The sequence below is a fragment of the Mastacembelus armatus genome, chromosome 16, assembly GCF_900324485.2.
Source record: "Mastacembelus armatus chromosome 16, fMasArm1.2, whole genome shotgun sequence".
NCBI classification, from domain to species: Eukaryota; Metazoa; Chordata; class Actinopteri; order Synbranchiformes; family Mastacembelidae; genus Mastacembelus; species Mastacembelus armatus.
The window spans coordinates 17,870,162-17,931,780 of NC_046648.1; the positions used below are offsets into that span (position 1 = coordinate 17,870,162).

General features: G+C 41.9%; 1 protein-coding gene across 1 annotated transcript; it reads left to right on the forward strand.

Annotated features, from left to right (window-relative positions):
• The first annotated feature begins 12,226 nt into the window (after positions 1–12,226).
• erfl3 (Ets2 repressor factor like 3) lies at positions 12,227–56,886 on the forward strand. The gene is made up of 5 exons (XM_026317462.1): positions 12,227–12,862; positions 42,025–42,259; positions 50,988–51,103; positions 51,252–52,414; positions 52,627–56,886. The coding sequence occupies exons 1-5, from the start codon at positions 12,841–12,843 to the stop codon at positions 53,293–53,295; spliced, it is 2,205 nt and encodes a 734-aa protein (XP_026173247.1). The 5' UTR covers positions 12,227–12,840; the 3' UTR covers positions 53,296–56,886.
• Positions 56,887–61,619: the final 4,733 nt, after the last annotated feature.

Here is a 61,619-nt window from a genome sequence, read left to right on the forward strand (position 1 = left end):
AAGGGCTGTTTGAGCTCTAGGTTAGGGTTAGGGTAAGGATGGGGTCAGGCCTTCTGTTGAGATGGTTGAATTTAGTGTCAGGGACTGGGGCCTGCATTATGTCCTCACAAAGAGCTCTACAAGTATGTGTGTGTGTGTGTTATTGGTGCCAGTGAGAGACAGTGTCAGTGGTGAAGTGCCACTAGACAGATCTGGTATCTCTCCCCTGAGCAGTGTGTGTCTGTGCTTGTAGTATTATGTGTTTTTGTGTGTGTGTCAGTTCAGTCACCTTCTGCTTTCTATAACAGGCAAATATGGAAAAAGCACTGGTGTATTTTACTCCAACCGTAGTGACAAGGAAATAATTTCAGTAGCTGTAGTTCACTGGAGAAAAAAGTGACTGCCTCACTGATAAGTATTTTACACAAACAAGGGAACAAAAGCTGTTGCAGTACCTAACAATTATTAGCTTAAACTATTTTATTTTCATAGGGAGCAGGTCTGTGACGGAGGCAATCATGTTGTGCCACCAAGTTTCTACAGCAGCCCAGAACAGATAAACCAAACACTGGCTCTAGACAGGGAATTGCGGTTTGTTTTAATGGTGACAGCCACTGTACCCTCCCTTGTGCCTGAAAAACAGGGGTTGGGGTCTGGTGTGAGGGGCAATTAGAAGGTCGGATTTATCAATCGCACCACTAGATGCCACTAAATCTTTCACATTTTACATATTGCATTTCAATTTAAAATGACATAGAAACAAAGAAAAGCAGAAATACATTACTTTCCCACAGTGGAGATGAAACAGGCTTAAAATGTTCAACCTGAACCTCTGGTTTTAAACCTGCTGTCATTCTGGTTTTCAAAAAAAAAAAAAAAAAACGCACAGTAGCACATATAAGCTTTTTTTTCAGTTTCTGCTGCTGCCCAATGAAATGTAGATCTGTCAGCTATGCAGTAGGTGTGACAAGGACAATGTCAATGTTTTAGTCCTTTGACAAAGTTTTGTTTTGTTTGCTTTTGCAAGTACTGCCATTATTTAATCATTGCAGTTTTCTTCATCTACCTTCTTTGTATAGATTAAAGATAGACGTGTCTTGTCATTTCCATTGCAAGTCAATCACTTTAAGTTGTGTGTGGATATACATGAGTCTGAGTAAGCTTAACTTTCTGAAGCTGATGAACTCTCATTTGTGCTGCTGGTCTTTGTTCTTTTTTCTTCTCATCAATATCGCTGAAGTGTTTACAGTGTAGTGCTTGGGATAAATCTAGAACAATGGTGGAATCAGCATCACATAAATATGCTGCAGTGAGACTGTGGACATGTATGTTTTGACGCCTCTATTCCCTTATCGCTTCTGTCATTCCCTCTGCCTTCACCTTGTCAATAAAATGCCATAAGCTAGGATGCCAACACATTATGGAAATTAACATCAGAGCTTTAGAAGTGATAAAGTTGTGACAGTCACGTAGTTAGAGTTATGGGAATTGAACGTCACACACACACACACGCACACACACGAACACACAGCAACAGTGATCACAGCAGGGAAGCCGTCCTCCCCCTGAATGACACATCACCCAGAGCTCCCACTTCCTAGAAAAAACCTTCATAACAATCACACCTCCTCTCTTCTTGCAGCCCCACAGCCTTACATGTGAAGCCTTTCACTTAATTCCCTGACAATAATCAGGCTGATGTGACAACACAGCTGCATGGTATGAGGTCAACAGTTAAATAGTTTTGAGGGAAAAAAAACAATTATAACACCATATGAAGAAGACCATAAAATGCAAAAGACCTGTAAAAACTGATCTTTCTTCAAATTATTATCATAAGGTCGTGCGTGAACCTTCACACCCAACAGTGAAACCATCAAACTTATGATGAGTATTAGTATGACAGGGCAGTATAGATCAAGGTGGGAATGTTTGAATTTTTATGCTAGAACAATTTTATATGAAATGCACATTCTTTTATTTGTATATTTATATCCATATATATCCATATCCAGTATATCCATACTAGACAATCCTGCCCACCCACTTCATGAGGAACTGTGGCGAATGGGAAATTCATTCAGCCACAGACTAATTCCTCCTAAAGCCAAGACTGAGAGATTCAGGAAGTCTTTTGTGTCCACGGCCATAAGACTCTATAATTCCATAATATAAACAATAACACACACACACACACACACACACACCCAAAAATAAAAAATTACTTTATTACTTTTAATTGCTTTATTAATTACTATTAATTTATATAATTTAAATAATATTAAATTAATAACTTTAAATGAGAATAACTGCTGCAACAATTTAGTTTCCCCTTGGGGTTCAATAAAGTACTTTTTCTTCTTCTTATTTGTTTTTTTTTTTTTTTCAGAACACAGAACTCAAAAGACAACACAAACAGCAGAACTCCTCTTGACACTAACTTCAGCATCATGCTTATAATGACGTTGCTGATATTCACAAATTTTTCTGCAAATTTTAGCATATTGATATTTACTAATTAGGAGTATACACAAAGTTTGTAGGGAAATCATTAGTAGTGCAGGTATTTAGTGATAAAACATGTTATAGGACATAGTCAAATCTATCTGCTGGTGTTGCTGGAGGAAAAGTAAGGGGATCACCAAAGCTTTTATGATTCATTATCTGGGACCATGGCTATTAGTACCACATCTCATGGCAATCCGGCAATAACTCTCTTTGCATAGAGCAAATAATTTTTTGTTTCATATGTTTCTCATAAACTTAGATGGCAGTTGGCTCATTATGAAAGTGTTGGGTATGGTGACATTCTAACATAGTATGTATTTGTAAAAGATAATGATAGAAATGGAAAGAAATTAAAGGCTGGGTGGCAGTAGGTTAATTGGGGCATTGGCATCAAGTTGGCATCTGCAGCTGGCAGAGGCCCAGCAAGTGGGAAGCCCAAATGGTGTAAGGGAAGAAGTTCTTATTTAAGTTTTGTCGTTCATGTTTTGTCCAAAAAAGAAGCAAATCCTAAGGTGGTTGGACTAACAGATCTCAGCAACAGACAAGCAAACACACAGGAGTAAACTCATAGTCCAATGAAGTTGACACTGAATGCTGCTGTATGAGCGGTTGATACATATGGGACTCTGAGTTAACTGATATGCTCCACCCACTACCTTCCTGCAAAAGAAGAAGAAAAGCTGAAAATGTAAGCTTTACAATGCGGCCAATGTAGAAGACAGCTTGAAAGATTGCTTTGAAGGGTCATTCTTTTCCTGGAAACAGTGGTCTGACCAAAACAATCTGTCTTTTCCAGACGATCAAACGCATTTCTTTTTCAGCAAACAAAGCATCTACTCATCCATAAATCCCTCCATCCACTGAATGATGCATTTGAAAGCCCTGGAATTACAGTCTGGTTGGCAGTAGGTTATGTTAGTTAGGTGACTTTGTGTGTATCTTTTTCTTTTACTTTTGTTTGACACACTGCAGAAATGTTTTGCAATGTCTATACTTTTGCCCCTTTTCTCAGACGAGCCACAGCGCACTCAGTAAATCCGAGTAGCAGGCAGGACACAGATGATTAGACGAGGACTTGGATGATGTAAAACATGAGCCGTAAAACCATCACAATAAACAATGGCACACGCAGGTCAGAAAAAAATGAATCAGTCCTACTGTGTCACAGCAGCTCCCACACCGTGAATGAGCCCACTGCACAGCACCTCCACAAAGGGACCTACAGTATAGCAATGCAAAAACAATCACATACACAGGCACGCACGTATGAGCAAAGGATGATTGTGATTATGACACATAGCTATGCCACCCACAGTGGTGCCTGTGCGAGGGCAGAGCACATCAAACTGAGCAAGTGTAACACATGCTCTATGTCAGTCGTCCTCCTCTGCACTGGCATGTAATGTATGACACATAGCTGAACCACCTACAGGCCTGCTGTCTCCATGCCCAGCTGATGATAATTTCGGGGGGGTGGGGAGGGTTATTGAGGGTACCAGCCAAGGAGACAGATTCTGCAAGATTCTGCCAAAGTCTGCTTGATTGTCCTCTGGGTGAAACTAGTGTGAGTGTTTAATGCACTTGTGTGTCTGCTCAGCATGTGTCAGAGGGTGTGAGGATTGTTTTGGTTAAATTCAATGTTTTCAACTTTAAAAATATTCCCAACGTCACTTGAAGTGTAGTGAATGAATGTCCTGCCAAATGTCACCCGTTATTGCATCCCACCACCAGCTTAAACATGAACTCATGTTTGAAATACGTCTCTGGGTGTCATGTGGCTGTAGGGGCATCTGTCCTGGGCTCATAGCAGAGAGGGGGTGTTTTTGGGTGGGATGGGGGGGGGGCTCATGGCCAGACACTTCTTGGTGATCCAGTCTGACTCCAGTCTCCATTTCTTGACCCTGACTTGGCCAAGATGTGACGGTGACTAATTGAGGATGGGAGAGGGGTAAGAGACTGAGGCTATTACTAGAGTTACACTTCTTCTACACATACAGTATATGTACACACACACACACACAGACAAACACAAGTGATTCATAAACCTAATCTAATTCTGGACTTGCTGTGACACATATGGATGAGAGTGAGGAAGAGAGACAAGAACACTTTTACTGTACAGGGATGAAAGGTAATGAATTTCAATAACTATTTTGTTCTCATTAAGTATTTTTCATTTTCATGTTTATTTATCATTTTATGTTGTGTGTGTGTGTTCTTATCCTTTGTTGTAATGTTTTGATTACTACAATTTATCATTTAATTTATTCCACAAACCAGTGAAGGTTGTTGTGATCACCTCCCATCTGTTTGTGACTAAGATAACTCGAAACTGATGGAGAAACTGGCAGGAAATTTGCTGAATAGCTTTATGACAGAAACCTATTTATTTTAATGACTGTCTGACCTTTTGTGTAGCACCACAATCAGGTCAAACATCCAATTTTAAAATAAACAAATATCCTGACCAGTTAGCCATAAAGTCATAATATTTACTGCCTTCAGTCATGTTCCCATTGCTTGGTGAGCCTATAAACTTTCCTGTAGTTTTTCCTGCACCACCATCATGCCAAATGTTCTGCAGCTAACAGATGTTTAAATCAGACAGCTGAATGAATATTGTATTTGGAAAAAAAATACAATCGTTTTTACTGTGGGTTTTTAGAGCTTTTTTGTTTCCTGCTGCAACCGAAAATGCAGATAAGGGTGGAAAGGAAAGAGTGAAGCAAAGCAAATTCCCCCGTTAGCTCTGACTTAAATTTATGTCAAATCAATATCTGTTAATTTCTGCAACTAATTTTCTCACTGTTATTTCCTCCTCCTGTCACTGGGATACCAACTCTGAATGCCTAAGTAGGAGAACAGGCCTTACCCTTCTACTGAACGCTTGATTGTTGCACATGCAGTAACGGCTGCCTCTCATTCATGCCAGTTGAGTTTAACTGAATGCAACTGATGCAGAAAGACATGAGAGAAATCTACAGTGAGTCCAGGACAATTCTATTGAGTTGAAATGGGTGATAGTAACACCAGTGTGGTGAGAATATGTCCAAATCAAAGACAAGGAAAAAAAACAATGGGAATGGATGAAAAGAAGAGTGTGCACTTTGGTTCCTGGGGGGTACAGAGGAGTAAAGATGGGAAGAGGAAGCTCTGTACTGTGCCAGTAGGAAGAGTTTGTTCCTCAGTGAGATACAGGAGACAGTGTCAACACACGCTGTGCTCAATATAGCTACTGTCACACAGCCAGGCATACCTCCTTTTCCTTTCCAGCCTGACACTTGCACCTTCCTTAACACTCCTCCTGCCTCGCTCACGTTCTTCAGTCAACCCCCCCCCCCCCATCTGAACAGGTTACATTCTTCCTTCTCCACTGCTCATTCCTCCCCTACGGCCCTGTCCATCAATGTCATGTCCCCTGAGCTAAATTAACTGATCTCCCTTCTTTTGCTCTTTCTCCCCTTCTCTCTCCCCTCACTCTCTGTATATATTACAGACTTGTCACCCTGCCAGACATTGGTTTAATATAACACACATTCTCTGGGCCTTCCACTCCCTCTCACATTACGCTCTCTTTCCAACTCCCTCCAACCCGTGTTCATATGGGCACTGGCCGCTTGCCTTTTCCATACTTTACTCTCCGCAAAAGGAGGTTTTTGTTCCTCAATAGCTCCCTCATTGCCATGGTAATCCAACAGAAAGAGAGTGCGGTTTTTCTGTCTAGGGCCTCGCAGATGAAAATAGTAAGTCACAATGGGTTTCTTTAAGTGGCCCTGAAGCTTAGAAATCTCTGAGTGCAAATTTGTTGCTGTCATGAAAAAACCAGAAGTTTATAAATGTGTGTGTGCTGTGTATAAAACTGTCAAAGTTTTACACCATCAAACCATTTCCCACATTTGTCTTCTTCTACTTCTTCCCGGTTGATCTCTTGCTGCCCTTCCGTTGATCCCCCCTTTTCCTCTGTCTCACTTGTCCTCCAACATCGCCCTCCTGGCCCCCTTCCTTCCCTCCTCCACCACCTCACCACTCGCTGTGGTAATCCCATTACTCATGTGCGAATACCAGCTGGGGAAGAGAAGGAGAGAGGGAGGGAGGGAGAATGTGGACAGAGGATAACTGTGTGGAGGCCTCAAGGTCTCAACTAGACGGTTGCACATCCTAGACATTTATTCAAACTTGTTGACAAAGAAGAAGAAAATGTTGACTGACACCACAAATTGTTGCACTGTCATTCAAAAGGTGTTTAAACTTACACCCCTAATGACCCTATGAGGGGGTGAGGAGGGAGAAAAACAGACAGAGAGAGAGAGGGAGTGATATCTGGCTGTGTCTCCTGACGGTTGGACTGGCAAGCTTGAAAATAAACAAGTTCTTTGATGACAAAGAACCCATTGACTCCCTTATTCCCTCTCTCTCCCACTCCTTATTCTCCACAGCTTTGCTCTCTTTTCCTCTCTCTCCCCCTCTCTCTGTCCTTTTTTCGCTCTTGCCGTTTTGAAGGGGTGAGGTTCGAGGGTGAGTGTGCTGTGTGTGTGTGTGTGTGTGTGTGTGTGTGTGTGTGTGTGTGTGTGTGTGTGTGTGTGTGTGTGTGTGGTAGAGGAGGTATTAACCGCCACCCTGCTGCACTTGTTGTCCCCTCAGCTGTCGGCTTTTTCTTTCATCCGGTCTGCTCTCACCCACTATGCCTTTCAGTCTAGCGACCCATCTTCCCTTCGCCTTTCACCGTCACACAACAAGTTGAACCTTTTTCTAGTCTGTCAAGGTTCTCTGCATGAAGAATTTATGCTGAACAAAAGTTTAACTTTGTAGGTGGTTCAGACAATACAGTCTAACGCCAATTATGTCATTCACTGAAAACCAAGTCAAAAATCATTGTCACTTCCAAAGAATAGGTGAATGAAAAATGAAAGTCAAAGGAGAGAGATAAGGAGAGGCTGAGTGTATGCACATGTATGCATATGTGTGTGTGTGTGTGTGTGTGTGTGTGTGTGTTTGGTCATATCACTTGTGGTATGAATCATCACATAACCTATGTACATATTACACCTCTGCTGGTTGTTTAACGCCCCGTTTAGGAATTATAATCCTGTCTGGCTTCCACTGGTTGCTCAAACCAGGTTCTGCGTACATGTGTTGTGCATGTGTGTGTGTGTTTTTATATGTCTGCACTGCCTGTGGTGGGACTGGTTAGTGGGCTACCGCACCCATTGTCCATGGTAATTACACTGACTCAAGCCATCTGTATTAAAGAGGCACAGACCAGAAGAAAACAGTGTGTGTATTAGTTCTGAATGGAAAACATGCCATGCATTTGGACCACTGATGCCAATTGAAAAAAAGTCTGTATGGTTTTTAACCCCTGTTGAGCACCTGTACACTAACTTGTATAACAGGTGTGATTGTTCGCACTTTGAATTGCACATCATTTAGGACATGGTAGATGAAGTAGGGAGAAGGTGGGGGCGGTTAAAGCTTTTCAATCAATAGGAAAGATATCTGGTGATGTTCACACCCACCCAACTGTGAGCATTCACATACACACAAACACAACTGTGACAAAAATCTCCGCTCTCCCTTTCATTCTCTCTGTCTTTCTCTGCAGAGCGTCTGTCTGTCACTCTGATTAGGAACGGAGAGAGTCACATAAAGCACAGAAGGGATGAAAAAGGGCGGTATGTAGAGGAGATAGAGGGAGTTTCACATAATGCGGAACCAATAGGACAAGGCTCTTCTTTGATACACGCTGTCAAACACATCATCAGCTTCATTCACCAAGTAATGTTTGTGACAATCTAAATAAATAATAAGTGAAAATGTTGCTGCGAATGTGGGAATTCACATTTAGTTTTTGAGGTGGTGAAAAGCTGCAAATATCAGACCTGAAACGGTCTATGCCCAGTTCACTTTGAGTTGGCCTTTCTAGCACACAAATCATAACATTTTTATATCTGGGATTGAAAGAGAGAGGAGGGAAAGATGATGAAGATGGATAGTCATGAATCACATGTAACAAAGATTTCTGGCCGGACTTGGGGACAGTGACAGTAGAAAAAAAATGCATCAAACAGGACCTGGATGCCGTTTTTAACAGGTTTGTCAGACCTTTAGATTCCTTTCTGACATGAGCTGCAAATAATCTGCCATGATATCTGCTAAATAATATTTTTTAACCATAAACCTAAATTATTCAAAGATGTATTAATTGGCAAGCACTGACATCTAATGAGACTCTTAATTATAACTTTGTCAAAGATGAGTGTACTGCAAAGGTCACCATCTGTTCAAAAATGCCTCAAAACAACAAAAATAGACTATAGTAATAGCACTGAGTGGAAGACAACTATAATATACCTTTTCTATTGCATGTCCCAAACTATAGGTTATACAAAATAATCAAATTGTTGCAATTTCCAATTAAATAAATTATTACAAAGGTCTCTTTACTAGCAATTTTCTGTTTCATGGTAATTAAAATAAGCACATTTCTTTTCACACATGAAAAAATCGAAACTTCTGTCAGAACACATACACTTACAGCCTGAACAAATAAAGTAAAAAATAAACACTAATGGACCCCTTGATGTGATTATGACAGAAAGATTATCATGTACTCTAAACATGGGCACATTTCACATATCGAGTGTGCATGAGTGCGTCAACCTTGAGTTTGTAGCTGAAATAATGACCTGAGGAGAAAGTGAGTGATTAGTGTGAAGGAGGGAAAAAGATGCAGGCACAGAGAGGTGGCAGAGGATGGATCAGGATCAGGAGGAGGAACAGAAGAGGTGTGAGAGTGAGGGATGGTGGACAGACGTATGGATGGGCGGATGGGTGGTGAAAGATGAGAGGATTGTAAAGTACAGAGTAGGAGCAAAGCAAAGAGGGAATCGGAAGAGAAAATGGGAGAGGTGAATAAACAGCAAAAGCGAGGGAGGAGGAGGTGGTGGAGGAGGGCATGGGTAGGAGAGAAGGAGGGTGTTGAGTGAAGCACTGTGTTTATCAGTGCTCAGAATGTACTGTGCTGTAGATTTGTCTGTAAATGTCATCTCCTGTGCTTGAGTTACAATAGTGTACGCTTGCACAAGTCACAGACAGACACATGCATATGGGTACAAATAGAACTATCAAGGAGAAGAGCCATTCATCTGCCCTGCACTTATTCACTAAATCACTCTTATTTAACTGTCAGGTTTTTTCTACTCTTTTCCCTCTGGAACTTTTCCTCTTGTCCTCTTTTTGATTTCTTTTCTCTCATCTCTCCCTCTGTGCGAAGAGTCCGGGGGGTGCAGAAGAGCTTTTTTTTTCCTCAACCAGAAATCCAGACATTGGAAAATTATATGAATTATATGAGTTGGATGCATGCCAAAAAAGATGACAGCACATCAAAGTACAGAAATAAACAGAGAAACAGCTGATTGCCCTATTGTCAGCCTCTATGTTAGAAAAAAAAACATTCTTTCCAGTGTTGTTTTTTTTTCTGCTCTGAAGAAGAAGACAGGACAGGATAGAAGTTTCCTGACTGTGAACATTTAGCATTCACTTTCAAGGGTCTCTTTTTTTTCTTTTTGGTCCAGTTTCTTATCAGGCAGAGCAGAATGGGTTTCCTGAGGTTCTCAGAGAATGGCCAGTGAAGGGAGGAGAAATCCTGTTTGTAAATCACACCGCAGGGACATTGTCACTGTCAGGGGACCATGTTTACTTTGTTTTACTACTGCTGTCTTATCCTGTTGACAAGGCAAACCAGTGGTGTGTATCGCTGATGTAACACAGTCAAAAACACACAAAAAACACATAAACCCTCCATCACTTGTACCAGGTGCCAGTATACAAGAAGGAAAAAGGAGGAGATGCACTTCACCTCCCATGTATGACGCCTCACCCACTCAGATGCACTTATCGATTACACACGACAGCTTCATATCAGTGAAACATGAGAAAGCAGAAGGTCAGTGTGTTCAAGATGACAGGAAATGAGTCTGGCCATGAAAGGGGTCCTCAGAAGCATCCGATTAAGTGAAAGATGGCTTACAAATGACATGCTGTCTCAGTGTTCTGCACTCGATATGCACATGGTCATGCTTACATACACCATGTACTAATGCACGTTTGGGTCATTGTGCACGTGACTGATTGTGAGCCAAATACAGCTGGTTGACTTTAAGTTTAAAAAGAGGAAAAGGGAGTGGGTCCTACATGAGAGACTGGCAGTACAGGATGCAGGTTCATATTCAAATTAACCACAAATGTAAATTTTCTCTTGTTTTTATATGATTTTTTTTTTTTTGTCTATGCTGCTTTGATCTGAAACCCACGTATTTCAGTAGGATAAAAATGGCTGCTGCTGTGACTGCCAAAACATTTAGAAAAGTATCTAGTGTAAAAAAGAGTACTACAACTACAAGACAAAATAGGGATTAAGTTAAAAATAATGGGAAGAGTATTGGGAAGAGTATATAGATTAATGAATGGCATATATTGTAATGTTTTGCCTTAGATTTTCTTCCATCCCACAATACCACCAGGGTGGTGTCCTATTATCCCACAATTCATTCTGTGATATGACAAAGACCGCAAACATACAGCCTGAATCATAACTTAAGCAACAAGAACAAAGACGTCCATCAATAAAGTATAGTGAAGTTTAAACATCCAAGTGAAAAAACAATGAATGCCTTGGTTGCTTATGAACACTGAAACAGTTTTTGTTTGTGCTAAGCATTCCTGTTCACACTGATCATTAAAGGATCCCTTATTATTGAAATTTTAATATAATCAATAGGGAACTACAGCCACAGTCCTCAATCTGTGCAAAAATGTATGTAGAAGTTTATCCAATGCAAATTTGAGGTCAGTCATCCAATTTAGAGGATATCTTCCAAAGCTGAAGCACCAATACAAAACTCCCTTCTTTTGATAATCTACTGCAGCTGAACAGGAAACCACTTCATTGTGATCTGTTTAACTAAAAAAAGCTGTAACTTTGTAAGATACCACTTTATTTGTTTAACTTGGACTACCGAAGCTTCCTATTAACTACAGATGGACTTTAGAATAGATTTTTGCATGAGGGATGATTGTGGATTTTGTCCCATCACTTATTCATTACTTAAAAGCACTTTAGTAAGAGATTTTTTTTTCATTGCCTGTGCGAACAGTTGTCATCTGACTATTGTTTCGAGACAGGTTTCAAAAACGGTGGATTTCAGGATTAAGATTTGATGTTGTCACTTTATGAATGGATGTAGAATGAATGAAGTGTGAGTAAAGGAAGTGAGTGACCTCTGTTTTACATCACAGAAAACTGTGCAGTGTGTCACACCTGATAAGACTGAAGATAAAATATGCAGTAATACTGAGTTTAACTGTCCTGTTTTCAACGTTAATCACCGACTGACGCTTTCACATTTAATTTGCCACCTTAATAAGTGTAATTATCCTAATATGAAAGGGCCTAATTAGAGCCGTAGCCACTGATTGACGTAAACAGACACCGTGAGCCAAGCAGCTCTCGCGCCTCTCTCGAATCATGCGACTCGGATGTGACGTCACCACGGCAGCGCGATGTGGCGGTCTCCAAGGCAACGCGGCGTGCTGCAGTGACGCCAACCCAGGCCCCGGCTCGTGGTAAGTGGGCGTGACTCGCCACGTTCCTCCCCCCCCTCCCTCCCTTCTCTCCCGTCACTGTGGGCGGGCCCCGCTCTGGAAGAGAGCGAGCGAAACACGACACCCCGAGGACGGAGAGAGGCACGGGGGGAGGAGAGAGTAGCACTGAGTGGTGTGAGAGTGAGTGGAGGACTAAAAAAAAAAAGTCTGTAAAGAAAGAGAGGCTGCTTTCTAGCGCTAATTTTCTGTCAAAGAAGTAATAAAGCTTGACGACGGAGAGATGTCAAACAGCGACGAGGATGCGGGTGAGACGGAGTAAACAGTTACCGGACAGTTAGCGAAACAACTTGTTTGGAGGGAGTGAAAGGCTTTTCGACTGGCTCGACTCGGGACGGTTGGCCGTTTTCCGCAGCAACTTGAGCAGATTTCAGCGCTTCTAGTTACGGGACCAACAGCGAGGTCCTGACGGCTCAGGCCAGGTGGAAAGCACATCCCTCGGTCGGTTTGGTCGTTTGACAGAAAGCCGGGGAAAGGACCGTGAGAGCGCGGCGCCTTGAGAGGAGAGAGACGCTAAAGCAGCAGCTACAAAAGTTTGCCGTGTATCTTCACCTAGTTTTCCAGATTGGGACCTAGAGGGGGAGGAAGAGGCCGAGAGATTGACTTTTCTTTCCACAAAAAACTTTGTGGAATTCATCCGGTTTTGCGAACTTTAGCCGTTTGCTGCCTAGCTAAGTAGCTAAAGCAGAAATAATGAAAACACCTGGAGATTCTGGTAAGTTAAGTTTACGTGAATTTTGCCCTGATTTCTTATATCCACCATGGCGTTTCTTGTTTACTTGCAATGTCTGCTGCCGGCGAACAGTAACGTTAACTACATTGCTGAATAATTAACAAACCTGATCGTTATCAACAGCCGCTTCCAATAAAAAAGCGATGAAAACCTGTTGATTTAGTTAAGTTGTTAACGGGATCAGTGCGACAGTCCGTACTTTAGACAGATAAGACAGTAGAATCTGGTGCAGGTTAAGTACTGTACTCCGGTTCAAGAGGAAGTGGTTAAACTACTGTACAGTTGTTACAGAGACATCCTCTGTGTCACCCTGACAACCCAATTTCACCATCCGACACCTTTCAGACTGAAAATCCTAGAAGCATCGTATACGTCTGTGTCTCTCTGTGTGTGTGTGTGTGTGTGTGTTTATACTAGCTGTGTGAAAGAAGAAGGTGTGGGCGTGTTGGTAAATTATTTGAAAACTCCTCTCCTCATGGTGGAGTTGAGGTGACTGGACCTAGACAGATCCAGTATACCCGGAGCTTATATTAACACTGAGCATACATTTGTCAGGTACTTGGCCTGTCAGCATGTTGAAGTGAGAGAGAGGTGGGGGGGTTTCCAGTAGTCAGCTGAGGTCTGTGTGTTTGTTTGTCTAATTCCTGAAATGCTTGCATAAGTTTGTTCTTGCTTTTCTCTCTTGAAGTCAGTGCATTTTTTCTTTAGAAAAGAGGAAGTGGAAGTACTACCATTTGTGCCAGCTATGCAGTTTATTATTTGAGTGTTAGTAATGAAATAACTGCCAGACATGACACAGTCTATACTGTCTTTAAGGGGCAAAATGACATTTGTTTGCAGATTTCAGTTATTTTTTTCTTGTGAAATGATCATAAACTGATTATTCAGCAGTTTTAGGGCTTTTGGCTTTTGGTTGACCAAAATAAGACATCCTTTTGACGTTTCATTGATTAAACAGTTATTCGATTATTCCAAAAATATTCAGTGGGTTAATTAATAAAAATAATTGTTAGGTGCAGCGCTAGAACAGACTTTAGGCACATAACGTCTGAAAATGTAAAACAATCATTTATTGTCTATGGCCGTCTGTGTAAAACAAAATATACATATTTAATAAGTTCACTTTCCTGTGGGAACAATGTGATGACTTTCTAAGTAGTTACTGGTAAGCATTTGGCATAAAGCCATGTGTGCGAGACTGACAAACTTTGTGGGACTCTTTTCCACTTGGGACGTTTTCCTCCCTTCCCCCAACCTTTCCCCTCCTGACTCCTGCTGCACCCAGTTTCAGCCCTGCAGCCCCTCAACCCTCCACATTCCTGAACACACACGCACCCACTCCCTGCAGCAGCCCCGCGGAGGCTACCATGACATCACACCACATCCCACCACAAGTAGCCCTTTTATTACTCTGAACTCTGTGTTTGTGTGGCAGCAGATAGCTTTAAGCCCTTCTGGGAAGGTACTAAAAATTGATTGTACTCCGGTTATGGGTTTGATGTATACTGTAGGTGTGTGTTTGTGTAGTAAGTTGGCTGTTTTTGTTATCTGTTCAGTAAAGGCAAACATTAACACACTGACTGTGCTGCTATAGGTGTTCTCTTTTGTGGTTGGAATGAGGTGTGTGTAGCTGTCTCAACAGTGTTGACAAAGAATAAAATAAGAATGGTAAGAACAAGATATTTGTAAAAATAAAACAAAGAATACAACAATTGTTTATTAACTTTATTATTCTTTGTGTTAATTTTTTGGTCCACAAAAGGTCGGGGAACGTTTTCATTTGTCCTTCACATTTTCCCTGATTCCAGTGTAACAATCTAAAACCCAGTGATATTTAGTGTATTATAAGATGAAGACAAGGCAGTATTCAGATTTAGAATACCTGTACCAGCACTCCTTTTTTTTTTTTTTTTTTTTTTTTTTGCTTTAAAAATTACTTAAATGCTCAATCAGCCAACATACTTGGTTCTGATTAATTTTATTATTCAAATGTGATCTTATAACAACATCTTTAAATAGTTGAATTATTGAACTGTTTATTCTGTGGCCCTGTCCTTTGTAACCCTTAACGTGATTTATGGAGATCTCATCATTCCATCATTTATTCAGTGCGAAATATTGCAGTTCCTGGATATGTGTACAATAAAACATGTGACCTTCTTTTCCCATGTTTTTTTAGTGATGTAGGTTTTCGTCCCATACAATAAACCTCTGCTATAAACTTTGTTTCCCTTGCATATTTCCACAGTCACTTCATTAGCCTGAATACATGATAGCACTTCTGCTGAGATATAAACTGATGTGATGAAGTAAGAAATAGTGGGGTTGTAGCTGCATCTGCAGTTGCTGGCAGATTGTGGTGTTGGAAAGTGTCAGATTTATTTTTTGTTTATATCCAGTCCTTGCCGTTTTCCTGGTTTTTGATGTAGTCTTACAAATTTGGAGCTCGGGTATTCCACAGGTTGCATTAGTCAGCAGACACACATATATCTACCTCTGTGTGCAGCTCAAAAGCTGTGCTAATGATTGCTCAAGGGCTGGTTGTAAGGACATGCACACAAAATTGTAACTTCTGTACTGCGTGTCTCTCTGTCCCTTATATGTTATCTATAGTCCTGCCACACACATTCTGTACTCCAGATTTTGTATCTATTCTGCTACCTCTCTTTATTTTCTGACAAGTTAAGAACTGGTGTGTCTTTTTGTGTGATGGAATTGCATAGTGGGACCCCTGGCTCTGGAGTGGCCATTGTGTGTATGTGGGGTGTAGGGCAATGGTGGGAGTGGGGCAAGCCCTGAGGCCGATTGTGTGTGGATTTGTGGGGCCAGGGACCTCTTATTGTAGTCATAGTGGTGCAGAGTAGCTCATGGTTTGGTGGTGCTTTTGATGAATGAAGAGACCACACTCCTGCATGCATGTGGGACTTGTGTGTGTGTGTGTGTGTGTGTGTGTGTGTGTGTGTGTGTGTGTGTGTGTGTGTGTAAGTAAAATTGCAGTAAATGTAGGCATGTGGGACCTGTGTGTGTGTGTGTGTGTGTGTTTAAGTAAAATTGCAGTAAATGTAGGCATCACGCTCTCACTTTGATCAGTCACTTAAACACCTACTTTAATGATGGTTTTTCTTTCTTTGTGCTGGTTGCTGTTTCCTTGAAGTGATTGATGTGCTGTGGATTTTACTATTTAATCTAGAGGCTCACACAGTCACTCACACACAGACCTGCCTTATGATGTGGCAGGGCAGGAGACAAAAGGGTAGCTTGTGAAGGAACACAGAGGGAACATTTCACCTTTTCCCTGTGTAGGTTTATGTGTGTGATTGCAAGCATATGCTTTTCAATCTCAACACACAACCTCTATGATGATAAGCGCAGTGATTAGCCTTATCTGTGAAAACTCCCTTGCACTGCTGACCACAGCAAAACTACTACCTCCCATTATCCTAATACAGTTTTACGGCCTGGTTTATGGGACAGTGCCTTGCTGTGATCAGGCTCAGCCAGCATGCTATAAGTCTGAAACAGATGATGTTCAATTATCTGGTAAATTCTGTTAGCCGCCAATAATTGACTTTGATTGCTGGTGTGAAATTATGAGTTGTTCAAAATATTGCTAACCTATAAGCCTTGATGATGCTATTTATCAGAATACATATTTACAAGCAGTAAATATAGTGTTCTAAGTTGTAGCAGTAATACATCCAGTCTTAGTTGATACATAATGATGTAGAAGCAGCATGACTTTTTTTTTTTCATTTATTTCTTCTTCATAAAAGTTTTGATATTTTTGTCTGTGACACCTAGATGACAAATGATTTCTGGTAGGGGGCTTGAGTTGTGGAAAGGTCTGTATTTAGCCAGGAATGTGACCAAAGGGAACAATGTGCTCAGCCAGTCATCACTAATGGACCTCCCCACCATTAGTCCTGTGCCGCCCTTGACCAGGGAGACCAGAGAGACCACAGCCAACAAGGCAGCATTACCCTTGACAGCCTGGGTGCCTCTGACCACTGTCTAGCACTGGTGTTTCCCATCCCCCAGAGATCCAACCTCACCTCTGACCAGCGAGTCTTGTAAATTATCAGCCTCTCAGACCTGCTTGATCAGCTGCATGGTTGTGAGGTTTGACTCAAAATCGCTCCATTTAAAATAATTTTTTTAAGCTGATAACACAGTGGTGGAATAAAACGTGTCCACTGGCATTGTGTATTTGTGATGTCAGTTGAGCCTAGTTTTACCACAATGCCCTTGTGGCCACAGCATGACTCCGTATCGACTTTATTGGTTATTGGTCAGGCATGTTAATAGGCTGGATGTGCATGTCTGGATGGGATGGACTTTTGACAGTTAAGTGTAACACTTTTGAGGAACATATGTGTGAGAACACAGAACACAGAACACATGCACTCGCACACACTGCTGCTTTTTATTGGAATTCTTGGACCTCCCACATTCCTGCTTAGAAGGTTAATAGTTGCCGGCTGTGTTGCATTACACGAGGGGAAAACACAACAGTCACTATCTCTGCAAGTTCTTCCTGAACACATTCACTTAGTGACTTGCGTGAATTCATGCAGACCTATTATTACCTGAAGGCAATGTGAATACGATTCTTTTTTAAGAATGCAATGAGATGATGCCTATTATTTTTAAAGATGGGAAGTAGCATTTTAAATTAAAGCTAACAGCCTCAAAATACACACACACTCAACCCTGCATACACACACACACACACACACACACACACACAATAAAGGGCTCTTTTTAAATGGGTATCAAAATTCACATTGAGAATGCAGTGGGGTGTGTTGGTGCGCATGGATTGTCCTGCACTGTTGTGCAGCTGTTTGCGTTTGTGCATGCATGTGTATTGTAATGTAATATGGGGAGTTTACAGAGCTACATTGTTGTAGAGGTGACTCAGAGTGAGGCACAGAATGGCATGTTATTGTGAAAGAATATCAAGTGTGTGTATAAGAAGGAGACAGGGTTATCTGGGTGGGCAGCTGTGTAAAGGTATTACTTATGAACGAAGTGTGCATGTCGGTGCTTGTGGGTGTATGTATAACAGCCTCTTGGTGACGGCGGCGCCACTGAAACCGATCTGAGTCTGATGAAATGCGTGCGCGCGCACACACACACACACACACACACACGTGAAGATCAGGTAACCCTATGCCTCCGATCCTTCCAGATGAGAGGTTTTATTTTGGATCCTCTCAACACAATGACCTGTCCTCCAGGTTATAGTTTGGAGTGTCACCTCTGCTGGCTGGAGTATAATCAGGGTGTAAGTTGTCAAATCCATGGCAGCACTTAGTCAGTCAATCCTGAAGCTTACTCTCCCTTCATCTCTTTCCCTAACAGTGGGTCATTGCACCACCTCGACCCACACCACAACTGACTGGCCTGTTGCACACGTGCATACAGAGCAGTTACTTGTAGTACTTCACTCATACTGCTGCACGCAATAGTGACTGTTGTTGCCAGTGGTAGGGCTCGGCCCGAGTGGTGTTGTAATGTATATTCCTAATCTTCTTAGATTACCTCTATGATACTGGTCATGACAAGGCCATATTTATAGTAAGGGATCAGCACACAGTGTGGCTGCTAATATACATACCAGGCAAGATCTGAACTTGACTGGGTCCAGTAAGTACTGTAACCCAAAATTAAATAATGGCTTAAAAAATTAGAACCTTTATATAGCCTCAGTGCAGTCTATAACTCTTGTGTGTAAGAGTGTCTATATTTAAACAGGCAGACAGTCAAGTGTATGCCAGTGTTAGTCTACACATGGGGTGCATAATTAATTATTAATCATGAAAGTTAAGGGCTATTTGGCAATATTGTATTTGAAACAAATATAAATTTTTTGAATTGCCTATGTGGCAGCTGTAGGACATGTTTAAACAGAATGTATGTTGTGTTTTTGTATACAAACTTCAAAAGCAGTGTAAAACAGTAGGCATGAAAACTTTAACTGCAACTTTTTGCAACAGATTTTCACTTAATGGGAGTCTGTAAGTGTGTATGTGTTACAGAGATTAGGCTGTCCTAGGCCCTCTGATTCAGGGAGGTGGTGAGTGGAGCTCCTAACCCCTCTCTAACCCCTTAAGTCCAGTGCAGTCAGCAGACACTCCCTGCAGAAATGCAGCAGTGTTTGAATAGTTCCTTTGGCTATTTTTATCTGGGAATCTGCCTCCGTGCTGGACCCAGGGAGTGGGGCGGGAGGGCAAATATCTAATCTACTTTCAGATGATGGGAAGTCACCAAAAGGACTTCTGTGCCACTTACGTAGTGCCAAAATTTTGTGTGCTTCTGTGTGGTTGGCTGTCGGGTACTGAAATGCTGTCTGCCGCCAAGTTAAACTTTCTTCCTTATTACTCACCATCCCTTTTTCCCTTCTCCTGCTCCTCATCTGCCTCTCTCTCTTTCTCTCTCTCTCTCTCTTCCTCTCTCACTTGCTTCTTTTCTCCTTCCCTCCACCCCATGTAAGGAATGTAAGATCACGTTTGGGGTTTTCTTTTCAACCAGTCTTTCCTCTGACTGTCTGTCTTTCACTCTGCTGGCTCTCTCACAGCCTTTACTATGTCTCTGTTTCTCTCCCTCCATGTTAAAAGACCCATTCTCTTTCGTATCAGAGCACATTTTGAACTTTGAGCCAACTTATCAAAGCTGAAGTATGTGAGCAAGAAATGTATGTGTTTGAAGGGCAGGGCTTTAGGTAAGAATGCCCTGTCACAGGTAAAAAAAAACAAACAAAAAAAAAAAAAGTGTGTCTGTGTAAGAACAAACTGTCCCAAATAGATTTTATTAAAAAAAACTGAGTCTGTTTATCTTTAGGCAACCTAGTCGACATGCCATGGAAAGCAGTTCTTGTTTCAGGCATATAGAATTAAGTATCAAATTGACTGGCAGGTGTGTGCATACAGACGCCACATAATTGCTAGCCAAATGGCACTCAGTCCAGTAGGGTTAACAGTAGCACTCTGCATGTGTGTGTGAGGGAAGAGATAAGTGGAAAGAGGACATCCTCTGCCTTTTATCAGCTGTGACTGCTTGATCTAATTTTGTCTGTGGACAACCCCATACGTAAGCACTGTCTTTTATACTTGAGATTTAAAAACACAAACCCACAGCTTCAGCCTAAATTAGACCAGGTGGTTGCTAATCTGATTCTTGCTGGAGTCACACGCCTGCCGCTGAACGCTTTTCTTTAGCTAGACTTCTGATGTTTGAGCCAGATGGAGATATTCTATTAAGTCCTGTATTTCAGTGTGTAGGAGAGAGAGAGAGTGTTTTCATTTGGAACAGACTCTCGTGTGTTTGTGCACACACAGATGCACATGTCCCTGTAGGGAAGTGAAACCTTTTTAAGCATCGATTGACCCTCACATCCCACCATCCTCTCCTCCCTCTCACTATCATTTCTGTGTCACCAATCCACGGACTAATACCCTAGTGGCTGCTCCTTTTCCATTAGCCTCCTCCTCTTCTTTCCTGTTCTCTTCCCCTCTGTCTTGCTTCGTGTCACCCTACCCTCTCTCTCTGTCTTTCACTGGACACCCTGCTTTACCAGCCAGCGTGATGACCAGATACAGCATGGTTGTCTGCTAACATGGCTCAGATAGTAAACCTGTCAGTCACTGTCAAAAAGTCTTAATGTGCTTTGGATTGTGCCTTTTGGTAACTTTCCCAAGTAACACTGAAAACTCCAAATACGAGCTGAAAGTCAGATCAAACCACAAGCTGGTACAAAGTGCTAGTTGGCCTCAGTACTTGTGGTAGTTTGAACATATGTCCATACACACACAAAAACACACAGAAGCCTTGGGCTCCCTCCAAGATATTCATAGGCAGAATAAAGTGTGGTGGATTGCACTCGCAGCAGGATAAACATCTGACTCTATTTTTGCCCACTGGCCATCATCGTCTTAAATGTTCATAGGAGTTCCTTCCCGCAGGACAGTGGCTTTTTTTTTCTTCTTTTCAGCTCTCCAGGTGTATGTTTCTTTGCTTTTGCATCTATATGTGTGTGCTGGGCCAAGAGAAAATGAATAATACATTGGATAATTGGAAAGGTATTTATAGGAATGTGATAAATCTTTAATGATAAAGCTGGCCATCAGTGCCGTCAGAGGATATGCCATCATATAGCATATCCTCCTGCTGCACATACAGCTGGAAACAGGCTGGACTCATATTCACCATGTAATTGGGAGCAACAGTGTGGCAGCACAGATTTATATGGTGTCCACCTCTTTACTCTTGTAATGCCTTGACCCAAAACACTTCCTCTAATATTTTTGGAGAGTATTGCTGTTGTTTATTTGCTGAATAAATTATTCATGTTGGATTTATTGAAAGATGGTGATTTTGGAGTAAACACCTGTAGTCTGCACCTTTCCAACTGAAGTTTTTACTGGTGATTCTTCCTCTTTGGAACACAATCCCTTATAAAACTGTCCCGCAAAATCTTCATTAATTCATGGAGTTGCACACTGTGCTGACTGAACACACTACTCTTATGACTCTCCCTCGACTGCACAGATATGCTTATACTCTTAAATTAATACTAGTAAGACTGCATGCTAAAGTCAGGAGACTGTCTGTCTCTTTTATTTGTCAGCATTTTGGGCTGCAGCACATTTTAATAATAAACACTAACATGGCTGCCAAATAATTAGAGAAAAATTAGCATCCCAGGTTTATGACATCAGGGTTAAGCAGCTTGTCCACTGTTTATGTGTACATATGTGATGTGGGCGCACCAGTGCCTCAGTACAGTAGCCCTGCCCTCGGTCACAATAGTTTTATCCTTGTCCATTTTTAGCATCAGATGAGGCCCAGTGAACTTACGTAACAGCCAGGCAGTTCCATGCGGGTGAACACACACATGTAGGCCTACTGTACATACACACATATATATGCGCACGCAGTGATTTTTGTTTTAGGGTATTAAGCTAGATCCCCTGACCAGTCACAGGGTAAGAGAAATAGCAAGTAGGGAAGAATTGATCAAGCGTGAGGGAGGAATTTACAAAGCATGACAGAAGGATGAGGACGAGTTTCAATTAAAAACAAATTTTGGTTAAGGTGCTGTGATTTTAACTGTGCTCTGTGGCAACAAAAACAGTGCATTTAAAGAGGCAGCAGCGTCTTGAGCAAGAACCTGAAGAATGATGAACTGTGGTTGCAGTGAAGCAGATTCTATCAGCATATTTTCTGAACATGATGTGTCTGGATTTTAACTACCAGCATGTGCATCTGTGGTAAATAATATTTTGTATACATGTTACCTTGGAAACAAGTCCTAAGTGCAACATCTTTCATCTGCCAAGATTATGTCAATCAAAATATTACATTATGAACTAGAGACTTCGGAGAGTTGTAACCATAATTTAATTTTAATTACTTTGCCTCTTTGTAGTCTCTCACACACTTGCATCTAACATTACACACACTTTTACACAGCATGGCCCCCAGCTGGTATCAATACTGTGTGTGAGTGGGTGCTGTGTTGGTAGGGTTATTGTGTTCGTCTGACCCACGTATTAGCCAGGTTCTGTGCAAGGTACATTTTGTCCTTCAGGTCAGTTGTGAGAGGAGGCAGAGTGTCGAGGTGTGTGGTGGGAACCTGGGGTCTGGGTACGTGTGACTCATTGGTGTCAGCACTGTATAATTTAATGTTGGGTGATAAGCCACCATTATAAATTACGTTTATTTTATGATTATTTCATTTGATTATGATATTAATCAGATTACGCTTATAATACCTTGGATGCCTGAGTGGGAAAATATTTTAAAATACCTTTCATAGACACACTCGATTACAGAAGATAACCAGATTAATGTTAATAGTTTGGTTGGTGTTTGGTTTAGTGTTTATTTGGTCTAGTTCATACTCAAATATAGTCCTACAAAATAAGGGAATGAAATATGTTGTTGTGTTTCTCTTTCACTTAGATAAAGATTACTTAATTTCTCACAGATGCTATCTATGACTGCCTTTGTGTGTAGACACACATAATTACATTTATTCACGCTGTGTGCACAGAATTGATACACAAATAGTGATCAGCTATATCGTACAGTCATTGAAAACTAATTTTTTTTTAAATCTTATTTTTATAATCTGACCAATTAAGATTTTAACCTTGCAATAATTCACGCACTTCCTGATTCTGATTACACTCTAATGAATAAGAGTGTGCATGAGTGAATCTGATCTTTTTCATGCAGATGTTTGTCATCAATTTGGTATTGTGAAGGTGTAACTGTACGCCAGTGCAGCTGTCACTTCATGGGGAAACCCATGCTACCTTATACCTCGGATGGATGATCTGAACCCTTTTGAATCTGTGTTCAGGACAATAGTTTGTATGAATGCTGTCCTTATAAATGGGTGTGCTAGTGTCTTTGTGTGTGTGTGTGTGTGTGTGTGTGTGAGTGTGTGAGTGTGTGAGAGTGTGAGTGTGTGTGTGTGAGAGAGAGAGTGTGTGTGAGAGAGAGTGAGAGAGAGAGAGAGAGAGAGAGAGAGAGAGAGAGAGAGAGAGAGAGAGAGAGAGAGAGAGAGAGAGAGAGAGAGAGAGAGAGAGAATCGCCATTGTATGTTCACACATGTACCCACGTATTCTCCCACACATCTCATACACACACACAAACAGTTAGATAGCACCTCATGTTGTGAGTTTCACCAAGCAGAGGTAATTGGTGTGTGTATGCTCAGGTCTTACATAACACCATCCAAGCAGTATACTGATGGAGGGGACAAAGTTCATTTCTCTCTCCCTCTCTCTTGCAGTCTTTTATCTCTGTAAACTTCCTTCCTTCCCCATAGTCCATTCATTTCTCTCTTTTTCACTTCAATCCTTCTATTACTCTTCTCTCTTTTTAGTTAAAGTACATATATTGCCAACACCAACTTCTAAAAATCGAGTCCTTATTGAGTGTATAAAATCACAGATAACACTGTAACATTATATATAATAAAAAAAATAGAGATGTTAGGCAGTATAGTCCTGTAGCATGCTTTAAAGTGCAGTTGATTTCTCAGTCAAATAAGTATGTAAGGTCAAGGGAGAACACTGAACCTTGCTGAATGATGTAAACGTAAATGAAATGACCGTTTCTGAAGCTGATAATCTGATATCAACCAGCATTTCATACTGTGCTTGCTGAGAAAGGAGCCACTGATCAAACAATATATGCCAAGCATATCCAGTTCACTGTGAAGGATTAAGCAGGCCAGATGAAACCACACTGCAGAGTCCCTTATATGTCACTCCGGGAGGCCATTATGAAACCAGCTGTCACACTGAGATTGATATTAGATTATGTAGTCTGGTTTTGTGTGTGTCTGGGGCAAGAATGTGAGAAACTGACGAGAAAGGCTGAAGAAAACGACTGCTCTCTGCCAGTGCAGGGCAGCTGTGTTTACAGCCGAGCTCTGTATTTAGTAGAACAGACTGGCTAACGTTTGGAGATGGGGTGCTGGCACTGCGTCATGCAGCAAGGCATGTACAGTAAGCTGCGATGGAGCATGGTCATCTTATGAATTCACCTGCTTAAAGGCCTCCTGTCACACACACTGTAGCTCTGTTACTTCATCTTTCTCTATAGCGCCATATTTTAGTATTTCGTATCATCAGCCTTTCTCTCTCTCCTTCACTCTTGCTTCCTCCCTCTCCTGGGCTCTTGCATAACGTCCAGCTTTATTTGCTCCAGCTGAGGATTGTAATCTTTCCCACGAGGCAGAGCGCGAGAGCAAACCAGGAGAGGAGAAGAGAAGAAGAGCTGGGCAAGTCAACCTTTCCAACCTGCCTGCGTGCACTGCCTTGTTAACTCAATCACTCCACCAATTAATGAGATCTGGAGCGGGGCTTTGTTTACAGCCACCACCAACTCAGTGTTAGGGTGTATGTGTGTGCGTGTTTATAGTTTGAATGATGGTTTTCATCATTTAAGCCTTCAGTCTGTCATGTCATGCGTGTCTGTGTTTGCAGGCGTGTGTGTGTGTGTATGTGTCTGTGTCTGTGTGTGTGACCCACTGCCCGCTGCAGTGTTGAGGTGCAGGGTCTCTCTTGGCAGTCCCATACTAACTGGGGGATAAGCACTGATTATCCGCAGAGCCTGTAGTAGAAGCACAGACTGAGACACACCACGAGAGACCACGATGATGTGCACATTCCACCATTGCGGCCAAATATATTCCTGTCAAAGACACCATGTGCCGACTTGGCTCCAATCCAACAAGACACAGTATTGCCATAATATTTGTGTATACGCTTATGTGTAGGTGTGTGTCTTTCAACTGCAAATACTCCATGAAGAGCAATGTTAATTGAAGCAAATTTTCCTTCTCTGATTTCTCTCAATATCTCACACACATATGCACAAAAGCCAAAAGACAGTATGCTGGCTGGCTGGCAGCGACGTCTGTGCGAGATGAGTGTTACGTAAGGCTGATCAACACTACTTAATCAGCTTTGGGAGACATGCTTAACAAGCTGACCAAGTGGGGTTGGGGTTAGAAGAGGAGAAGGAGGCAGCAAGGAAGCAAAGGAGTGTAAGACAAGGGCATGGGAATAGGACTTGATGGAAAGTAGTAGAAACTGAGCAAAGGGTGAGACAACAGTGGATGAAGAAGAGAAAGTGGTGACAGGCGGTGACGCGGCATGTGTCTCTTGTCCCTGTTTACAGCGAGATAAAACACACACACACACAAACATGCTGTGCTCTGCCCTCTGTGTCCCCCTGACGGCCTGCTGTGATACACAGTAGTCAGTGACAGGATGCCGTGTGCGTTTGCATTTCTACAGCTTTGTACATGTTCGAGTGCGTCCTTCTGGACCTCGTTTGTCCGGCGGAGGTGAAAGAGGACCGTGTCACCCCACAGCTGTGAAAGCAATACACGTCTTTGTTAGCCAGAGTTTTTACAGCAGACATAAGCTTTTTCAGGCATAAAACTGATATTTGTATGTATCTGTAGTCAACGTGACAACTTGATGAATGTTTAATTTACTGAATCAGCCAGCATGTGTTGTTGCCATTTCAATGACTCACCACTGTAAACACCAACCTTGCAGGTTTTATGTGCTGGGAAAATGAGCCTGTTACCTAGTCAGGGTATTGGTTGTGTGTGTTTTTCCAAAGAGCACTGTAAGTTTGTTTTAATTGAATACATACCATATTTTTGCAACTCAAGCAGGATAAGGTAAGTTTTGGTTTCATTCCATAAAGTAAATCTTTAAACTAGAATAAAAACTTCCTAAAGAGATAGAATGTGTTGCAGACTATAGCCATTCTACAAAAGTGTTGTGTACATCGCATTCCTTTACTTGTGGTTTAACCTCTCCTGTGGCCAGCATGTCAAAACCAAAGGCTATGCATCCTCCCCTTTTCTTTTGTTTTGAACTACAAATTATTCCCATTTAGGTGAGTTATGATCATTAAAGAGAGCACTACTTTCAAGAGCTCTACCTTTACATTTGTCTGTACTTTGTGAGGCAAATTGAGCTAAATTATAATGTTTAGTTTATTTCACATTCTTTTTATTTTTGATGGACATTTTTTTGCCCTTGTGGTACACCACTGCTAAGTAAACGCAGAGAAAAACACTCAGAATCTAAATGATTTTATTTCAGTAATGATGAACCTATGCGTCAGTTGTGACAGCAGCTTTAAACCTTTTTTTTTTTCTTTTGCGCTGCTGTTTTTATTCTCTGTCCTTTTGACCTTTTCTCAGTTCCCTCTCCCACTTCTCTCAGTCTCTGACACATACCTCTTTAAAAAATGACTAGCAGATGTGGTCAGAGCTTTTTCCTTCACCTAAAATTAGCTGCGATTGAAGAATGGCAGGAAAGCGTGCAGGGTTGGATGTACAAATGAGAGGGGTGGAGGCGAGGCAAGGGGGATTGATGGAGGAACAGACCAGAAGTGGAGGAAGGAATGGGTTTATGAGACTGAGTAAAGAAGTGTGTATTTTTGGTGCTGTTCACACACTGCTGACGCACAGGAACTGCTGAGGGCATAAAGTCTTTTGGCGCCTGAGACTTTGAATGTACATGTACAGTGTTTACAGAGCAGCAGAGGCAATCAGAGATGGTCATTTTGTATCAGTGTGTTCAGTTGCAAGGCCATGTTGAATGTTTGATTGCAGTTATATTTTAAAACAAAAGTCAGTTCGTTAAGTGGCAACTGTTTCAGTTGTAGTTTAAGTCCTTATGGTCTTTTTTTTTTCTTTCACCAGCACAGCAACACAACTTAAGGCTTGAGTTATCGCAAATAACAGAAGTTCTCATTATAACATGTTGGACACCAAATAAATGAATATACAAAAGCCTACTGCTTCCTGTTTTGTGAGTATCTTGCTGTATATTGCATTTTATATCTTTTATCTTGACTTTGAAGCAGTTGAGCTGGTCTGCCATATTCGTTTACAAAAGCATTTCTTTTCTTTTTTACTGGTACAGTATGTATTATGTAATATACGGCACAGCCTATGTTTTACAACAGTATTGCTAAGTCATCACAAGTTCTTTTTTTATGATGTCTGTAGTGTTAGAAAGATTATGAAGTGCAAACTAAACAAAATGTTAATCACATAATCGATAAGAGATTCACTTGGCCATGAAGCTTGATGAATCCAAAGTCAGACCCAAAATAGAACCAGCTATCCCTAATCTTCAGTCTGTTACTCTTCCCACTACCATGATGCTTTGCTGCCATGATACCTTCTGTCTCTAAATTTTTTCAATTACCCATCTGTTAGCACCTTGGAAGCTCAATGTTGTACACAGCTCCAAAGCCGCTCTCCCCCATGCAGCTGGAAGGTGTTAAGGACAACAGTGCTGGTTGGCAAGCTGCCTATGTCCCCTGTTCACTAAGCACCCAAGGGCCCGTTTAGAATACCAGGCCACCAGCTCTCTGCTTCACCCTCAAGTTACGTTATTCTCTCCCCTGATGATCACAGAGTCTACAAGGCATGTGTTATATGAGAGCATGTGAAAATGGTCAACAAGTGATGCTACCTGTGCAGCTTTTATGCTTTGGCTACTTTTGTTTTCATGCTCTGAGTTGGTAACTGTGCATTTGTGTGTGCATGTGCGCGTGTGTGTGTGTGCGCGCATTTGGACCACGCTAGTCACTATGAATATCTTGTGAATGCAAACCATCATCAGCACAGTTAGCTGCTGCAGAGCTGTGAGAAAAACATGATTCCCTCGGGCCAGTCACCTATTCCACTCTCACCTCTAGTCTGAACAACAGCACACAGCTCATAACAACAGGCACACAAAAACACACACATATATAGTACAACCACAGGCTTCCCATTTGAGCCCTTTTTTTTTCAAGATGAGTGTGAAGATTTTATGTTCTGTACATGTTGTCTTCAGGATGTCTAAGATGGCTCTAGCTGAACAGCTAATGTAAAATAAAAGGAGCAAGGAGTGAAGGAGCAAAGGAATTCTCCTGCCGTCGCAGTTCAGAGGAGTACCAAGAAAATACTGAGGCTAAATTTAACTTTAGATATGTATTTATTGTAGAGTAGATAGCCAAAGTAATGAAAGCTGTACACAGTAAAGACCAAATGTGTTCAGAAGGATAAATGTTGTACCTAACCTAAAGGTGTTTCGCAAGGGACATGCAATCAATATGACTCTTTTCTTTCTTGATGTTGTTTAAATCCTACATTTTCAAATCACTGAAGCCCACAGTGCCCATCATGTATAACGTGTATAATGTAATACAGTCCTGCAATAACTGTGATCCATAAGAAAGGTTCATGATTGTACTTGTACTACTGTACTAGGTAGACTGCTTGTCTTTAATTTTACATTATTATGTACTGGTGCAGCATGCAAAAAAGACTGTTTTACTCAATTTAGGTAATAAACATAAGTTCCAGGGTTAATGAGAACATATGTTCTTGTTAAGTATTAAACATTTCCATCAGGTACATTCTCACTTTCCCATGTGTCATACATGTAGATGCTCTGAGAAAAAAAAAGATAGTGATACTTTCAGTTTATACACACTCCGCTAATCTATCATGCAGTAGTCAAGTGGAACGGTCTCCACTTTACTTATTTTATTTTAATTATGGACACCATTTATCTGTAATCCACAAGAATGGTAAATCTTGAGCTTGGGATGTTTTATCATAGTGCATAGTGATGGCTGAAGAACTGCCTGTGTTGCAGTTGCTGTTGTATGGGAACTTCAAATCGCTACTGAGGGGATAAATGCTCAAACCATTTGCAAGTACCTTGATTATAGTAAAGCTATTTATGGAAATAAGAGCAAATGAGCATGGCAGGCTCACTGAATACTGAATGGCTGGAAGTTTTAACCACCTAGTTGACATCACTTGTTATCTGAAATGGTGTGAACACTCAAGGCACTGTAGACAAGTCTGTCTCACACAATCTTTGCATTTGCAAAAGCTGGACCGTCCAAGATAAAAGCAGCTGGTTACTTCACATGCATACTGAGCCTTCAGAAAGAAGTGCTTTACCTGAGACCCAGGGAACTGTTTTCACGTGTATTAGCTTTTGTATTTAAGTATACAATATCCTTCAGATGATATTTTAATAACCTCCACATGCATAAGACATTACCCATAAAATGTTTTTAAAGAGCCAGACTGGACAGTAGGACCAATGTAATCTGCTTCATCAGAGTAATTCGCACATATGTATTAGTGTGTTGCATGTATTGAAAGCTCAGCCTGGCAAAAGTTACTAGTTCACTATTCGAAAGCGTCACTGGGACATGGACATGCAAGAAGATCCTACATCTTTGTCAACAAAAATTCAATCTGCAACAATTCTCTTTTAGTCTTCCACCACAAGGAAATACTTAAATACTCTTATGTCATCTTAATTGCCAAAAAAAAAAAAACACATTCTGATATATTTTTGTGGACAAAACAGCATTCTGATTTAATTTTAAAACCACAAGAGCAGCTCCTTCTATGCTGTTAGACGTCTGGTATAAAGATCAGGTGTCTGGTTGCTTTGTCTCTCAGTTGCCATCACGCATCCAAAATTAATCCACTGTGGAATGTGTCGGCTTCAGACGCTGCACAGCAGGCTTCCTTGTACGTGTGTGTTCATGACTCAGTTGCCTTTTACTTTGTTTCATAACATTGTTTATTTCATAACATTGTAGGAAGAGGAATAAGAAAAAGAGAAAGTGTGCACCATCAAAGATAGAGGGACGTCTTACTGGAGCTTTTTAGCCTCCTCAGACTGTCTGACCCAGGCCTCTTTTGCAAGCTTGTTGCAGGACCGCTGGGTTGGTTTATACTGGAGCCGTCTCTGCCTTGAGAGGCTGTTGGAAAGGGTGGAAAAGTTCTGTTTTGTTCCCAGCTAAGGCTAGTGGGCACACACGTGCTCATATACACACACACACATAATGCACACACACACACACACACACACACACACACACACACACACATTATGCACACACACAGTCATGTAGCGGAGAACTGTGTCTCCTGACAACTACCTGTTGCTGGCAGATTCAGCCTCCCACTCCTTTCTCTCCTTGTCTCTCCATCCCTTGTTCGCTCACTTCTGCCCCACTCTTCCTTTCTAATACCTGGTCTATTTGAGACCATGTTCCAGGCTTGAAAGGATTAATTGCTGTTTATGCTTTATTTTTTTGTTCTGTTCGTTTCTGGGGTGTTATTTTTAGGCCTTAAGTGTCTGGTTGCTAGGAGACTGTGAGAGAGAGAGAGGCAGGAGAATGAAGGAGAGTTTGCGTTGTGAAGGCTGAATTACAACCACATTCACGCACTGAGTCAGCACAGACGCACACATAAATACAAGCGCACACACACACACACACATACTGGGTGTTTTTAGTCTGTAGCTGTTATTGTCAACTTGTTTTTCTGGTTCTGTGTATCTTTTCAGCAGGTCTGAGCTCCCGGTGTGTCACCGGCATTTATATTTGGAAAATCTGGTTTCTCTACAGTACCAGCTGTCGCATGTACACCTAAGTGAGACTGAACTTCAGACCACTTCACTTTTTCTGCACTTTATTATGTTGAAGATTTTTGTTTTTTTCAGTCTATAGTTAAGCCCTAATGACAAAATGATAACGTTTTCTGCAAATTTATTAAAAAATTCAAAAGCTTAGATCTCTATATTAGAAAAGTATTAATTCAGTTCTTTGTAGAAGCTCATTTGGCAGCAGTTTCACCTTTCAGTCTTATTTGATGAGTCTACAAGCTTTGCCCCACCTGGATTTGAGCAGTTTATCCCATTTTTTTTGTGGCACATCCTCACAAGCTCCATCAGATTAAATACGTTTTTCCATAGATGTTCTATGGGGTTTAAGGCTGAACTTTGGCTGTGCCACTCAAGGACAGTGAAGCCACTGTACACTGTGGAGCAGGTTTTCTTCAAGGACCTCTCTGTGTTGAGCTGCATGCATCCTCCCCTTATTTCTCACCAGTCTCCCTGTTACTGCCCTTGTAGCATGATCCCACCGTGCCTTGCTGTAACGTTGGTATTAGCCAGGTGTTGAGCAGTGCCTGGTGTTTGCCAGACATAGTGCTTGGAGTTCTGCCAGAAGTGTTCAATTGTTGTCTCATTAGACCAGAGAATCTTTGTCTTCATGCTTGCAGAGTCCCTTAAATGCAATTTGGCAAACTTCAAGCAGCCTCTAATATGTCTTTTATTTAAAGTGGCTTCTGTCCAGCTGCTCTACCATAAAGACCTGAGTGCTGCCGGTATGGTTATCCTTACAACAGGTTCTTTTAGATAATATGTGTACTATTTATTTATATCTTTGAAGTAAAACTAATAAATAATAAAGAGTATTGCTTAAGTTTAATTTTGCTTAAGTTTGATGTTACTGTGAATTAAAAATGGCACGCATGGACACACACAGGAAACAGATTTGTTGTTGCGGTGCATAGCAGTTGCTAACATCCTGTCCCGCTCTAGTGGCACATTCCAGGAAATCACCTCCCAAAAGTGACACACACACATACATGCACACACATACACATACACACCCCTTCTCCACCTGACTGCATGTTCAGTAACACAGCATCTAATTTACTCCTCTGTGGCAAAGTAACTCCTCGACCCGCTGACCTGACAAACACAGTGTCAGTTCAATTGACAATTGACTCACATTTGTATTACTGATAACAATGCCAACATGTTTTCATTATTTATTGTTAGAAAACAGTGAAAACTTGTTTTAACTTATTTCCCCAAGATGACTTTTTCATTACTGTGTCTGTTCAACAGTCAGAAACCCAAATATATTTAGTTTACTGTCATATATATCAAAAAAAAAAAAGATAATAATGTGGTATCAAAATACACCACATTTTAGATATCAGCTGATTTAAGATGTGCTGATTTTCTTTATCAATGTATTAAATATTGGGGGGTTTCTGGACAAACAAGCAATTTGAAGATATCAAGTCAAGTTGTTATCATCATGACGAATGTTTCAAGGAATAAATGATACACTGACTAATCCAAAATATTCAACAAATGAATAATTAATGAAAACAATCAGTTGAAGCCCTATTCAAGTTTAGGAAAATCTCATATAAATACTGCGATAATCTATATATCAGCGTAGAGGTGCACATACAGTGAAACACACTCTTACAGGCAGTAGTGAGTGTAGGCAGTGTGTTGTTGAACCAGAGGTGAAATGTCAACTGGCAGTTCTCTGCCAAGCTGTTGGCTGGAGAAGTACATTAACACCAGTCTGTAAGGTGGAGAGACACAGTGAAGGAGAAGAGAGGCGCCTGTGGCCTGTAACATGGTCGTGTTAGCCCTTAACAGCTTTACCCTAAAGGTAACTTTGAAGGAAATTATTAGGCTGGGAAAATGACTCCGTACACAGACACATTTAACCTGCTTTCTGTTTAGTTTCGGTAAATAGTAAAGGTGTTTGCAGGGGCAGATTTAATACATTCTCTCACATATCCTTGGGAATGAGGCTGCAAATTACGATACCTTTAGTATCAATTAATGTATTGATTATTTTCTAGATTAATTGGATAATCCTTTGGTCTGCAAAATATCAAAAGATTGTCATAAAGGGCTGTTACAATTTACAAGAGCCCAAAGGGGAGTCTTCATATTTCTTGTCTCATCTAACTGATTGGGCTTTGTTAAACAGCTGACTGATCACATTAAATATGGTGTCATTAAAAATGTACTGTTTTTGTAATAACTTACATTCACTCCGTTATCGCGGTCTGCTGACTCAATATTTAGCGCTGCAGTAATCCCTAGTGTGTAAAGAATTGTTCAACCTATCCTAATCAGTTTCACAGTGAGGTATCTGTTGTAAAAACAAGAGCAGTCGCAACCGATCTCTACTCAATATGAGTTAATATATTTAAGTTTGAATTGAAATAGTTCTCAACAGAATAAATGTTTTCCATGGTCATCACAAGTTGATTGTCTTCTGAACTTGTAGAAGGTGTAAGGTTTGATGTTGGTCCTTGGCTTCTGCACCAGTGCAGCATGTACAAGAGGTGTGTGTGTGTGTGTGTATGTGTGTATTTCTAAGGAGAGAGGTTAATGTCCTGGGAGCAGTGCGGCACTTTGGTGAGAGTAAATATACCTAACAGTGCCCAGAGAGCAACAGGACTCTTCTCTTGCTGACACAATATTATTCTGCTGTTCTTAACACACTCTGGGGAACACACACAAACACACACTCTCCCACCAGGCTTGTTTATGAGTGTGATTACACAGAGAGAAGTCCAGTTGTCCAGCCTACCTGAGAGCACGTTAGGTGCAGTGCCCCATGGCTTAGTATGTGTATGTGGATAGAGCTCAGTATTTTAGCTTGCAGGGTACTTGTGTTACATGCATTTGCTGCCGCTGATGTTCTTCTTTTAGTTTTCCAGTTCCCATGTGAAAAAGCTGGATAGGTGTGTGTGTGTGTGTGTTTCTTTTCCTGGAGCTCTCATGTGAAGGATCACCTGTGGTGTGTACATGTTGCTAGTTACATGGGCTGTATTGTGCGTTAGGTTGTCCCATGTGATACTAGTACTAGACCACTGGGTCCTCACAGCCTAAAATCTAGCTCATCTCATCCACTTCTTTAGAAACCAGGTGTCCTCTTAGGTGATCAAATATTCATTGACCTGATGTCACCTAGTGATCAATCAGTTAAATATCTATTTCTTCTTTCTTTGTGTTGTCATTCTTAAGAGACTGGTCGTTGAACATTTCAGTCCCTTAAAAGCAAATCATGTATCAATCATCAAATATAATTTTCAAGCATACCATATGTTTTAAAGTGATTTTCCACCTTGCAGGTATGTCACTGCTTGACTTTAAACTTTCTTCTTCTTGTCGAGGTTTGAGTTTCCTTTTGTCAAAGTTACTTTGAATCCTTGTTGGAGAGCACTAGCATTAGCAGATTATGTAGCTGTACTTTAGATAATTATTTTTGGAAGTTTATTTTTTGTACAGTATATTGAAAATCATGGATGTGCCTATATATGGTAGGCAGGAAATAAGTTTTAAAACATGATATGGTACAAATTTGTTTTATAAGAATCTGTTGTTGATAAACCACCTGTAAGCTTAAAGTTTCGTACATTTGCCTAAATGAATGGATATTTGAGCCATGTCATGACTTAAGATATTTACTGTTGAGCTTGTGAACTTGATGTGGAGGGCTGCAGCAGAGGAGCTTGTTGTGGTAGAGAGGATCCCTATGGACGCTCGTACCTTTGTTTTGTTTTTTTTCCTTTCTTGCTCCGCCCCTACAATTTCCTGGAAAAGACGTCTGTGTGTTCACTGCAAGATGAGCTATACAGCTCTGAGCCGAGAGACCAAATTATTCATCTCACATCATGTACTTCTCAAATACTTCTCATTTTCTGTAAAACTTGTGCCCTCATCACTTCCTCCTCCTCTCCCTCTTTCAGCAGTTCTGTACTTCCCCTCTTCTCCTGATCCATGTCGTCTTCTCTTAAACTCTCTCTCTTGCTCTCCCACTGTTGAACAATAACCCCAGTGTGCGTGTGTGTATGCATGTGGCGCTATTTTTGGCCCCTGCAAGGCCACAAAGCACTCTCTTCTCTCCTGCTCATTCTCTATTTCTCTCCTCTGCAGCTATATGGCAGTGAGTAGGAGCCTATAGAACATAGGAACTGGTGACCTCCAAGAATAGCTGAGCTGCCTCTGTCTGTGTGTGTGTGTGTGTGTGTGTGTGTGTGTGTGTGTGTGTCTCTGTATGCGTGTCTGTGTTTGTGTGTGATGTGTGTTTAACCCCTCCTGGCACAAGGTGAAGCAGGGAGCAGGAACGTTCTTGGCTCATCAGTGACCTTCAACAAAAATGATTCCTCCAAGGGAAATTAGTCTCCATCATTATTCACAACCTACTTTTCTCTAAATGATTGTTTCCAAACCAGTGAAATCTACTCGTGCACCACGATAAAACCACATTGATTAGTCAAACAACTGCCGACTTATTTATCATCATCTAACTCAAGTTCTGCAGTATGAGATTAAAATGGAAACTAAGCCTAAAAGTCACGTATTATTGTGATCTGCATCTCATCAAGACATTTCCACTGGTGGCAACTTTAAACATCTGATTCCACATTTCTTCCTAATTAGACATTAGCTGCAAATAAACACGTCACCTGATACAGAAATGTTTTTCTCTTCTTTACCTTTTAGTTAGAAAGTATTTTTAAGCATTTTCAAACAAAAATGCGTCAAATGTAGTATTTTAATATAAATTGAATATCTTTGGGTTTTTTAACATCACCTTTCTCTGATAAACTGTGATGGGGTTTTGTTTTTTTTTTAAACTTTTTTTTCCCATTTTATAGACTGAACAGTAAATTAATTGAGGAAAAAAAAGTAATTGATAATGAAATTTGAGGCCTACTTGTACCTGTTGTATACACCAAGTATTAGACAAACAAAAACTCATTTTTCAATTAAAGTTTCCTTCCAAAATAAAAACTTTTTGCATCAATATTTTTCTATTTTCATTTTTGTTTGTTTTTCCTCTGTCACTTTCCAAAGTCCCTGTCTTTCTGTCATTGTGTCTCACTTTCTCGTCTTCCTCTAGTATAGGCCTAATGAATTTTTAATGGACTTGGAGGGACAAGTCCAGACACTTTGGGATTCAGGCGTATGGGCTCTGATTACCCTCCTCCTACAGAGCCCACCCTCCTCTTTTTCTCCCCCCTTTCACTCTTGTTTTCTCTGTCTCACCCTCCAAGTCTTTTATCCCTCCATCACTCCCCTCCACCTCCTGGTTTTGTGTTTCTCTCTGTTAGCCCTGCTTGGTGCTTCAGGCAGTTTCACTCATCCAAGCAGCTGTGACAAAGACAAGACTGTGCATACTTGTGTATGAATGTCCTATAGGCAAATACTGACTGTCTCTCAGTTTTTATTGCTTTTTAAGACTCTCAGAGCTGACAGTGACCTCAACCCTCGCACCCACACACACACACACACACACACACACACACTTGCATGGGTTGTTTCCCACATCCACACTAAAGCTGAGTTGCGTTAAAGTAGTTTGGTGCCAGCCAACTGCTGCTAATGGCTGTTCAGAGGCCCTGGCCCTGTCTGAAAACCCTGAGTCTGCAACTCCACTGTTAGTTTGGCACAGGCCTGTCAGTTGATTTGCTGCTGAGTAGGACTCACGGCTCTGAGAATCTCTCCTCCTCATCTTTTTTCTCACTCTGGTACTTTGTTGGACTGCCCGTTTGTCTGTGCCTCCTTCCCATCAGCTCTCACCGTCCTCGACACCTCAGTTCTAGGTTGGTGATACATTTATTTCTTTGAGGTTGTGCAGTTGTCAAATTCTTTATTTTTTTCTTCTCAATTAACTTGAGTACACAATTTGTCTACAAAATACCACAAAGTCCATTATAGATTCCCAGAGGCCAAGCTTAAATTCTGGGTTTATCCATAAATAAGTCCAATAAGTCCATTGTGTACATCAAGTTGTATGCATTTCCTTACCCATAAACCATTTGTAAAGCTGTGTTTTTTATATATATTTTTTTCATCCATTTCACTTGCTAGTAGTCTAGTAGTTACATTTTTTAGTACATTGCTACCTTCTGTTGTAAATAGCATGAAACGGACAGCAAGAAAAAGTATTGCATTGTCCTCATGCCTGAACATCCTCTTGCTCCATAACGCTACTATAAAAACTTCACAAGGTACTTTAAACTCTTATATCCTATATCTTATATAAAAAATGCCAATTAAATCATTTACTAATTGCTTCAACTCTAAAATGTTTTCGCAAGTATTGTTGTCAGAAGGACTATTGAGTGAATCTAAGACCCACACAACAAAAAGCATGATAGAAACTGCAGCGACAGATCAAATGAAATATTAACTCTAAGAATCCACAGGCAATCTTGGGGAAACATTTTCTATTGAAGTTGACCAGAAGGTTGTCCTTTATTAAGCCTTAACTGTGTGTCTCCCCTTCTTCAAAGCGCAGCACCATCTCCCTTCATCTTCTTAAGCCTTTTGTCATTTTCTCCTTCTCTTTCTTCCCTTTCTCTTTCACTCTTTTCTCACTCAGTTGCTTTCATGTCCACAGCCCCCCTCGCTCCTCTCACCGTGTGTAAGAGTGGAGGTCATTGTTGCACTTGTGAGTGGCGCGCATAGCTGGAATAGCAGCAGTGTTAGAAGTCTGCTAGGGGCCTGCCACCGAGATCACATTGAGGAAAAGAGTCATCCGCACTCCTAAAGAGGAGGGGAGTGGGAAGGAGAGGGAGATGGAAGGAAGGAGGAGGGAGGGGGAGATAAGCAATCTGACCTGGATGACAACAGACTACCAGACGAGCTATGATCTCATCGCTCCCTTAATCTCCCTCCTCCTCTTTCCTTCTCTCCATCCACCCCCTCTCTCCTCTCCCACTATTGCCATTGTCTCTTTTTCTCTCTCTTCCCACTCTTGTTTCCCCGATCTCCCTCCCCCGTCTCTTTTTCTTTTACTTTCTTTTCACTCCGCTTGTCCTAGTACTCACCCCATTTCTCCTTGCCTTCTTCTTTTTCATTCAACCCCCTTCCCCTCCCTGTAGCCCTCCCTCTCTTCACCCCCTTTGCATTACTTTCTACCACCTGCCCCTCACTTGTCCCAACTCACAACCCACACACACACACACACACACACACACACCACTTCTTGGCGCACTTGCACTCTCTCTAGTGTCCCAGGGCAGAGATTAGGCGCACCCCTATCGTCCACCCTCCACACCAGTCTCTGCATTATTGATGCCTAGTCTGACTGTGTATGTGTGTGAGAGTGTGAGGCTTGTGCATGCTGTAATGGCTATCTGGTGTCTCCCCAGGGACGGAGGGGTGGGGAACGGAGGCAAAGAGAGGGAGAGTTGAGGTCAGAGAGGTTAAGTGTGGTGGTGGGGGTTAGGTAATGGTCTGCAGCCTCTTCCCCACCACTCTTCTTCTCCTCATACTGACACACAACTTCACACACATTGTCCGCTAAGACACAAACACACAAACACACACACACACACACACACACACACACACACACACACACACACAGATTCCAAAAATTCCCAGCTGAACCTCTCCTATCAGGTGAACAAGGCTAATGAAACAGATCTGTGTGTTGCGTGTGTGTGTATATGTGTGTGCGAGATAGATGATCCGGTGTGAGTCAGGACATCTCGACCTGAGTTGGACTCTGGGTGGAGAGAAGGACAAAGACACCTGTTCTTGCTTTTAGCATTCCTGAACATTAACCCAAATATGTCTCACTCACACCCACGGTCAGTAAAGTTGCTGCTGCATTCTTCAGTACCGAGCACTCATCATGTGACCTCTTTGATGTAAAGGTTTTGAAGGGTAAACTGATGGGTTATACAAAGTACCTGACACCCTGACATGTATATATGCAGTTCACATTCGTACATTTACATGGTCACTTTGCTGTACTATTGCTGATGACAGTGAATCATGTGACATTTCAGGTAGAGAATGTCCTCTTGCCATATACACAATGCAGCTGCTGGTCTGTCCTGTGTTTGCAAGCGATCAATATCACCAGACCTGAAATATATATGTGCATGTATGGCGACCTCTATAATCCACACCAGAGTCGAAATGATGACTGCAGATGCATCTCCAGAGACACACACACACACACACACACATGCGCACAAAGCGACCGACTGCACAAACTATAGTAGCAGAGTAGTTTAAAAGTCGTGACGTTGCTCTCTTTTAACATTTAAAATGTGTTGGTTTGATGAACTTTCAAAAACTACCAGCTTTACTGTGCAGACACTTGCACGTCTTTTGCAAACAGTCACATGCTGTTGACTGCTGAGACACTTCTGTGGAGCACTTGCCAGCTCAAAAGCAGCATGACAGGGTCAGTGGTGTAGATAAGGTCAGCCCCACTGGTTCTTTATTATTCATCTCAGCCAGATTGGGTATTTGAACAGCCAACTTTCAGTTCAACAAAACACACATCACTAGCTTTGAGAAGGACTTCATCAGTTTCCTATGTCTGGGAAGATTATGTTGTACGTGTGTGTGTGTGTGTTGTGTGTGTGGGTGATTATGTGTTATTGTTGAATGTCCACACTCAGCTAGGCCAGCATGTTTATTGTAGTCCCCTCTGATTGTAGATCAGTCAGGGTTTGATCATGACACAAGTGTTTGTTTGAAAGAGAAAGAAGAAGAAGAAGAAGAGGAGGAGGAGGAGGAGGAGGGTGGGAAGAGAAAAGGAAATAAAATGACATTGAGTTGTTTTTTTTGCATGCTAACTGCTACCTACATATGTAGGTCTGGAAAGTCTGAGAAATTACAGACACAGATGGCACAGTTTATGCAGTTTTTACACTCACGGTCATTTCGCACATTGGGATGTTTGTTACAGAGAACAATAATCTCTAGTTTGAATAAAGTAGCTAAGCCGCTTGCACAGCCTGTTTGACTCTTGTAGGCCACCTACTATCTGCATAATATTCAATGCTGATAAAATACTGTCTGGAATTTGAAGATGGAAACTGTGTAGGCATCCTCTCATTGTTTGATAATTTTTTATTTTGAATCGCAAAATGACTCCTGAGTAGGTGGGACAGCTGAGTGATTCATTGAATAAGCATCACAAGTATAACACTGTGGAGGAAAACCACAAAGAAATGCTGGTGAGGAACAGCGAGTAGCCTACATTTAATGAGTAAGAAGACACATTGGAAGATAACTTTCCTTTCAGAAACCCAAATTTGCCCTCCTCTGCTTTGTCACTTGCCCAGCATAAGAACCAAACATTTATAAAGCAGTTAACACATGTTGATGAAGGACTCCTCTAGCAACACCTGTGCACAGACTCATAGATACCTGCCAGATGTGCTCTCAGTATTATTTAGTGTTACGCAACTATGATTGGTAACAGTAGGCTAGTGCAGCAGAGATTATCAGTGCTATCTGTCTCTGTCTCAGGCTGCCATCCAGCAAATCCACTGGGTTGCTGGATGCAGTCCTGCACAGTCATAATCTGATGATTTGTGCCGGTTTGTTTCCCAATCTGCAGACCAGCCTGCCTCATTTCCTCTGCTGCCTTTTGCGTGCTGTGCAGTTAAACACTTCGCAAACACTGGCTTTATGTTAGCTTTATATGTCTTTCCATGTCATCCCAAAGCAGGAAATGATAATGAACCAAGGAAAATAGAAACCTATACCCATTGTTAAACGTGAGACCTGTAATAAAAAAAGTGTTTTTCTGAAGCTTACATCTTTCAGTTATTTGTCACAGCATCACATGGAGAGTTTCTAATGTTGATTCTTCATCTATGTAAATAAGACAGACAAAATAGGAAGCCTAACGACGCTCATTGTTTGCACCAAACAGCATAAAATCAGCAGATTTAATGGGCATTAAATGTCCTGCGCAACCACACCCTTAAGCAGGGTGGGTGCTGTTTCTTTTGTGGCTCCTTCTCGCTTATGCATCTAATTGTGCTATGAGGATGATTGTTGATAAAATAAAATTACAGTCCAGACTATATCTGGCTGAATATTACACTGTAATAGTCTTAATTTTGCTCAGTCGTGTCAATTTTTCTTGACCACCCAGGCAACATAATGTTAGTGGGAGACTTGCACAAACATTTTTAAACATACCCGCTGGCACATAAACTCTCTCAAACTTGTACATTTGGGCACACACATGCTCAAAACAAACGGTCATATACCCACGCCCACAGTCTCATTATGTGTCTCTGCGTTTTCCTCAAGCAGAGGGTGGAGAGAGATGGAGGGATAGACAGGAGAGATGACTGTCCATGTTGTTTTCCTCCAGTCATAGGAAAGAGTGACTGCATGAAGGAAAGAGGTGGAGGAGAGGTGGAAACGTTTTTCATCTAACTGTTCCACGAAGCCCACTGACACTACAACTTTTAGTGTTACAGTTTCGGTGTGCATGTGTGTTTCCTGTGAAAGTGCCACGGTCGCGAGGTGGTGACCTAATGACAGCAGAGAAGTTTGGTTTATACAGAAGCCTTAGGCATTCTCGTAAGATCAAGATAATTAGCATTATAGCAGCATTCTTGGGCTTAGCAGGTTGAGACATGTTAAAGTGCTTCTCATACCATTGTTTTTGAGGTCTATTAAACTCATGCTCTCGCTTCACTTTACTTTCTCCTCTTCTTTGTGTGTGAAAATGATTGTAGAAATTTTGAAAGAAAAATGCAGGGAAGACTCGGGGTTGAGAGTGAAGATGGCTACTTTAGGTGCAGTGTGAAATATGACTGAGGACACTTCGCGCTGTGCATTGTCATGTGTGATTTATCCTTGGCCAGACAGCTTTAATCCTCTTTTCTCTTATAGAACAGACTCAACTCACCTGAAATGGCAACAACTGCTTACTCCTAATTGTGATTATATCTTAGTCTTAGTCTCTTTTAGTTTCCTTCAAATGGATTTTATGTAGTCTGAATGTCTTCACAGAGACAAGGTGGAGTCATTTGGATTCACATATCCATGAAAATGATGTCCCCCCCCCCTCCTCCAGTTTACTATGACTTGTGCTCTTCACATTACTGTTAACTGTTGCTGGCACAATGGTCTGACCCACACTAACCTCCCACTCTCTTTATCTTGTTCCAGGGTTCGCCTTCCCAGAATGGGCTTACAAGCCTGAGTCAAGCCCTGGGTCCAGGCAGATCCAGCTGTGGCACTTCATCTTGGAGCTGCTCCGAAAAGAAGAGTATCATGATGTCATCGCCTGGCAGGGAGACTATGGCGAGTTTGTCATCAAAGACCCAGATGAAGTGGCCCGGCTGTGGGGGGCCAGAAAGTGCAAACCCCAAATGAACTACGACAAGTTGAGCAGGGCACTGAGGTATGAAGGCTGAGGAATGTGCTTGAAAATGCATGTTTCTTTGTTTGCATGTAGGAGTCTGTAATTATTCATAGTTACAGTATTTGCTCCTTTTCGCGACCTTTAACATCTACATGGATCTGCATATACACATGATTAGCTGTTTTCCAAGTAGCTAAATTTTGCTGCACTACATTAGTCATGATTATGATGAGGAAGCTGAAAGAGTGAATAGCCAGCTCTCTCTCCACCTTCAATACCACGACTGAGGTGAGACCCTTGAGCAAGGCACCGAACTCCCAACTGCTCCCCGGGCGCCGCAGCATTGGCTGCCCACTGCTCCGGATGTGTGTTCACGGTGTGTGTGTGCGCACTTTGGGTGTGTAATGCAATTTCCCCATTGTGGGACTAATAAGGGTAAATAACTTAACTTAAAATTTAAAGAGCCCACATGTTCCAATTCAATGATTAATTCACTTGGACCTTGCAATCAAATCACACAGACCACTACTGTCTAGGCAAAGCACAATTATGAATCTACACTGCGCTTTGGGATGAAGTAGGAGGAAGAAAATTAACCATGATATAAGAAGTGTATTACATCAAGTCAGTATCACAGACTAAGAGTGATTCTTTGCGTATCAGCTTTTTTAGGAAGCTCACATGGGTTAGAAAATTTTTGGGCCCCCTCTGAAACCAGGCCTGATGACTGAACTTGCAGTAATCTGCCACATCCAGTCACCTGACATAATTACCATGGATCCACAATCTTGTGAGTGGGCGACACACATGATGAATTGGAGAGTTAAAATACGCTGTCACTTGGCCAGTAGCCAAAAGCAGAGGCTGGGCAGACTGACCGCGGGCTGCTGGCTCTCAGAACATGGACTGTCATCATTTTGGCAGAGTAAGAGCCTCAGATAGTGTGCTTTTTGAAGCGGTACCAAATATATATAGTTAGACTCCCCATCTATGTACATACTGTCTCTAGGCCACCAACTGAAATGCCACTTTCTAAAATACTTTATCATGAAGCCCAGCACACTTCAATCTCCTCTCCAGTGGCAATGTGGTTCCTGTGTGCAAAAAGGATGCATGTCCAGGTTGAATGATCAGAGAGGTTACTGTACACATGTAGATAAACTAGCACTGGTGCAGATGTTCAGTACATGAGGTTACGACTCTGAAACTCACACAGCCTCCCCTGAGGCTACAGCCATTGTAAAGAAACATTTTGTTATTTAAACTGAGAGTACCATCTGTGACCCTGGTAGCTGATTCCACTAACAGCAATGACCCGCTGGAAGCATTTCATTCAGACCCACAGACCTCATATTGTCATATCTTTTACTCTCTGTTTCATCCAGACGTGCCATTAGTCATGCCTGCCTGGGCACTAATAGCACTTAAAGTAAGTCTATAATACTGTTGCAAGACTGACCCTGGCCACATGCCTTCACACAGTATTGACCTGGACTAGTTTAGCTACTGCTATTCTCCAAGTAGAGTTACAACACTGATCCATTTGGCCTTTGCACCTTTTGGTTGAAGCAACGTCATTGGATACCAGCTTAGATAAGCCCATTAACATGTTTTGGTAGTGACCCTAACCTCAACTTCAGGACTTCATATAGGAAAAAATGTGTAGGTTCACCTTTTGCTTAATATTTATTTATGCTTTGTGGGTAGATATGTCTGGTTGTTGATTCATAATGTTAGTTAATGCCAGATTATATGATTTGATTTGGGTTGTTTTCTTTACAAGCTGCTTTGAAGAAGTACTTTAGTGCCTGTTGAGTTTTCCTCTGGTTGGATTTGTTTCCTAAGTAAGAGATAAATCAAACGGACTGTCGATAACACTGCTTCAAGACCAACAAAATAGCTGTGTATTAAAATGAGGAGAAGTCCAACAAAGTAGATCAAATCTGACCTATGTAACAGATACTTTCAATCATGTTTGTGCTTTTGGGTTTATGTTGCATTAACTGACTTTTTTTATTTTAGAATAAACAGATAAAAGATGTATGTAGTCAGTACTGGGATCTTTGCAATGAATACCCTCAACTCATTAAAGTTCAGTATTACAGACATAACAATATCCCCGAGGAACTCTTCTCAGATGATAACGGCAGTATGTATGCCATCTTATTCACTGGCTTGTGTCTCCAGCTTGTTGTTTACAGCAAATCAGGGCCAAGATTAGGATAAGTACTCTAAAGAAAGCCACACAGGTCATTGAAAGAGGGAAATGCATTGAATTACACGGCTTACAGTGTGTGCACTATTTAGATTAAGATAATGTCTGCTACAGATGGGATCCTATCGGGGACAGAAGGAATTAATACAGACTGCAAAGTGTGCCTACATGTGACACCACATACACAAGCAGGTCATTCATAGTCAGAGTCTGGATTTACAATTTGTGAATTAAAGAGAAAAAAGAATGTGGATGGTGACCAGGCAGTGTATTTATGGCATGTCCATCCTCTAGAGCTGTAACAGATTTGGAGCTTAGGCTGCAGTAAGTGTTTATTTATAGCGATTCTTAGTGCTCTCTGATGGACCGGCCTTAGAGGCTGATTATCAACAAGTTTTCAACACAGGAGTTTCCCCTCTGGCAGTGCAGTGTCCTCAGCCACCCTCCTACAGCCAGGTTGTCTCCTCTTTGCCTATAAATCGAGTGAGAAGGACAGCCTAGAAAACAACACACGTATGTGTTACACCCACATCACTACCATCACCTGATGTGACACCAGAGCTGTCATCAGTCCCTTCGCCAACACTGGAAATGAAGCCTCTCAAGACACACATCAGTAGTAATGTGGCAGTAGGATTAATGGCACTAAAGATTAATGAAGTTATAAAAGAGAGACACAAATGCTCTTGTGCATGGTAACAGTCCCCATATGGAGCAGACTGTTGGAGAACAGGCCACCTTGTGCCCTTCATATGGAGAAAACCTGGAGTCTGCTAATAATGGAGACCACACTTAGCATGTGGCAATTAGAATACACAAACATGCTCTCATGCTTGAAAAGGCATGTCTGTTTTGAAGTGTTTTTTTATCACTTAGCCTTTGTAATTATTATTTTTACCTCTACTATCTTATTCTTTCCTGTCTGCCATGCACATGGTGGAAATTCCCTAATCAGTGCTTCTGTATTGTGTGTGGACTTGGTATGTGTCGGCTTTCCGTTGAGGGGACACAGCCACAGTCCATGCGTCATCTTGGTCTCCCGCTCCCACGGCCGCTGTGAAAGTCCCACTCCTATTGGGAGGATTATAGTCACACTGTGCAAGTGTGTGTTTATGTCCAAAAATGTCTTGTTTTTTTAATTTATTACTGAATTATTTTGGTTTGTTGTAGCTGATTACACGTTTGATTCTGTGTAATAAGACAAACAAACAAAGTCATGTATTATTAATATTAAAAGCTGTTGCTGTTGTCCAGTGTGTCAGGTCCTGTTCACGTCATGTTCATCTTCTGCTTCGATACTCTTCAAGTTTTGAGGTCAGTGCTGTTTGACATTTTTGGTGCCAGTAATGAATAAAAGAAGGGACAGTCTTTACCCTTAAGCCGAATTTTGATTTTGAGACATCATTTGTTAGGGCAAGGCAGTAAACATGTCTGTAATGCAAACGCCAAGTCTTCATCCCTCCTTCTGATTCCTTGCACCATCATCTTTCTCTCATAAGTGTGTGCTGATACACAAAGGAGAGGAGGGGTAATAAAGCCTGTTGCCAATCAGTCATTGCAGAGCGCCGACTTAATGAGTGTCATTATGCTAAGAGGTCCCAGCTCTTCGAGACCTCCAGGCTCCAATGTCCTCCAGTCAACAGTAGGCACTTTCTCCATTGCTATGGTCAGAGGTCAGGGGGACTGCCACGCACAGCTGGCAAAGATTAACAACGCACCACATGTGTGCATTCACATACACAAATGCACCATTGTACATATGCTATAGCTTGTGCAAGCTTGCTTGCACACGTTTGGAGTATTTGCTTCATTTCCAATGTTTGTTCAGTTTCTTGTTACCAACCATTTTTATTATATACTACAACCACATTTTTAAGTTCACTGTCCCTTTTTCGCCCTGAAATACTATAGCAGTTTTTAACTGCTGCACAAAAAGTGGTTCTAATGTATATTTAGAAGTAACTTTAGTGATCACATCCACAGAACATGCTGCAGGAAATACTGCTGCATAGGCACACAGTGTTGCTCACCTAGCTGGCTGGGCCTGTTTGTGGGTCAGAAGGCCTCTCACTACAGCAGCATATTGTGTGGAAACACCCAGGGCCAGAGGGAAAGTGTAGGGAGCACCCGGGGACAGTACTACTGCATGACTTTGTGTTCAACATATGCTTGTGTGTATTGTACTCTTTTGTCTCTATCTGCAGCATCTATGTGTTCATGCACATTGTGTGTTTGCCATTGTTCCTGACAGAATGAGGCCTTTATTTTATATGAGGGCAGGATGGACAAGAGCTGTGCACTCATATGCACACACACACACACACAGACACACACACATACGTGCTGAAGTCCATATTTTTACTGCAAGAACATGTGATCAACCTAATGACACTTTCACCAGATCCTCCACTTTACACACAAAGACATCACCTTCACAGAGCATGTGACATCTTGTCTAATCATAACCCCAGCCCAGCCCAGCCCAGCCCAGCCCACATGCCTACACAAACTCATTTTATTTCCTTTTTAACACAGTAAACACTTGTCAAACCTGACTCGACACACACTTGTGAGTGTGCGCTGCTGGTGTGCGTATGTGTGTGTGCGCGCGTGTGTGCGCATGTGTGTAGAGGAGGATCTAGCTGGGATGTGTGTGTCAGCCAACACTGACGAAAGAGGCAGAAAATAAACATGGGGCTCATGGGGAGTATTGTAATCCCAACTTCCTGTCACAGTCAGCGCCTATTTACAGCCCAACAATGGACAACACACAGCCTGTGCACACACACACACACACACAAGCAGGTTGGTTCAATTCATTTTAGTGTGTATATACATGTGTATGTGTAGCGGTACTGAAATAGGCTGGTGACCATATACACTTATATTTATAATACTATACAAAATGTTGACCCTATCTGATAGATCTTTTGTACTTTACAATCTGAACTATTTACACTTAGTTCCCACTTAGTTGTTTTTTTTAATAATTTTTTTTTACATTTCTCATTCTGCGTCAAACCATAATACTCTTTTGAATACTGACTGAAAATTGTCTGTTCGCATCATCAAATGTCAAGCCCAGATATTTCCTGTTTCAGGCATAATTTGTTTTGTAGCAGTTCCAACCAAATTATTCTACCTGGACTAATTGCTGAGCTAATAGAGTATGGCAACTTCATTGAAAAAATAAGTTCAACAAGACAATAGACATATTGTAATAAAATAGACCATCCTCTAGTCAATTAATTAACTAATTACTGCAGCTCTGGTTTTAATAACTCAAGTACTGTATTAATGTCAGGATAAAAAACATCAAATAATGCACTAGAGAAAAATAATATTGTGCAGATGGTTTGAACCTGGTTAAAGTGCTGGTTTTAAATTGAGTTCCTGCACTCTGGAGTTTCTCTATATCTCTGCTTTGATCATGTTTTGGACCACAGCATGTCTTTGTAATCACAGCTTAATCCCTGGCCTAGAATCACACACAGTAACAACTGAGTTGATAAAAAGCCTCCCCTCTGTTTCCCTGAAGGCTTTGCCTAAATCCATACTCCTATTGATTGTTCAATCTACGCTTTTGGTTTAACAGAGAGCAGTATAAAGGAGCATCTCCTGGACAACACGTTCTGGGGCTATGTGGGGGCAACATGGTTGAGTATGCCTGAATGAAATGACAGTTACACGGTCAGGATATGGGAGGGGTGTGTGTGTATGTGTACTCTTATGTGTATGTAAGGCGAGTGTGGTGGGCAGCTAAACACAGGCACTCAAAGAATCTCTTTCTTCTCTTTTGAAGTGAGTTCAAATGCTCTTCAAAGACTGTCTGCCCGTATGACGGCTCAGGAGGAGGGGGCATGGAGAAAGAATGGGTGACCATGTACTCTAAACAGAACTTGAGTTGCCCTCAGATAGGATTACAGAAAGTTGTTGTCTCCTTTCAAATATGCATTTCAGCATTTGGTGTATTAATCCTAACAGCATGTGTGCAGGCAAGCGCACACAAAATTTTAGTTGACTATGTTTCCTACCAGCTGACTGCCACAAGTCAGTGTCTGTCAGATGTGTCAACACTGATATTATCGGTCTTTAATGACACCAGTTATCATTAATGCTGCCTAATGCATTATCCTGAAGTAAAAACTCCCTCAATGAATGTTATAATGTTCTGTTGTGACTAGAGAGATTCTTAATAGAACTTTTTAAGAGTGACAAAGTCCCTATGACCCAATTAGTTTTCTATGGGATCCAAGCAGGATTGAGCAGCACCACAGTAAAACTCAAAAAATGGAGCTTTGAATAACATTTGGATGGAGGCTCCACAGTCATTTTGTCCAGAGAATGTTGATGGAGAAGTCCTTTGGATCCCTCTTTTGGCTTAATTACACACAACACTGAGGTGCTGCTTGGCACAAAGTCACATCAGTCATAGTAGAACATTGTAGGCCATTTATTTACACACTGTCTACTAACAAGCATGCTACTCACAAGCCATGAGTGCAGTGTCACACAGTTTGTTTGCTTTCAGTGGGCCTTGAGGGGTAGGAACACATTAGTCTGCAGCCAGTTTAATAGGCTGGCTGTACCTATTAGCTGGCAACTGCTTTATTTATTGTATTGTAGTGTGATTAAGAACAGATAAAAGTGCAGTCAGTATGTAAATGAATTTTTGCTCAATTTAGGGTTTACAATGATGCTGCACGATATATGTAATTAATTAATTTGTTTTCAGCCCTTGTAATCCCTGTTTATATTGGACCTTCATGTGGACCACAGTACTGATGACTTTTTCTATCATCGGCTAATTTGATCACAGTCCTGTTGTGGTTTTAATTCCGCTTGACTTCCTGCCTGTCGCTTGTCTGTCCATCCCCTCAACCCTAACAGCTTCTCTCGCCTCCTTCCTGGCCCTTGTGAGTATCTCCCCCTGAGCAGAAATTACATGCATCTTTGTGCCAGGCATAAACAGTGTTTTCAACAGTGCAGGCCTGTCCTGTCTCCCTGATTCTCCCTCTCTCTCACCCTCAACCCATCGCCTCAGGGGGTGTGTGGGGTGAGGTGGATTGATGAGAGAAAAGGAGAGAGAGAGATATCAGTAGGATAAAGAGGGGGGGGGGGTTAAAGAAACAAGTGAAAAAGAGCAACAGTAGAGCAACAGTCTGTTCCCAGAGCAAAAACAGCCTAACAAATCTGTGTAATAAGCATAATAGGGGGGGGGGGGGGCAGACACTCAAACACATGCACACACACACACACACACACACACACTGCCGTCTGGGTAACTACCATTCAGTATAATGACAGTCAATGGGCTCTGATTAACTCAGCATTACCTTCATACCCTGAAGACCCTGTCTTTGCCAGCAGACTTCACTTAACTTGTGCCAGCAGACACATGCTAGAGGAAAAGAAAGGAGAACCTGGTATTATAAAAACAGGTAGGCATGCAGACATGATGCCTACCTGTGTTTAGTAGCCAGGGGTAATTTTGAAAGGACAGGAGGTAGGTTTGGTGAGCAGGGTGCACAAGTTCACTAATGGATAAACACACCGCATCAAGTCCTTTCTTCTTCTTTATCTCTTCCTCTTTCCTTCACTCTGTCTCCCTTACTGTATGAGGGTTGGCAGCCAGGGATCTAGAGGTTACATAAAGTGGATGTGGATCTGGGGAAGAAAGCAGAGAGATGTTACATAAAGAGCTGTAGCTGGACAAAGGTTAATAAAAATGGAGCCTTGTACTGTAGGCAGGAGCCATGGGAGAGAAAGAGCTTGAAAAAACACAGAGAATGGCCATTACATAAACAGATAAAGATGGGGTGAATTATTGGTGGCTTTGGTGTTACATAAAGAGATGGGTCCATCTAGAAAAATAAATGACAGAATGTGTGGGTGTGCGTAACACTTATCTGACTATACCTGAACTTAAAGGACCCCAAAAAGATGTTTTGTTTTTTTCTTCTAATCTTCATCTTGTTTTAGACGGACATAGACAAACAAGTAACACACACCTGTCAAACGTGCATACAGCTGCTCACATTACAATCCATGGAGGCTCAGAGTAGCCTAATGCTGTGCTAACGCTTCCTAATTGTTTGTTTAAACCTGTTCACAGCATCACTGCACCACACCTCAATCCATCCTCTGTTACTCATCTATTTTGTCTCTCCCCTGACCCCTTTCTACCGCCCTTTCCTCCTCAACCCTCCCCCCCATTTGTGGGTCTGCTTTGTGCAAATGTCATACAACACTCTGTAATATCTATCATTAGAGGGGTGGGGGTACATGAAAGACTCGTGCTTATTAAAGAGTGTGCAAGCTCATCTGTCATAGTCTCAACAACTTCGGGAACAAAATAATATTTTAAAAGGAGATACAGATTTTAAATCAAATGTCTGTGCTGTTAAAAAGCCAATTTTACTATTTCTTGGTGGGTTATTTAACCCTGAAACGTGTATTTGTATTTGTCTTTACATGCAAAAGATATGTTACTATAATGCCTTTTTTAAAATTTATTAAAATTATGCCTGTTTTGTGCTTTTTTCCCCCCAGATATTACTATAACAAGAGGATCCTTCATAAGACCAAAGGCAAGCGGTTCACCTATAAGTTCAACTTCAATAAACTGGTTTTGGTCAACTACCCGTTCATCGACATGGGCTCAACTGGTAAGCCATGACAGTCAAGCACTCTGTGTGCACGTGTAATAGGAAGCATGATTATTTAGGATTACACCAAAGAACGTTATACATTATTTCAGTATATATATATATATATATTTTTCTTCTTCTCTGTTCTTTGCCTTCATGCTTTCAGGAAGCAGCGTTCCTCAGAGTGCCCCTCCTGTCCCCACTGGTGCAGGGACGCACTTCAGATTTCCTCCTTCCACACCCTCTGAAGTCCTCTCACCCAATGAGGACCTACGCAGCCCTGGTGGCATGTTCAGCTCAGTGGCTCGACGAATGGCCCGTGGCTCTGTTAGCGATTGCAGTGATGGCACGTCGGTCAATTCTGAGATTGAGGAAGGCAACACAGGAGCAGGAGAGGAGAGGGGAGAGAGGGGTGTGAGCGGAGGAGGAGGAGGAGGACCTGGGGGTGGAGGAGGGGGCTACCGGAGTATCATCCATCCCCGTCTGTCTCATGAAACCTTGTTCCGCATGTATGGAGGACCAGGTAACCCAGCGGGGCACCCAGGCTCACGTAGCCATACAGGGCATCGCATTCACCCAGAGCCCCTGTCCCCCTTCCCAGTTTCCCCTCTGCCAGGGCCTGGAGGAGCTGGTCTCTTAGCTCCTCCTCTGTCTCCAGCACTGTCCATGACTCCAACATCTCACCTCCCCTACACTCCCTCACCCACGCTGTCACCCATGTTAGGCTCCCACTTCTCCTTCAACCCAGAGGACATGAAGCGCTACCTGCAGGCCCACACCCAGTCAGTGTACAACTACGGCCTCAGCCCCAGAGCTTTCCTCCAGTATCCCAACATTGTCATCCCTCAGCCCCACCGGCCTACTGCAGACAAGGCTGGTCTGAGTGCAGAGAGAGGAGCAGCCGAAAGGGCAGAAAGAGCCGCAACAGCAGGGGGAGGGGAGAGGGGAGGAGAGCGGCATCACCATCCGTCTCTGGCTCACTCTGCCCATCACCACCCGCATCCACCTCACTCTGCCCACCCTCACCCCCATTCCCATCCCATGCATCACCCACTTCACTTGGGTGAGGAGCCCCCACACATGTCTCCTTTCAAGTTTAAGCTACAGCCACCACCACTGGGCAGGAAACAGAGGGATGGGCAAAGCCAAACTAAAGCCAGACAAAGCTCACTGTCCTCAGGCTCAGGATCTGGATCCATGTCATCTACCTCTGGCTTGGGCTCCTCGCTGTCATTTGGCAGCGATCTGAGCTCAGCCAGTGGCTCAGGCCTCATCTCTGCCTCTTCCTCAACACAGTCTCTAAACAGTGCTGGACTGCCCAAGATAAAGGTGAGAGAAACAGGTCCACATTTAATCTAGTTGGTCTTAAAGTAAACTTGTTTTTGGTAAAGCTACATCTTGAGTAATTAAAATGGGCTTCAGTGGTTGTCAGTATTTCTTAAAAATATTGCTGAACAAAAATTTCAGTGAGTTTCTTCATTTTCAGTTTTTCTCTTGAGTTCAGTCTTTTCTTTATCCTCTTTTTTAACATGACTGTCCAGGTTGAGCCCATCTCTGATGTAGAGTCAGAGGAAGAGGTGGAGGTGACTGATATTAGTGATGAAGACCCAGATGAAAGAGATGAAGAGTTTGAGCTGTTCTCCCATCGCCACTCCAGAGCACCTGACCACCACCGCCTTGCTAATGGCACAGTTGCACCCCACCATCAACCCCACCCTGATGAGGATCTGGACGAGGACGTCTTTAAGGCCCCTGCTCCACCTCCACCTGGCCTGATGCCCTTCTTCACCTCACAACACACACACTCCAATGCGCAACGCGGACTGCCTACTCTCAAGAGTGAACCCACTGAGCCAGGGGACAGCAACACGCCCCCACCTCAGACTGGCTTGGCAGGAACTCCACAGACCAAGTGCATCCCACTTAAGTTGCGCTTCAAGAGGCGCTGGAGCGAAGACCAGCGCATGGAGGCCTCACAGGAAGAGTCAGATGACAAGAAAGTACGACCTGAGGAAGAGAGGGAAAGAGATAGGCAAAGTAATGGACGAATGGAGATGGATGAGGATGGGACAGGCAGCGGAGAAGGGGACAGTCCTCCCCCTCTGGCATATGAGGGCTCTTTAGCCACACCCTTGGCCTCACACCGGAGGGTGAGTGCCGAGCTGCATCGTGCCACTGCACAGCTGTCTCTGGAGAACAAAGACTGCTGATGAGAGACACAGCCAAAACACTACTACTTCGGTAGCACGGGAAGTGGTACAGGAGTATGTAAATGTTTCATTTGCAATCCCTCTCCCACACTGACAAACTTGATTCCTGAAACCTCCAGTGAACTGAGAGCCTAGTCCATCACACACACATATAAAACTAACACCTCAAAGACAGCCTGACTCTTGTGGTGTCAGATGCCCCAAAATTTCTGTCTGGATCAGGGCTCTTCTGGGACACATTTTTTGGGAGGAGGGACTCACTGAAAGTTAGCCCTCCCAGGCACAGTGACTGGGTCAAGGCTTAAACCAGTGGCTGGCTCCCTTATGGAACTTGACCCCAAGTTCACCTCCCACCTGGCCAGTGAAGGTCCAGATTCCCTGTCCCAGTAGCACAGCTCCCACTTTTGGCCTCCACCATTAGGATCAGCAGCCAGTCAACACTTTCCTCAGGGGACACACACTCCCTTACAGCCCAGCAACACACCTACAATGGTGATGTGCACACTCTCTCGTATGCTACCTTTTCTATAAGGGACTTTGATAAGTGCCTGTACCTAAAACCCAGTCCTGAAGTCATATGGAAGCAAGCAAAGAAGAGAGGGTGATAGGGAGGAGGACTACTTTTGATTATCATCTTTTAACTAATAAAACTCTTGTCAGATTTGAAAAATCATACAAAGGAAAGTGTCTCTAAGACTGAAGAGTGGGGCTGTTGGGTGTTGTCTGACTGACTCCTAAACCTGGCCCACTCCACTCAGGGAAGCCTATTGCTGTATGTTTATGGGATTCATGCACACACACACACACACACACACACACACACACACACACACACACACACACACACACACACACACAAATCCAGCCAAACGTGAATAGGACTTGGGAACTGTGGACACTGTTTACTGTCCACTGCAACAAGACCATAGAGATTCATATGAACTCATACACAGACATTGACTTTTTGGCAAACTTCTCTCAGAGCTTTTGACTTTTGTATAACCTTCCTTTCGTCTCTCTCCTGTCCTGCCCCTCTTTCTCTTGCGGGCCACCTATGGAAAGATCACGACTCCCCTCACATAAATATTTTAACCCTAGGGAGATATGAGAAGGTAAATAAGGAGAATGACGAAGAGCTGCTGAAGGGGACCACAAGTGGAAGACAGCAGGGGGAGAAGGATTTGAGGGGCCTCCAGTAACTGTTAACTAGCCTTCTCATCACACCTAACATGGCTTGTATACTGAAAATTGTTTCCCTCAAGCCCCAGCAGCACAGAATCCTAGTTCACCAGCTAAAGCTCCTCTAACAATCATAGATAGTGTTGAACTAAACCAGCATAGATGTACACACATACACACACAAACATGCACAACACTGCCTTTAGCTCTTAAACATGCTCCCTCTCTCTGTCTGGACTTCCAACTCCCCCTGTAGTGGCGTCATCCTCAGGTCCTAAGTGTGTGTGGTAGAAAGCTGGGCCTGTTAACTACACGATTGTGAGAGCCTCAGAGAGCAGGGAACACAGACACACACACACACACAGACACACACACACTGCCTCTCTATGCCTTGTTTTTATAGCATGTACAAAAGTGCAAACTGAGCTCTAATAACACACATACAGACTATATCTTTATATATTCTAAATGAAATTATTGAAGAAAAGTGAGATTTTAAAAAGCATTTTAATGACATGATTGATTCAGGATTTTTTGTAAGTGGATTATTTGAGTGGTAGGATGTGTGCCACTCACTAGGTAATATGGTATGGAGGGTGGGTGGACAGAAAGAAAGGTTTGGGGGGGGGGTCTAGGTTTTTCTTGTATATTTGTTTCATAGGTAAACAAACCTGAAAAAAACAGCACAGGCCAGTCTACCAGCAAAAAAGACAACTCCACTGCAGACTGCTGATGATTCAGATGTGTGGTTGACTGTGCTATTCAATTCATTTGCAGTAGCTTGCCCTTTCAGCGTGCAGCACTGTGCTTTTTCCTGTCTGTACAGTCTAGTGAGGTTCAGTGGGGTTCTTCCCAGCCTGAGCTGTTATGGCCTAAGGCCACCTCTCCTGGCCCTGTGTGTGTGTGTGTGTGTGTGTGTGTGTGTGTGGGTGGGTGTGCTCAAGAGTTAGCTCATGGGTTATTAGTGAAGTAGTAATCCTGTCTTTTCTCTTATTCCAGTTAGTATAATGCTTCTGGGTTTGCAGCAGCTTTGACTTGGAGCAAGAAAGACAGAGGATAGTTGACGGGTAAATCATTAGCCTGAAAAAGTCAGGGCCTGTAAGGCCCTGCCCAGAAACACCCTCTCCTCAAACTATGTACCTTCTCACATACACACACACACACACACACACCCACACACACATTTGTGATTATGTTTGAACATCCTGGAGCTTTTCTTTTCTATGGCCAGGTCATCCAGGCATCTGATTGGTTAACTGAGCTGTTTTGACCAGTGAGTGGCCTGTCCCTGCCTGGCCAGTGAGAAGACAGATCTATAACAGAACTGTGAGATAGATGGCCTACAGGCAAGCTGTGTAGCTGAGCTGATTGAATTTCCTCATCAGACCTCTGTGGTCTGGACTGGAGCATGTCATAACACACACTCCCCCTCCCCCACCATGTCCTGTGTCTGTATTTGAACTGACAGCTGCCTTACTACTACTTTTTCATATCTCAGCAACAGATGAGGCATCAGTCTTACCTGCTTAGCACTCTTTCTGTCCTCTTTGTTTCTTTTTTGTTTCCTCACTCTATTTCAGGCATTGTCTGACTTCCTGCTAACTGTGGCGTGATCTGACTCAGTTGTGATATTGCAGGGTAAAAAGATTGATCAGTCTGACAGTAACACAGGCTCTCACTCATCCTGTGTCAAACAGCACAAAGGTTACATTTCTCTATCAAAGGAATAAAGGTTTCTATGTTTCTTTTTCTGATGTCAACATTGCTATTGATTATTGTTGTTGTTATTGTTCTCACTGGGTTATTTACCTCTCCACCTGGCATTATTATTATTCCATGGCTCCGTTAGCTGTTGCTTTTTATGTTGTGTATATCAATTTGGATGATGTGGAACCCCATAAACTCCATTCCCTGTTTAAAAGTTTCAGGCCCCCAACCATGAATCTTTTCCATCTTTAGTTTTTACAAATGTAATATAACTAAAATGTTTAATATTAATGTTGATGCTGACAGAGATGTAACATTGGTGACTGAGAGGGAAGAGCAGCAGCAAAGGATTTTATTTAGGGTCAGAGGGGAAGTGATTTTATCTTTTTTGTCACATAATATTTTTTATTTTATAATGTTACTTCTCTCTCTCTCTCTTGTATATTTTTTCTTTTTTTGGGGGGGGGGGGGTTGTATCATTTTAAAAGAAGAAAAAAGATGTGTATTGTTTTACTGTGTAAAGGTCTTTCTTCTCCTTTTTTCAGTCTTTTTCTTCCACCTCATCTCCCCCAAGCAGTTACATAACACTCAGATGGAGAGATGAGAGTTAATACCATGATGTAACATTGAATTTCTCCACTTCTTTCGTGTTTTTTTCCAAACTTGTAATTAAGATGTAATCAGGGTTAATTAAAACCAGTTAAAACCCAATATGAATATCACTTTTTGTTTATGCCTGTCTCTTTCATAAATCCATATTTATTAATGACATAATCAGACTAGAGTTTCTTACCATGTTATTTGTAAACAAAAAGATTAACCCCTGACTTTTTGTGGAGTCAACAATAAGCCGACAGTCATAAAGGCCTTGCATTTCAAGATCAGATTTAATTACAATGAAAACAAATGCAGAGGGAAGTAGCGTAAGGCAAAACTTTAAATTTTTAGTAAATATATGTAGCTACTAGTGGAGAAGATTGTTAAGGTCCATCAGCACATTTTTGCGGCAGGCCCCCGACCTCCCACGAGGCCAGCTAGCCTGGCTCAGTCAAAGGATATCAGGATTCACGTTGAACGCAACTTAAATAACCATGGTTCGTTGTTTAACGAATTCGTACAAAATTAATATAAGTATAAAAGTATATATACAATACTTGTATATAACAAAGTACATAAGCTACACAAATGATGTCGTTACCTTACTTCCTCACTGCTGGTTGCCAGGCAACGGCGCAGCAGCATGAAACAACCAGCATGAAACGGCAAATTATAATTTTTATAATTTTTTTTACATTTTAATAAACGACATATAGCATGTTAATGCGTGAGTTTGTAAGGAATTGCTAGATATATTTTTTATGTTTGGAAAGATATAGACTAGCAATTTTCCCCGTTACAGTCTTTGTTCTGGGTTAGCTAAGCTAACCGGTGGCTAGCTATAACCTGCTAGCCTAGTTAGCTTCTTTTTAGCTTGGAGCTAATGAACAGCTAACAGGTAAGTGACTTTATCGATGTCTTTTATTTAAGGCTTCGCCATTAAAATATGTAATTTTCCATCATGTCAGCCTATTGTCTTAGTGCACTGTAGCAAATGGATATAGTTAGCCTGTAACTTGGTTATCGCTTTCAAATGCAAAGCTGTTTTATTTGTTCCTCAAGGGGCAAGCTGTTCTCATAAGCTGGTTTTGCAGCCATACACATAAAATCAATCCAACACATAAAACCAATCTAAAAGTACAAGATTATATTTATGTAAACAATTGTTTAAAAAAGGCTTTGAAAAACTGGCAGAGACCTTCAAGCTGTAGAGCCCAAACGAAACTGCTCCTTTTGAATCAGTCATGTCATTTGAAAGTTTTTAACTGGAAGAGATTTTATCCTTATTCTTTATTCTCTCACGGATGAGTGGATGAAATGAACATACACACTCCTCTGCCATGATGCCGAGGCCTCTGAGGATACGTTTAGCTGTGATAAAGAAAAGTACTTTATCTGCACAGCTGCTGTCCACTCACCCACATAAGGCTCACCCATTTACCTTTTAACGTTACGTCAGTACTTGCTACCTTGTCTTGGGCGCACTTACCGTCACATACTGTATGTAAGAAGAGGGGGAGGGAAATAATTAATGGATTGCTGGCGAAGAGTTCTTGCACTTGAATAGCAGATGTTTTACTTTTGCCAGTAGCACTAAAATATATTTTCAAAAATATTTAACCGAATATTTTGTCGGGTTTTTTTTTTTTTTTTGCAATGAATCAATCCTCAGCACCCTTGTCTCCACATTGAAACAGTTATTGCTCAGTGTAATCATTCCTCCTCTCCATGCTGAATGTGAATGGGGCCACACTGTAAGAGATCAGGTACAAAAAGTCCTGTATTTATGAATAACTACGTTAAAATAGAGCAGGAGGCATTAGCAGGCTGAGTTTGTTGATTCAAATGGATGTCTTGCATATACAGCCTTTTCAATAATTGATGGGACAACAATGAAAAAAATTTTGTTCTGATGACTTTTCTAAACGTTGTTATTAATGGTTATTCAAATTTAGAGGAGAAAACCACTCTCTGATTGAACTTCTCAAAAATCATAGATCAGGACAAGCCAACTCTGCTCCTTGTGGACCACTGTCCTGCTTGTTTTCCAACTCTCCCTGGCCTACCTACTGCTGATTACCTGCATCAGGTGTGTTCAGTCAATCAGAAGCTAGCAGATACAAATTCACTTTGTCTTCCTCTCACTCCACCATCATGTGTAGTGGTAACATCCAGGCTTCTGACTAAATGAACTCACCTGATACAGGTAATCAGCAGTTGGTAGGACAGGGATAGCTGGAAATAACAGTGACCCTCGAGTTACATGGGTTGGTCAGCCTGACCTAGACATATTCAACCTGTGAGGACAGGTGCAGATGCTGTTCAGGTTGAGGGGTCACCAACTAAAAATACTGGGTATCCCTGCCTAAAAATGATTCACTGACACATAAGTGTCTGTGCTCCTGATATGTCAGTGTGTGGCATATGATTGGTACGAAACTGGGTATGACCTTGGGAAGCGGTCACTGAATGTGTGTGCAGTGATTCCTAACCCCTCACTGCCAACACAGCAGTCATCCAGGTGCTCCATTCACAGCAGAGGAGTGAAAGAGAGACAGACCACAGGAACCACTATGCTCTCTCACCTGTGCCGCATCCCTTTCCCTTTGCTTCCTCTGAGCGCCTGCTTTCGCAGAAACCTTGTGCAGAGCTGGCTCTGTGCTCCACATATAACCACAACCTATGCATTATGCACATACTGCACAGCAAGAAGCCTTTGTAAATACACACATACATAGTACTGTTGCATCCTCTGTGAGAGTTATGGTATGATGAAATACAGGAGGTATGCTAGTAAGTTTACCACATCCTCCACCATACAGAGAAATGCTGCACCACACAGGAATGAGGCGATTTCACTGCGACGGCACTTTATCACATGCAGCACAGACAAGTGTGTGCACATTGATGTGGTTTATTTGAAACTCTGGTACTTATTTTTCCTTTTTCTCCTTCCTTCCCGCCTTTCCGTTCAACCCACTTAATGCCAAATATCATTTTCATTTTTCTGTTACTCTTTGGCCTGATGATTAAAATGAGAAAGGCTTCATGAATTAGACCTGAATTGGTAATTTTTTTATCATTAAAGCAAATGAAGAGTTCACGTTGCGCCTTCATTTTGGTAATTTCATGTTGAATGTCTCCCCCTGTTGTTAGAATACTGTGGTGCATTATACAGCTTTAAGATGATTTAATGGCTGAGTGTTTTTTTTAATTGCAGGTGTGATGTGTACATTTAAAAAAGAGGAAAGGGATTTGAAGCTTATTTTTGTTTGGATTAATGCAATCTTTTTGTATTTACATCATTAAACATCAATGAGAAAAACGGGCAACATATATTAAACTTGACCTTATAAAATCTAACTGCGCAGTTCTGAGAAGATGATTTGACTTGTGTGTTTCAAAGAAAAATGTAGCTTTTTGGTCTAATACGAAGTAATACCACGGTGGCTCTGATTAAAAAAAGGTGATTAACTTATATGCATCTAAAATACTGTTATGAAACCATTTTTTTACACTATAAATCATAAACATATTGAAATGACCCTGGTTTAAAAAACTTTGGCAACCACTAATTCTCTAATGTCTCTAATATAGGCAGGAATCTGTCTGTCTAAGGATGCCTGTTCATGAGAATACTGTCTTCAGCTCCAGGTCATGATGTGGACCCTGAGGAACAGCTGAGTGGTGTAAAGTTACTGTGAAGAAGAATGCAATGAGCACAAGGGCCTACTGTTCTTTATACTGACGCTATAGATGGTGGACGCCTTTTTCAGCTATTTAGGGTCATGAAACAAATCCCATACAATAGCTTTTCATTCTTCAGATCAGGTCTACAAAACGAGAATGTTATACGAGACTGTCTACATTTCTTTTGTGGTGCTGTTCCTTTACTCAGGTTGGGTTTATCTCCAGCTTTAATCCCAGTGTGTGCTGGCATGATCAGCCCTAAATCCTTAACCATGCACAGTCTGAGACATTATTATAGTCCTAGCCGCTTCCACATTATAAGCTTTACGAACAGGCACAGATACAAAGATCCCCTCCATTACTTCATTTACACACTTTGATAGCTAAAATTTACTATAAGACTCTTTGCCTCTTATGTAATATTGCTTTTGTAGATATATCTATATTAGCCCTAGGTAAACTGTTATAGCTAAAAACCAAATGAGCTTAAAAACAAACTGAAACTTCAAAGATAAGAAACAGAAATGGACTTCATGATCCACTGAAGCCTGAAGCAATTAAAATGAGGGACATCAGTAATAAATATAAAAATATTAAATGGGTAAAGTCTTCATATAAAGAATCAACAGCATCTCCATTATAGCCAAGCTACTGTTTTGAGAACCTTTTAGTCTTTTATATCAGTAGTCTGGTGTTTGATGGGGCATGCATGGTCTGATCTGGCTGGGTCAGAGGTTAAGGTGAGGAGCAGAGGTCAGAGGCTATACTGCTGCACCAGCTTTAAGAGACCTAGAAGTGAGAGGCATTCCTGATGATGGGTCTGGCTTTATGTGAAGCTGGGATTAGTTTACAGTCAGTTTACCAGAGATAAGGTGGAGGAGTTTGACTAGTTAATTCAGAATGAATTACTGCTTAGGCCAAAATTAACATTAAGCAAAAGTTATGAACTACTGGTTGCCATCCAAATCCCTCTCTCTGTTCTTTTACACTCTTTTTTCCCCATCTACTTTCTCCATCTCTGTTTTCCTCAGCTGCTGTACCTGAGATCAGTCTGTCAGCACAGCCCAGCAGGAGAGGAGGGTCTTTGGTGTTTGACTGACAGACCAGTGATGAGCACAGAGAAAAGGTGAAGGGTGAAGGTCAGAGGTCAG

Coding starts and splice junctions, on each gene's coding strand:
- erfl3 (XM_026317462.1), top strand. CDS start 12,841: ATGAAAACACCTGGAGATTCTG. Junction 12,863..42,024: donor GAAAACACCTGGAGATTCTG/GTAAGTTAAGTT, acceptor ATCTTGTTCCAG/GGTTCGCCTTCCCAGAATGG. Junction 42,260..50,987: donor AAGTTGAGCAGGGCACTGAG/GTATGAAGGCTG, acceptor TTTTCCCCCCAG/ATATTACTATAACAAGAGGA.